The sequence below is a fragment of the Vigna unguiculata genome, chromosome 8 (assembly GCF_037176805.1).
Source record: "Vigna unguiculata cultivar grain cowpea cultivar isolate G323 ecotype 2 chromosome 8, ASM3717680v1, whole genome shotgun sequence".
In the NCBI taxonomy this organism is placed as follows: Eukaryota; Viridiplantae; Streptophyta; class Magnoliopsida; order Fabales; family Fabaceae; genus Vigna; species Vigna unguiculata.
In genome coordinates, this window is record NC_140799.1 from 31,435,636 (window position 1) to 31,504,615 (window position 68,980).

The window sequence follows — 68,980 nt, forward strand, 5'->3', positions numbered from 1 at the left end:
TTAATTATACATTATTCAATGGATGGAATGAATTCTTATTATACAAATAGATCCTGAGAAATCTCAATATGCTTTTGAAGGTGCTAAGTAACCTACTTGATATGTGGGTTTTGTGGGCCATTTGAAAAAAAAAATGGTTTAAAATATATATTATATAAGCATTTTTTTATAATACGAACTTATGCAAGTATAACATAACGATATTCTGAATTTTTGAACGAAGTTATATTAGTAGTAACCCAAAACCTTAATAGCTTATTACTTGTACAATTAAAATGACTGAAAAGAATATACACAAATTACGTAACTTATAATTTTTTGATCTAATCTATTTACTTGTAATTATTCGGTTTGAGATATTCAATTATTCGGCTTATTATATTTGGGTATCGAAATATTTAGAATAAATCTCAGTGATAGATAAATGAATATCATATATTATTGTTTTCCAAACAGGTTAGAAATATTAATATAATATAATATATTAATAAAGATATTTAGTAATTGAATGTCTTTGATCTTATACTCCAAAAATCTATACATACAATTAACTTTTACACATTCAACTCTCGTACTTAATTCTTAAAACTTTTACTATTTTGAATATTGAAAAGTTTTTACAAATAAATATTTTTGGATTATTAATCACTTCAGAGACACTCGATTAAATTCGATAAAAAAATACTTGGTATTAATTTTAATTTGATTTGCGCGCATAAAAGTGAATGATGTCACACCTTATTATAAATGAGGAGACAGCAATTATCCATTTTATATTAAAAAATGAGAAGCACATGGCCAAGTTGTATCTGCTGCATTCTTCACTTTCAACGCTTTGGTTAACGCGAAATTGAAAGTGTAAGAAAACACTCGCAAGACTAATTCAACGAAACCTATGGCAGAAAAGAAAATGTCAAATATTTGACTTTTAGAACATTCAAGTGCAAATCTTAACTGTAGATTCGACCGAGTAAATTATAAACATTTTCTCACAAAATGTTGGATTTATGAAAATAATATATATCTTAAAAGTTTTACATTAGGATAAATAATGAATCGGGATAATAGCTATATAATAAACTTAAAATTTATGATATTTAATGTTTTAGTTAAAATACTTTAAGTTTGTATCTGATTTTTGTTAATACTTTAGTAGTATAGTGTTGTGAGGTTTGATTTAAATTCTTAATTTGAAAACTGAGTGTATTTGGGATCAAAGAATATAATTAAGTGATATATGTGTTGTAAAAATTTTAGATAGTATTATTTTCTAATTGTTATTAGACAATGATTGTGATTTTTTTTTTGAGTTTGTAGTTTCACTTTATATTCTTGTATTCTTGTGTTAATTGCTTTTCTCTTATTCCTATATTAGTTAAGTAATTCTTCATCACATTTTCTTTATGACAAAATAGATTTAGTAATGTATTGAAATTAGAATTTGGCCTAAAGCTACACTTTTTAACTTTAAGCAAACACTCTTCTTATTCATGTTCTTATTCTTGTTCTTGCATCATATAGCATGCCTAATAAAGAAGAGAGAGAAAATGACAATAAAAAAAATGAAATATGGATATAATAAAATAACTTTATAACTTTTTTAAAGTGAAATGAAGAATATAAACTTGAAAAAAAGCGGTTGCACTTCTGTTCTTTTTTTCTTTCAGGCCATATTCTCACCCAAGCCCTCATTCCTCAATCTTCTTCTCTCAATTTTTCTCTCCATGCTAATCCATTTTAAAAATTGATAGCACTATTGAGTAACCAAAGGATTAAGGATCATTCTGAACCAATTGAATTTTGAAATAGAATAAATTTAATTTTTACTTTTTTTCTTTGAAGCAATTTATTTTCTCCTTTTCATGTGGCATTTTTCAATTGCATGTGATTTTTTCTATACTCTAGGCAAATCTTTATTTGTTAGTGATCATAAAATCATACTCTGATCATTGATTGGTCTTTTGTTTGTGTAGATAGAGATATTTTTTTAAGCTTTGAAGTTGTGTAGAGAAAGAGCACTATTAGGAATATACCTTAAGGTAAGGGGAACTAATCATTTAAAAGTTTTTCTCTTTATTTGAATGATTTTTCGAAACTTATGAAATTGTTTAGTACTGGTGTTGTTGGAATTAAATTTGGGGGTTTTTCTTTTGTGTTATGGGGTGGGTTTTGATGTGGGTATGAGTGATGTGAGCAACAAGACAAAAAATGAAAAATGTGGAATGTTGGTAATTATGATGTATTTATGTGAATTGTCATTGTCCTATGATGGAAATTTGGGGTAAAGAGATGTTATTATGCATAATTATGAAAGAAATGGTGATGAAAACTAGTGGGTTATTGTGCAAATATGGGTTGAAGTGTTTATCATGCTTAAAGTTGAGTTTATAGAAATTACAAAAAAAAAATGAATTAAAGTTATGTAGTTGAAATCTGAGTGCATGTTAGTTTAATTGATTTGAGTTTTTTTTAGATAAAGGAAGAAAATACATTATTTATGTCTACTGCTATAGATTTTTATGTGTGTTAATTTTGAATGTATTTTCACTTATATGTTGAGTGAAAGGAGTGAATGGTTGAGAATTAGTGCAATAGAACATGTATGAGGATTGCGAATTTTGGGTGAGTGATTGTCTTGGATGCTAAAATTTGTAGATCTACACTTGGTGTTTTTCCACCTAGCGCATATATCGTTGGGCAACAATCATAACTTTGATTTTTTTTTAAATGAGTAATCTTAGGACCTTGTTTGAAATATTGATGTGTGGTTGTGTGTGGCTGAGTCCTAGTAATTATTTTCATGGGAAAATACTATTACTTACGTTGTCAAAGTGTATTAAAGGGGACTTTGGAGAGTGAGACTATCATGAATCAACTAGTGTCTAAGTCACATAGAGTAGAACATTTAGGTGGTGTGAATCAAAAGAGGCTCCACATGGTAGACAATATGGTATGAAATAGGATCATACTTAGAGAGCTAGTAGGGTTAATCTTGTCATGACTTGGTTTGGGGATATTGGTCTTGTGTGTTGAAACATCAATTGAGGAATAATGAGCAAGCATGACATGCGCAGAGTTTCACGAGTTCATTCAATACATTAGTCTTTTTTGGAAGCAAGAGTCTAGATGTGTTATGATAGTTCTATGTTTGATCCTTGCTCTCCTATTTGATATTTTACATATTTCAAATATTTAATTACACAACCTTTATAAAAAGAAGAAAGAAGAAGATATAATATATTTAGATTGTGATTTATTCTTGTAAAAATTATTTTACCATTACACTTGGTGTGTCCTTTGTTTTCTTCTCATTTTTTTTGCGATGATTATTTCACACGCACACACACACAGACACACGCATACGCACACATGCACAAAGTATATATATATATATATATATATATATATATATATATATATATATATATATATATATATATATATATATATATATATATGTATGTATGTATGTATGTATATACAACACACTAAACATCCCACCCACACACACATATACGAGATCAGAAATAGGAATTGAAAGCGATAGTAGCATTGAGTAGGAGGTAGCCATTAAAGGAGTAGTATAGTAATATTGATGATGATATGCCTTAGTCTTTTGTGAAACCGTGTTAAGTTCTTAATCATATTTTGGAGTACTTATGAGTTGTGTTAATTACATTTTTGAGATACAATGTACTCTAGTTTGAGAACTGATATGTAATCTAGTGTAATTGTAATTACTAATGTTACTTTTTAGTTATACTAATTTTATTATTACTATTTAAAATGATTAGAAAAATAGGTTTGTTACATTTTGGTATCAGAGTACCTCGAACCTTAGGCGAACTACTGGAGTGGAGTGTTATATTTCTGTTAAGTAGGTTGTGTGCTCCTCTTAGTAATAATTATGTGAGAGTTTGAAGCATTTCAATCATAGGATTGGCCTGAAGGTTGTAGGTTTGTTGTGTTTTGTAGTATGTATAATTGTGCAAGTCCAATTTGTCATATTTGGTTGGTGAAAACAACAATTTTAAGAAAGAAAGAATCTTGAGTTAGTGATGAGGGTGCACACTCATGATTAAATATAAGATTATCTTCTATCTCAAATCTGAATGTTTTAACTTGATAGTGGTTTGATGATAGCATATGTTTTATCTTAGGCAAATTGTTTTGAATAGTTATTATTTAAGGTGTGTAACTTATTGACTGAAATATTTTGGTTTTGGTAGAACTATTTCAATTGTTAAACATTTAGTTGTAGAGTTGGAAGTTGTGTTTCAAGTTTGCAGCTTAGTGCTATGAATGATTTTGGTGAAGCATTGTATATGTGGTAGGCATTTTATTATTGCTAAGGGACACCAATTCTAAGTTATTTAAGGTGTTAACCTTTAAATTATCTAACATAATCTTTGGGATGATTTTAGGAATTATGCAATTATATTATTAGAAGAGTTCAAGAACTTACATGGATCAATTGCAAAGTTCTCTTGATCAATGTTTTTTTTTTCTTACTTCTCTTCAATGGCTTCTTGATAATATAGAATTACCCATTACAAAGTCTTATCATGTCAAAGTCACTTTTCTTTACATTTTAGAAACGTAAATCTTTTCCACTTTTCCACTTTTATAGAAGCAACTGTCATATCAATTTCTAGTATTTTAAAACTTTAATAAAATACTATAATACCCTATGAAGTGAGAAGTGAGGGAATTAATTTAATAAATCTAAAATACAGTTATATTCTACTAATCATCACATTAAAATCTTTACGTTAAAGTTATTTTTTAAATTACATCATCAGATATTAAATTAATATAATTTAATAGATTTTAATCTATGTGAATTACATTCTTATTCTTAAGGATGAAAATAAGGCAATACCGTCATATAAGAGGATATAGAATGAATATTTGCTTTTTGAGTGTAGGGTGAGTTACATGATTTAGTTGTTTCATGATCTAGTTTCAAATAGAGGATGATCGAAAGCATTAGATAAACAGATAAACAATATATTGATGGTATGTTGGGTTATATGTATTTTTTTTATTAAGTAACCATTGAATCAAATTCATTACAAATCATTTATTAAAGTGGTATTGTTGGGTTATAGTAAATCTTGATATGTTATGCTATATTTAAAAAAACAATTGTTAACATTTAATTATATAAATGTCATTTTAAGTTTTTAATTGATTTTTTATATGTTCAAGCATTTTTTTCTATAATCTATAACAATATATAAAGATAATTCCCTCTTTTGCGTCTACATTTCAAAATATTAATTTTACCATTTAAAATATAATTATTTATAATTTTTTTTAAAATTGACCGTTACTTTTACAAACTTTTTCATAAAATCGTCTATCTTTGCTCTTATAATTTTTTCTCTATTTATCAACAGTTATTTTCTCAATCTTTTTTTATATATTTCACTTTATTTTTAATAAATATAATTTTATTTTATATATTAACTTAATAACATTATATTATCATCACCTACTAATATAATATTATGTATATTTAGAAAATGTATACACACGACAACGCACAAACACACACACACATATATATATATATATATATATATATATATATATATATATATATATATATATATATAAATTATAATATTATCGTTTTTCAAAAAATAATATATAAAAATAAATTTTTTAAATTATTTTATATCTTAATTTTTAATTCATAAAACAAGGTTGATGGTCAAAACGAATTAATAGGTTAAAAGTTGAACTCAACTTGCCAAATGCAGACCGACAGGCCGATCTACATAGTAAAACTCATTTTACCACTCGAAAGATATAAAATTTATCGAAGATTATAATTTTAAATAAATTCTGTTTGATACTGACAAATATTTAAAAATTAAGTACATAATTTGTTTGGATGGTTGGGTTTTTCTTTCTGCACTTATTTTGAAATACTTTTTATGCTTCAGATTAATTTTGAAAGACTCATTCAAAATGAACTGATTCAAGAAAATTCTGAGGTGTAACAAGAAATTCTCTTGGTCCAATAAATATTGTTTTGCAACCCAGAATCGCCGAATTTCCACTCCTACGTGTGTTTTGAACTGCCACTCCATTCAAGTGAACAATGTACAATACAAATATGAATGAAGCCACAAGCTAACACATCTTTCATTCATGAATCAGGGCTATATTTTTATATATATTTACCAAAGAGTCTAACTAGTGTTGATTTAACGCTAATCCACGTAAAAAAATATGATAACATTTCTAAAACGATAGATTTATATAAGTTTAATAATATTTTTCATCCCAATTTTGATGAAACTTATTTAGTTTCTTAATTTTTTTTAGTTTCTTAATTTTTTGGTCTTAATATAATTTTTTTTAAATCAACGTAATCATTTCCTTGCACTGAAAAATTTTAAAACAACTACAAACTAAGAAAATTATTAAATTATTTATTTAACTGCTTAATTTTCTTTCTTTTTTTTTTTTGTTTAACGTTAAATTTGAACTCATACTTAACATTAGATTCTAAATTACTTAACATTAGATTCTAAATTATTTTTTAATTAATGATAAAGATTAACAACAATACTAGATCAAATCTTAGTAACTAATATTAGAGATATAAATTTAGATTTTAATTTATAAAGCAATTATAAACTTTTATTAATAATTATTATTATTTTAAATACTATTAATTTTTAACTTATAAAATATTATTTTCTCTTCTTTATGATTTTTCTATGCTCTAGACATATCTTTATGGTCATAAAATCATGCTCTAATTGTTGATTAAACTATCTTTGTGTATATAGAATTATTTTAACATTTGAAGTTGTATAAGGAAAAACAATATTAGAAATCTACTTTAAGATAAGGGACCATTTAGAAGGTGTTAATTTTCTTAAAATATTAAGTTTTGGTTTTGAGATTTAATTTAGTTGGGGTATTCATAATTTTATCTTTTCCGAAATAGGTGAGAGGTGACAAATTTACATTAGAAAAATTATGATAAAAAGTAGAAGAATTGATTCTTTTTTCAAAAGGAATGCTTGTGATGAAGATGAAAAAATGTATCTACATCATCTAAACTTGAGAAACTTCACAATAATCCAAAAAATGAAGAAAATGAAAAACAACTATATAAAGTTCCAAGAGTTATATACAATGAATTTGAAAATGCTTTAGAATGTGATCCAGGAAAACGTCATCAAATTTGGCAATACCCACCAAATCAAATTGATGAGGTACGAAAGACTTATCTAAAATGAGATTCATATTAAATGCATCTAGAAAATTATCCGTTGTTTCCTAAAGATGGTTATCCAAAAAGATTTTAATACACATGATTTAACTTATTTCATTCATGGCTAAAGTATTCAGTATTCGCAGTTAAAAAATGTTGCATATTACTTAATGTGCTATCTTTTTAGTAAAAAATCAAGCAGATGACTTGACTCAAATGTTTTTATTGTTACATATAATTGAATTGATTTTCATTAAATTCTAGTTGACATTTAGTTGATTATCATCAACATGTTTTAACTTTTTTTAGTGTTTTTTTATAGGTTTTAAAATATTTTATAACAAGCACTATAATAATCCATATTGGAAGGGATATTGCAACAAACTTCAGTTATGATTTCATTATTCAAGATTTTAAGTAATTGAAAGAACATTGAGAAACACTAAAGGTAAATTTTGCTTTTTTTAATATATGATTGTTGATAATAAACTTTATGTTACACTTTCATATATATTATTATCATATTTTTTGGATTCTATTATCATATATGCTTGTTTTGAATATAGAAAATTATGTGAGGAAATAATTTATTTTAATGTAGAAAAAAATAATTTACATATAAAAAAATAATTTTGGCTCCCCTAAGATTTTGGTCCAAGTTCCACCACTAATGGTGACTATGGTGAATGGTAGATACGCGAAAGCTTGGTGTTGAGAGAAAATGACTCTCAATTTTTGTGATTTAATGGTGAGATGAAGGTTATATGTGGTGATCTAAGAGATGTTAGGTCAACTCTAAAGAAAGGGGTGCTAGAGATACCTCTTAGAATGCTCTAGCAAGTGACTAAAAAAAGAAGTATGACTCAAATTTAAATTTGGCAGTATAAAATTAACATTCTCAAAGTGAGAAATACATCGGGAGACACCTTTATTTATAGAGTAAGGTGTCTCCAAAATGGTCCAAACCCTAAAATGCTAACATGCACCAAAACCCTAAAAATGCTATCTTGGTGAATGAGAGTTTGACATGTAGCAATCCTCACTCTCACAAAATGAATCACTCATATGTTGTCACGTGGAAAGCTACTCTATGAAAAGTCTCTCTTACAGGACAATAACATATGACCCCTACCTTTGTAAGAAAACTTTCCATTAAGGGGTGAAGGAGAGCTTGACATGTGGCAATCCTCACTCTCACAAAACGAACCACTCATGTGTTGCCATGCGGAAAGCTACTTTATGAAAAACCTCTTCTATAAGACAATGACACATGGCCACTACCTTTATAAAAGAACTATCCATTAAGGGCTTGCCATGTGGCATGTGTGGGATGCCCTTCCCAAGCTAGCTAAATTAACATAATTAAACATAAAAGAATTACTTAAGCTAGGCGCATATGATACTCCCTACTTAAGCAAAATTATTTTTAAAACCCTACACTACATGACCTTTATTACAAGGCCTTCAAAGGAAAACCTATACTACACGACCCTTAATATAAGGTCTAAAAAAGCTCCATTATGGCCTAAGTGAAAAGGAGTTTAACTTCACCTTTACTAGATGTTGCTAACTCTTCTTGAATTTGCTTAGCCATGCTTCTTGTGATTGGACCCATCACTTATATATATATATATATATATATATATATATATATATATATATATATATATATATATATATATATATATATATATATATATATATATATATATATTGGCGGATCTTGACCAAAAGTGTTGGAGGGACTAAAGTAATATAATTTTAAGATCATTAGATTCAATCATTAGTATAACGCTTCAAGAAATGACTTCTCTAACTGAACATTTTGATCATTAGTATAATGCTTCAAAATATGTGAAGAAGTAGGATCTATCTTGTTTTCATCAATAATTTTCTTTTCATTGCTTTTAAACAATGAATTTATTATTTTATTCTTTATCAATATACTTTTTTTTATAAATAATATTAAAAAATAATTTATCATAATATAATAAAAAATTGAGATACATAATTATTAAAAGAAAAATATATTGTAGTCAAGTCATAATTAAAAATTGGTTATGAAAAAATACATAATGCATTATTTTTTTTCTATATTCATAAAAAAAATGAATATACAAAAAGCTCATGAGATAAGAAAAAATAATAATGTTTTCATTATCAAGTGAGACTAGAAACAAGGAAGGAAGAGGATAAATGAGAAATATAATGAGTGTGTCTAACCTTTTTTTTCTTTAAAAACAAAAAGAAAACATATGAGAGTGAGAGATTGTTCCAATTTGTGAAAAACTAAAAAGACAACAAAAAGGAAAATAAAAATTATGTTAATAAATATTTGGTTTAATTAATTTTTTATTCATGTTTTTGTTTAAAAATGTTAAGTTGGTCCTCCAGTCTTTTTTTAGTTTCAATTTGGTCCCGATTTTTAAAAAAACTGATCAATGATTTTTTCATTAAAATTGAAACTCTTAATATGGATGATTTGCTTTGTTGGTGTAATTAACATAATCTCAGTGTCAATTTTTGAACAAAAACAAGAACCAAAAGAAAAATTAAACCTAAATATTTTTATTCTTTATTATATTTAACTTTATGTTTTATTATCTATTAACATTAAATGTTGTACTTTATATAAAAGGAATAAAAAGATACATAATTTAATTTTCATCAATTCCTAATATATACTACCTAAAATTTAATAAATTTCAAATATATATATATATATATATATATAATTAAAAAATCAAAATTATGCACCTTTTATGTTTTATTTCTTCTAATTATTTCACTCGTAATGAAATTCATTCGCATTATCAAAATATTTTTTATCTTATCACAACCTTTGTGCAATTATGTTCAAATGATGTATGTCAATTAAATATTTTTTTATTTATCACATTTGAATATTTCTACTCTTTTTTAATATTTTTTATTTATTGTATTTTCTTTTCACATGAGAATGTTTAACATTGTCAATTTAAGTGTTCAATAGTATAAACCTTTCATTTACTAACTAGGAAATTAAAAAAAAAACTTATATTCTTTATTCTATTATTATTAATTTTCATTTCATTTGAAGAACTCTTTTATTTTGCTAAAACAATTTTTATTATCTCTTCAACTAAGTTGATATTTGAAAATGGTCCCCATTTTGGAGTCAAAATCTCAAAATGGTACCCAAATTTTTAAAAGTCTCAAATTGGTCCCCTTTTTTGTTAAAACGTCTCAAGTTTGTCATTTCCGTTAAGTCAAGGTTGACGCCGTTAGAGGGAGTGCCAAGTGTCAGTTCCTCGATTTTTTGATTTTTTTTTAGAATTTTTTTTGAATTTTTTTAAAAAAATAAAAAAATTGTCACATGTCAAGCTGTCATCGCGTCACGTGGCAGTGATAGAGTGATGTGGCAGTGACAGTGACACGTGTCAGTATTATACCAGGTGTTATTTCCTTAGTCTCAATTTGGTCCCCTTATTTTAATTTGTCTCAATTTAGTCCAAATTTTTGTAAAAATTAGCAATTTTGTCCCTCTCCAAATTGAAATCAAATTTAATTTCTATATAAATGTACACAATGTTTCCATCAAAATTGATATTTGAAGTAAATATTTTTAACCAAATTAAGTTCATTTAATTAATATTTTACATTGAACTTTATTTAAAATTTTTTTAAAGTTGTTAATAGAAAATAATGTTAATAGAAAAAAATTCATAAATTAACTAGTTCATGTAACAATAAAACACATATAAATTTAAAATTTGAAAATAATTTTAAGTAAAGTTGAATGTGAAACACAATTTTAAATAAACTTAGCTATGTTAAAAATATATAATAAAAATATCAATTTGAATAAAAATATAAAATTTAATAAAAATATTTGTATAGCATTTATATAAAATTAATTTTTGTTTCAATCTGGAGAGGAACAAAATTATTCATATTTACAAAAATTGGGACTAAATTGAGACAAATTAAAATAAAGGGACCAAATTGAGACTAAGGAAATAACACCTGGCATAATACTGACACATGTCACTGTCACTACTACATCACTCTAACACTGTCACGTGGCACGATGACAACTTGACACGTGGCAATATTGATTTTTTAAAAAAATTCAAAAATAAAAAAATAAAAAAATTCAAAAAATCGAGGAACTGACACGTGGCACTCTCTCTATCGGCGTCAACCTTGACTTAACGGAAATGGCAAACTTGAGACGTTTTAACAAAAAAAGGGACCAATTTGAAACTTTTAAAAATTTGGGTACCATTTTGAGATTTTGACTCCAAAATGGGGATCAAAGGCATAGTTAAACCTTTTTTTTTTCATCTTGTCATATCCTTAACTATACATTTATTTTCCTTTGTGTGATTTCATTCAATAGTCTATCAAATTGTTTTCGTATGATCATTTTGTTTAATAGTTTTATTTTTTGTTTATTTTTATGATGTATAATATTGTTTTGATATTTTTTATATAATTATTTTTATTTTCTAACTCATTATAATGTGTGTAATTTTATCATTGTAATTTTATAAATAAATTTTATTCACTACAATATAACAATTTAATGTAATTGTCATAAAAATTTTTATGATCATCCAACATATATTGAAGTTCAAAATATGAAAGATCTAACTTAAATTTCAATTATGAATAGTTTAATATTTGTTTTTTGTGTGAATTTGATTATGTGATGTATTATAACTTCTATTACTATACAAATAAATATTTTATTATAATTTAAAAAATTGAATTAAACACACATTTAAATTTTTTTTAATTTAAATATTTGTTTTTTTTATATTTTCTTAAATATTTTTAATTTTATCAACTAGGTAACATTAACTATTGCAAATTTAATAAATATTTTGGCTTTCATGAAATTTTATTTGCTATTTTAATTTAAAATGTATATAATTATAAATTCTTTTTAAATATTTGATATTAAAGAAACAATACTATTCTCTTTTAATATTGAATATTTGATAATATTATGTTTCTTTTATCATAATTTTTTTATTTCATAAAAATTAATTAATTGATATTGAAATAGGAAGAAGGTGGGTACAGGTACGAGTATATACCCGTTACCCAGTAAAAATGAAGATAAGACAAACATTTGACACATGTTTCGTCTAAGTATGAGGATTATTTTTTTTTTTCTGAAAATGAATATAGGATAGAAAAACTCATCTTCATTCTGTCCCATTCTCATCCATATGTTGCGTATGATCCAAATCATTTATACTTCTGCAATAAAAAAGATCCAAATTATTCATATGGCCACAATGAAAAAGGCCATGTATGCATCTTTCTTGAATTATATTATTCTCTTGTATTTTATTTTATTGTGTTAGTTTTAGTTTTGTCATCATAGTTATATACGCAATATTCTTTATGCTTTAGTGAAACACAAATTATTTTACTATATTCATTACATCTATTTTACTCAATAATGAAATGTGAATTGTTATTTTTATTAATAAGTTTTTTATCAAGTTTTTTAATCTTTAAATATGTTCGTTTAAGGTAATTTTTTATGAAAAGAAATATATAAAAAATAACTTGGATAAATAACAAGTCACTTTGTTAAGAGTAAACACGATTTATTCTTGATAAAATGACTAAAGTGAATAGAAACTCTGGACAATTCATTATTGATCAAATGACTAAAGTGAATGAGAAACTTTAGATAATTAATGAACAAACGTTAAATAATTAATGAACAAACAAACCTATGAAGTGTTAGATGAATATTATCTTACGAGACAATGCAAATATTAAATGTGATTCCTAGAAGATCATTTATATTTAACAATTTGATGAAATGCTCATCAAACCCTATAATTTTCAGTAGGTGTTCAATGAAATGCATCAATGAAAATGGAATGTGATTTTTACAATGCAGGTATATGAAACATGTTCTAATCATCTAAAATAACTAAAATATGCAACCAAAACTAATTAAGAACTGCAAAAATTGAAAAACATAACTAAACAAATAATCACAGTGCAGATAGTGTTCGTGAAGTTGTGAATGTGCATGACAAGGGCTGAATTAGCTATGAAATAAATCATTAGATGAATTTGTGATACAAAATGGTTCGTATTAACATCAATTGATCATAGGACTGGAAAAGAAATGAAAAGAACAAGTAGAAATCAAAATCACAATTCCAGAACTTAGCTTCTACGAGAAAAATAACAAACATAATTGTCAATGTACGTTTTTCAGTTTTCTGAGTTTAACTCGAAAATTAGATGCAACTTGTTCAAAACATTCAATCGAACTAAAACAAAAATGTTTACAACTCATAGCACATGGAATTTACTCAAGGAATTGAAAATTATAGTGATACAAAATCACGAACACTTAAACTTATTTCTATCACAACTTTGCTTCCAATAGCTAGGTTTAACACTAAAACCTTGTTTTTTTTTGTCTTTTGGACACACTAGGCTAATGGCATGAACCCATACCAAAACCTAGTAAGATATGGAAGAAAAATTGATCAATTCACAAGAATAAAAAGAACTTGAATGAAAACTGAAAATACAACGCGAAAACATGGTAAATGTACACAATGAACAAGGAAAAGAGAAATTAAATGGTGGAAACTGAAGAAAATAATGTATTGAAACATAATACCGAACATAGAACACAATCTTTGGAGTTCTTGAGACTATTTCACTTAGGTCCTTGAGCTCCAAGCCAAAAATGAGAGAAAAATGGATAGAAAAATGAGAGGAAAATGTTTTTTTTTTTTCTTCTGCAGAATGTGTAGTATGTAAGTGGTAGGTAATGTTTATGCTTCTCCACTCACCTATATACAATGCTTCCACTCTCTACAATTAACTAACTGCTATAGTTAACTATTCTACTTCTATAACTAGAAAACATATCTTAACTACCTAGTGTAGTCACCAAACATGGTAAAGTCAACCTTGATTAAGTGCAACAACCCTTTCATTAGCTCTCCAATCATCTCTTAAGTTTCCAACATGTTCAAACAAGTGATGTTTTTTATTTCCATCAGCCAAAGCTTGATTTAGAGTTTTTACTTGAAAAGTCAACCTTTGGGTCAACTATGCATCTTTAACCCCTCTGAGAGCTGGTTCAAATTTGTACCCTTGTTGGATTTTCTCTTGATCAACCTCTAATCACCTTTAATTCACTATATTAGAGTTGTTGAACTACACAACAAGTTAGTAAATTACTTCTCTAAAAAAAAAAATACTAAACTATGCTAAACTAACTAAACTAATTAATAAAAAGGTGTAAACTAAGATGCTTGATTAAGTCAACTTCTAGTCCTCTTTCCAAGGTTCTCTAGCTCCCAACAAGTGTATTTCAATGTTTCTTGAAGTCTCCAACAACTTGGTACAAAGTTAGGAGTTGAATAGCAAAAAGTCGACCTAAATTCAACATTTCAATTTTTTGTTTGTTTGCCCAAAGCTAGTCACGCCCGGTTTCCACTGATGATTTTTGCATTTCTTTTCTCTTGATCAGTCCTCGAACAACTCCATTTAACTGTCCTTGGTTTACTTTTGCTGCACCAAATCAAGTTACATAAAATAGCTAGCTAGCTGGTTAACTAGACAACTATGAACTAGAAACATAAGATAACCATAATTTTATTTTAGGTTAAATCATTTCAGAGGTCCCATTTTTGTAACGAAGTCTCAAGTAATTCCCCTTATTTTTATTTGACTCAATTGAATCCCTATTTTGGAAAATTTGTTGTAATTAAGTTTTTTTTGTTAGTAATACTCTAACAATGTTAACTATGTCCCATGTTAACTATGTCCCACGTGTCGGCACGTGGATTTCTTCTAATTTTTTTTAAAATTTTTAATTGTTTTTAATAATTTAATAAAAATTGTCACGTGTCAATCACATGTCAATCTGACATTGTGCCATGTGGCAGAGACAATGTGACGTGATAATGACAGTACCATATGTCACTATTGGATGTGAAAAGTCTTGATGGAGTCTATTTATTTGTTATTTTGTCTCAATTTGGTCCTAATTTTTTTATAATTGAATCAATTTCATACCTATATCAAATTTAATTTTTATATAAATTTTACAATGGTATTTTTATAATAATTGATATTTTTAACAAAATTAAGTTTATTTAAATGTATATTTTGCATTGAACTTTATTTAAATATTATTTCAAATATTTATATATCAATGCTTTATAAACAAATGTGAGAGTTTGTTTAAACATAACAACTTTATAAATTGAATTGTAAACTTTTAAATAAATATATTTATTTTAAATTGTTTTAAAATTTTATATTTTAATTTTTAAAGTTTTTATTTTTAAAGTAACTCTAACATTTATTTATAAATTATAGATATATAAATATTTAAAACAAAATTTAAATAAAATTCAATGCAAAATATATATTTAAATAAACTTAATTTTGTTAAAATATCAATTATAATAAACATACTATTGTAAAATTTATATAAAAATTAAATTTGTTATAGGATGAAATTTATTCAGTTTTAAAAAAATTGATACCAAATTGAGATAAAATAACAAATAGAGGAACTGCATTAAGACTTTTCACATCCAATAGTAACATGTGCACTATCACACCACATCACAGTGTTTCTGTCACGTGGCACAATGTTAGATTAACAGGTGACAATTTTTATTTTTGTTAAAAAAAGTTATTGAAAAAAATTAAAAATTAAAAAATTAAAAGGAAATAAAAAAATAAAAAAAACAAAAAAAAATCACGCGCTGACATGTGACACATAGTTAACACAGTTAGAGTACTACTAACGGAATAACCTAATTGCAACAAAATTTTCAAAATAAAAACCCAATTGAGTTAAATAAAAATAAGAGAACTTACGAGATTTCGTTAAAAAAGATACTTTTAAAATAATTTAACCTTTATTTTAAGTCATCTAAGCTAACTCTAATTTCTAACTACTAATTTAAATTCTAAAACCCTGAACCTAAAGAAAAACTTATTCTAAGTTCTAAACTCTAAAACTATGTTTAACTTGTACTACCTAGACTAAGATTCACTACCAATTCTATTCACTAGTGCTAGACTAGATTACTAAACTACTAAGCTAAGTTCCAATTTAATTATAGTTCTAACACTTAATTTAAACCAATAAACATTGTACAACCCTAAGTTATTCTAGAGTTTTACAATTCTTGTTCATAAAATATTATTTAGTTCAAATATTAAAAGCATTAGATAATGATAGTTATTTTGACCAATATTGATTGATATATGTATCGTATTTACCTAGTGACCACATTATGTACGCTAAAAATCATTTATGATGTTATTCATTACTTCCGACAAAAAGTAATTATAATTAGGAAAGTTAGTTATTTTAAATTATCCAATAATCATTTTATTATTTTCATTATTATTTCAATTATTATCTTTATTATTTCACTGATATTATTATTTTGTTCTCATCACGGTTAATAGTTTGGGATGGTTTGAAAAAGTAAAATTGATCAGTAAGCCGCTAAAGAAAATGGACTAAGGTTATTTAGAAAACACACAAATGAAAGGAATATAACAGAAACAATTAAGCAAATAAAAACAGTTTAACTTAGTTTGCGTGTTAAAACTAATGTTACACAGGAATTTAATTATAAGTAATTTAGTTGATATAATTGTTTGTGAATAATGAATGATGAGAGAGGATATGGTTAAGGTGAAAATGGTATATTGAATACGAGTAAATAAATAATTAAATAACGTTGGGTTTTTTCAAAGTTTATCGTATTATTATTATTACTATAATTATCTATGACAATATATAATAATATATTCTTTACATTTTATATTTTTTACTTTTATTTTTAATTATTATTTTAAAAATTAATTATTTTATAAATAATTTATGTTATTCTAACAATCTTTTCGTAATTTTTATTTTAAACATATTTTAAAAATCTCTTTTATATATATACTAACGACTGTATTTTTTAAATATAAATAATAGTTAATATATAAAATAAATTTATATTTATTAAAAATAAAATAAAATGAATAGAGAAATTAATTATTAATGAATAAAAAGAAAGATAAATAATTTTATAAAAAATAGATAAAAGTAATTATTAATTTTAAAAAATTTAATAAATAATTATATTATAAAGGATATAATTGATATTATAAAATGTGAAGATGAAAGAAAAAATCTTCTTTATAATATATAGATATTTTATTTTTCTAATTAAATTTAATAATTATTTTAAAATTAATTATATATTTTTATTGGTTTTAATTCAAATTTTTGTAAAAATTAAAAAAATTGAACGATAATTATTATTATTAAATGAAGTTGGTTATTGAAAAGTTGAAATTTCATGGGGGCATGTGGCATGCGGCATGCGTATTGGGCCTGGGCTGAAGTGGGGAAGCCTCGTAAATATGAGCATTGACATGGTCGCTTTTTCATTCTCCTTTTTCTGAATCAATTCCTGTCTTGTTCTTCTCTTCCACCTTCACTCCCTCCATTCCTTCATTCCTTTACACAGACACACACTCTCTCTCTCTCAAACACACTCCCAAATCGGAATCAAATTCAAAATCTCAATAGGTTAGGGTTTCCAACTCCCGTTCAATTCTCCCTGTAATGCACTGCGATTCCCGGGCCCTACAATGGAGCCACCAGCAATGTACGGACACTCCCAGCCACTGAACATGCCTCCGCAGATCTCCGCCGCCGAAAGCGGCGACGGCTCCGGCCCAGACCCCGCCCTCGACGCCCACCACCACATTCACTACGAACCTCACGCGCTCGAAGACGGTGCTGCCGGTGCCATGGTCGTCGTCGAGGATGTCACTTCCGATGCGGTCTACGTCTCCGGCGGTGGAGGGCCCGAAGAGTCTAGTCAGCTTACGCTGTCGTTTCGTGGCCAAGTTTACGTCTTTGATGCTGTTACGCCTGATAAGGTGCAATTTCCCCCTTTCTCGTCCGTATTTATTTTCCCTTTTTTCTTCAGTTCTTCGTTGATTCGGCGTTGCGATTGAATGATTTCCGTTTTATTTTTGTGGTTTTTGGTAATTCATTGAATTGATGAACAGGGCGTGAGTTTCTTTATTTTATTACTTTGATAAATTTAATCTGTATTTGGCTTCACGTGCCAGGTTCAAGCGGTGTTGTTACTGTTGGGTGGATGTGAACTGTCTTCGAGTGGTTCGCCATGTGTGGATGTGGTGCCTCAACAGAATCAGAGGGTATTTTCTGATAATAGAAGAATATTATATGTTATTCACACACACTTGCACTTGCATGGCTTTACAATTTATATATTGGTAATATCACCTGATGGATAGTACTTTGTCCCACCAGATATTGATAAAGTGAGACATTGTGATTTGTATATTCATTAACCAAAGTCAGGTAGTAAATACTAAATAGTAACTTTGATGTTCGGTGGTAATCAACTTAAAGTTATGTAGTGGGCTGACCTATCATTGGTTGACAAAATTTGTTAATATTTCGTCATTGGTGGTAGATGTACTGATATCAGGAGATTATTGTTGCAAGGTTACTTAGTCAATGATAAAGTGATGTGTGGGTAGTCATAATTGAATTTCGTTAATGTTGACGTTGTCATTGCTGGGTAGTATTTTAAACATTTTTTCGTTCTCCTGCAGGGTTCAATGGAATATCCTGCAAGATGTAGTCTACCACAGCGAGCTGCGTCGTTAGATAGGTTCAGGAAGAAGAGGAAAGAGCGATGTTTTGATAAAAAAGTGAGATATGGTGTACGGCAAGAAGTTGCGCTCAGGTTTGATAATTAGCACTCTGTGGTGTGCAATAGAACTTGCGAGTATTAGATTGAACTGTATGAACAAGTACATAATTGTTTAGAACCTGGGTATAAAAGTTGATGCTTTGCGTATGACAAATCCATAGTGAGGATAATTGAGAGAGTATGCTATGTTGCTTCAAATCAAATAATTTACAAGTAGTAAATATAATATAATTGGGAAGTATGCTAAATAATTGATACGATAGCGTACTGGATTTTGGACTTTATTTTACAAAATATTGTGTTGGCTTCTAGCGTCATTTTACATGGACTTGTGTTTAACTCGCTGGGAATTGGTGAAGCTACGGCTAGAGCCCAGCCATATAAACTGTTCTAGTGCAGAAATATGTGCTTTTAAACTGCCATCTAGTTTTGAAGTTTGAACTGACATATAATATTTTGTTACATACATTATATTGAGTGGGTAGTAATATCCAATTGACTCTCTGCCATCATGTGTTGAGGGGAAATTTAACTTGGTAACTTTGAAAACCAACTATACAGAATCCTGTCCTTTCTGATTGTGGCACTGGATTTGAATTTAATGTCTAATCTTGTTAAGCTATGGCTAGTTATTAATGTAAGCTGATGTCTAATAAACTTTTGCAATCTCAGAGTGTAATTTAAACTTTGTTAACTGTAATAATATGATTTTTTTTAAGCCCCCTTTTTTTTTTAATTATAAATGAAGCTTGCTTTATATTTAATGCAAGATTTCCAAAGCTACTCCATGGTATCTTTTGTAAGTGACTGATTTTGATGCCGAGATTTTAAAATTTGGATGATATATTTTCTTCTTAAACTTGTGTTCCTATTGTTATGAGAAAAATATTGACCCATAGACTTATTTCGGTTAACAAGAAACTGCCTTCCTTCTCTACTCGCAAAGTTTTAGTTCACCAAGAATTTTTTAATAGAATGTATAATGTAACAGCATATTAACTTAGTGTGAGCTTTTCTTGGACTTGTTATTGCTTCTGTATGCATGGAAAATGAATCTTTTATAATCTCTGTAATTTTTCAACATTGTACGTTTCCCCTTTTTAGTTGTCACTCATCTTTTTTTAACTGTTATATGTTAGTTGTTTCAGTGCCTATTTTATACTTACTTGATGAATAAATGTAGGATGCACCGTAATAAGGGGCAATTCACTTCTTCTAAGAAACAAGATGGAGCTAATAGTTATGGTACAGATCAAGATTCAGGACAGGATGATAGTCAATCAGAAACCTCGTGAGTTTTGTGTTAATTATTTTTTCTTTTAGCCCTACAATTTGTCGCTTTCTGAAATTGTGACTTATTGTTAGTTTGTAGTGTTGCTTGTTTAATTGCTATCTATTCTAGCTTAGGGCTCATTTAACACAATTATATAATTCACATTATTAGAGACTTGTATTAAGAAGTTATTACTAGATGAAGCTAATTTCCCTTAGTGGAACTTTCTAACTAGATTTTTTATCACTTCCTTTTTTGTTGCATGTGTCTACAGATGCACACATTGTGGCACGAGTTCAAAATCCACCCCAATGATGCGGCGAGGGCCGTCTGGTCCAAGGTCACTTTGCAATGCTTGTGGCCTTTTTTGGGCAAATAGGGTAGGTATTTTCATCATACTGCTTTTGTTTTTGGGGGAAAAATTATATACAAGTTTGAATTAATGTCTAGATGTATATATTCTTTTAACTAAAGAAATTTATATGAATGGCTGCCGAGTAATGACCAACATATGCATTCTCAAGCATAGCCTCTTCATTTATTCCATTTTTATTTGGAATTTGGAAGGGGTTGATCTATAAAACCTACAATTTTGTGTTTTATTTTTTTTTTCTGTATATGCAGTAAGATTTTTAAAATTTATTGCAGCTTTAATGTTCATATTGAAGTGTTTTCAGTTTTATCTGTATGAATATATTTAAGAGCAATGTCTGTTTGTCTGTTATAGATGTTATAGATGTTCTAGTGTGTACTGTAGCTACATATGTAATCCATTAACCAAACTGTATATGACGTGAAATGCATATGGCCTCAAGCTTGTGCCTTTTGGTGCTTGATTCTGTTTCCTCTCCCAGCTGCATTGTCGATTTGACAATGGGGATACAATATCTGGAGTTTCACAATAAAGTGAGGGAATCGTGTATTGTGCGGTCGTTATGTGGTACTGTTTGGAATACTAAATTCTTGGGAAGTCTTGTTGAAGTTTCTTCTGAACTCATTTTGAAAATTTTCTTCTACTAGATTCACAGGGCACGTGATCTTGCAAATATATTGTTGATGAGAGTGAATAGTAATTGGTCAATTCTGAATTTGCAATGATCTCTTAGCTGATTGGTTATAGTTGTTGGTGTTCCAGCTTTTGACGATGGTATTGTGCAGGGTGCTTTGAGAGACCTTTCGAAGAGAAATCATGAACAGTCTCTTGTAGCAGTTGAGCAGGCATGGCATGCATTGATTTATTATCTAATAGTAATAGGAATGGTAATAATATGTACATATCCCCTTACCTTTTTCTTGCATCTGATAACTGATAAGCAGGTCGATGATGGTAACGACTCAGATTGTCGGACTGCCGCCAACCCTGCGCTAAACAATCTGGCTGCTGCATACTCAGAGCATGATAATCCAGCTTTGGTAGCTGATCGTAAAGTTTTCCAGTCCCAGAAAATGCTCCACTAGCTCTATAGTAATTCCTCCCTTCAGATTCACAAATAGAATGAATGTACAGATATAACAAACTCCCATCAATGCAACAACTTTGTTTACATGCTTGGATCGTTGATCCCTGGATTTTAATTTTACCTGTTTATTTTCGGTTCACAGGGTACCTTGGGGTTCACTTTTTGCAACACACAAACAGGGACTCTTTTCTTTTCACCTTGGGAAGAACACTAGTCCCATAATGTATTATTTTTAGTACAGACGGAGGCTATGTTTTAAGGCTCTTCACCACTATCACGCTTAAAAGTTGACTAAGGAATTGTATTTTCTCTCATAATTTATATATATTAATTCCAGAATTTGTAATTCAAACAATATAGAAACGTTTCATAATTAATTTCTTTTTAAGTGTCATCCATACTTATTCTATATTAAATATTGTTAGACCTGTATATCTTTAATTGAAACTTTTTATGTAAATGAGTGTTTGAATTATTTATTTTTACATGAGGCATTTTATATTTATCAAGAAAAAGTTGTTTTCATATCCATATATCGAATATATATAAAAGCTTTATATTTAAATAAATAATTTTTTTTAGAACTCTTACCGAGAAACTTATTTGAACCTAATCATCGATTAGGAACCAATTTATGCATTTTCTTCAATTTTAAACATCCAAACTATACTTTTCAAGATGTATGTAATCCAATTAGTTATTTTAATAAATTTTGCAAGTTTTCACGTTCACATCTTCATCTTCCACATGTAAAATGGCAAAGGGTAAAGTTGGTATTTTAAACGTTTTGGAGGTGGTGCACACGGTGAAAATCTGGAAAAAAAAAGAAGCAAAAGCTGAAAAAATAATAAATCCTGCCCAATCCAATGTAATGAAATTTAATTAGTTTGAGTAATTTTATATTAAATTTGAGGCAGATTCTTCATGCACTTTCATATAAAATTTTATACATTTTAACATTTTGCAATCCCAAATGAAATAACTTCTGAATTTCATAATTTAAAAATAAAAAATGACTTTTTTGTATATTTGAAAAATCATTTTTGATTTTCAGATTACACCATCTAAAATTTATGTTTGACTTTTAAATTATAAAAAAACCCATTCTTTTAATTTAATATAGAATTAGACATTTACTTAGAAATATGGAAGTCATTAATATATATTTACTATAAATTATATAATAAAAAAAAACAATATTTTTTTATGTGAAAGTGTAAGAAGAAATATATAGAGATGTAGAATGAAACTGCCTAAATTTGATAATGAGACAACTTGCACACCTGTTTGGAAGGTTCTATGTTTTCTTCAATCTCTTGATCACTTTTCATCTAAATGATTGAGAGAAAATATGCTAGAATTTGATAATTTAGGAAAATTATTCTCACCACAAAAAATAAGTATTTGTCTTACATTTTTCTTATAATTTTAATTTCCAAGTTATTAAACCAAACTGATTTAATTAATGAAAGCTAACTGTTTTCTAAATAAAACGAATAAATAAATTTACTTATAATTAAAAATTAAGGGACTAAATTACTGTGAACCAAATTATGATTTTTTTTTAAATATAAAAGCTAAATTAAAACTAAACCTATTTTTTTAATGCAATGGCAAATTACTTTTTATAACTACTAAATTAAAAATAAGATTAAGATAAATAAAACTCTCTTATATAGATATTCTTGAAGTTAATACCTCACATATTTATTATATATAGTTTAATCATTGCAAATCAAATAATGTTTGTTTTTAATCTCTTGAAAAATATTTTTCTTTAGTTCCTTAGTTGTGAAAATATGTCACGTGATTTTATTTCTATAATAATCAAGTGGAGATTTCCTTTTATAAAAGACAACGATCACACTCCACTCGGCATATTTTTTAGAATGAGATAATACTTCTTAGAAACTAAACATATTTTAGCAAAATTGTGGACGTAAATAAACACTTTTAAAATTAAATTCTTATCCATCAGAGTTTCTACTGAGTTGTTTTTTAATGACATAATTATAGCCTTCACATCTATTCTACCATTTTTGTTTCCTTGTCCAGATTAAATGTTGAAGCACTAATTTGTATAGCAAAATCTGAGAAAGAAAAGTACATTTATTACAATTTTGAACTATGTTAAGGTATATTAATAATTATACATAATTTAGAAGTTAAGGCAAATGATAGATTAAATATTTTTTTTTTCTCAATTTATCTTTTCAGTTTTATTATGTATCTTTTAAAAATAAAATTGTGATCGAAATTTCTGCCAAAATAAATAATATCTTAAATGCTCAAATGCGATGATTGTTCACAAACTTGGGATCCAAACAATAATAAAATATCTACGTGGAATCACGCCACCTTTAAGCTTTTATTTTCTGAAATATTAAGAGCTGAACATTGCAAATTTACCAGAACTAAGTTGACAAAGAAGAGAAGAAACTCTTCAATAACAATGGCTGAGATTGCCAGGGAATAATACACTGAATAGATGTTTATCTACTGATTTAGTTATTTAAGAATAAGACAAAACGTAGTTGATGATGAACATAAAAACTAAGAATTATTGCTTTACATAATCTGATCTGGTAAACTGTCATCGGATGAAGAGTCACTCGAAGAATCACTGTCAAATGCAATGGCATCTTCTTTTGGAGATATTGGTAGTGCTTCTTCTACTATTTGTTGTAAGGGAGTACCTGTAAAAGAGTGAGTTTCAGACCTTGAACTACCAAGTAAAGAAGAAAAGAATTGATCAATTGCAATGTATAAACTAAGCAAGATAAAGATTTGTCCTTTAATATCATAATGAATAAAGTAGCAAAAAAACAATGACATGAAGTGAGTGATGAACAAACCCTTTTGTCCTTTAGCCGCCAACTTCTTGGTGTGCTTCCTAATAAGCTTTTTGGCTTGTGTGATAGTGAGTTGCCTAGCAAAAGGAGAGGTTTCTGGATCATTTTCATTCAGTTCCCCTTGAACTTCATTCTGTCCTTCATTTTTCGTTGTCTTTTGCACAAATGCCTTTGCCTTGCGACGTTGATGGCTAAATATTCCTTTAATGGATGTTACAAATCCATCACCAGCTCCATCAGTTGGACGCTTAGGAAAAGATGGTGGAAGCTTATCAGATTTTCCTTCACTGTCAACAGAAGGACTGTCCAGTTCTGGACCACTGGAACTAGGGAGCTGAATCTGACCTTTGTCTTTAAATTTCTTAATCTGCATCATCCATAACAACACATTTAAATGAATTAAGCAGAATCAGTTCAAGATTGTCACCAACTTTTCAGTGTAAAGGGTATGGAAAAAACCACATATTGCTTTTGGATACTGAAATTGGACACGGCATTGCAATATATTATAGGCTATAAACTGAATATATCTAAGGTAACTGACCCGACTGTTGAAATTGTTGGGAAATTGAAGTTTGGTAATGATAATTGAATCCGATTTAATATCAAACAGAACTAATAGTTCTATTTGTCCAAAGAAATTGTTTGTTCTTCATATGCCTATAAATTAAAAACTTGCCAAGTGGTATACTCATTCATGCCCGTTAGGAAAATTTCCATGATTCTTTATTTCTGACATGGTAGGAGCTTCTGATTTAGAGGGTTCAGCTTCAGCAACAAAAGCACTCTGAAGAAGGTCTTACTAAGCATATTTAGGAAGATTGCCACTTTATCAAAGAGAAGATTTTATTTGGTGATATCACAGATTTTCTCATTTTCCATGATTAGTTACAGATATCTTCAACAAGTCTTTCTGGTGTCCTTTGTGCATATGATTTACATGCTTCATGTAGACAGGGAGTATTGGATATAGTTATAACCAGCTTGTAAGGTAAGGATTGTACCCACTTATATATTGTGAATTGGTCTTATCTCTAGTTAATGTGGGATTTTCAACACATCCCAATATCGGATGAAACAAAATGTCCAAGAAAGTTCGCTAGGATAGGTTCTAACTTGGCTCTGATACCATATTAGAAGTAGGCTTTAAGCCTAACTCAACCCCACAAAACCGGCTTGTAAGGTGAGGATTGCACCCACTTATATATATTATGAATTGGCCTTATCTCCTTATCTTCTTATCTCTAGTCGACGTGAGACTTCCAACACGTAAAAAATATCTACTTTAGAAATATGTTCAGTATTAAAAACTTCAGTATGACCGTTATATATTAGAATCTGTAGGATGACGGTTATGTGATGAAAATAACTACTGGTAGTTAATTATTAGGAGAATATATCTAATTGTGGGTTGTTTAATTAGGCAGTTTGAAGTTATTTGTAACTTGTATTGAAGGAAGGGAATACTCCAAGTAGGAGCCTTTCGTTTCTTGGACACTAAGTGTATTACTTTCAAAGTGAATGAATTACAAAAACAACAATTTCACCCAAGTTTATTTTAGAATGTCATCATAAATTTGAAGTGGTGGGTAGGTATGAATAGTTGTCAACAAAGATAAACATAGTGTGTATACATTCATTCTTGTTAACACTAAAGTGAAAGGAGAAAAGGAAACTGTAAGTTGTTCATCACCTGCATTCCAGTCACAGACTTAAGAACTCCCCATATGATATGCTTCTTAACTCGTGAGATGAGTCTTTTCCAAGTCCCGGTAAACTCAACTCGATGAAATTGATCCATCAATAATTTCATATCACTCACAACAAATCTTGACCCTTCATATGTAACACACAGTTCCACCTGAAAGAAAGATCACATGCATTTATAAGAAATTGGAACTATTTCAACAATGGTCCAAAACTACTACCAACCTGGCTAATTTTGATGTTGTGAAATTCCATTATCTTTTGTGGTCTAGCTTTCTTCTCTTCTGGTGCCCCAGCTATCTCCTTTCCTCCATCAGCTGCAGATTCTGCTACAGCATCTTCCTTTGTTTTATCAGAAGATGTCCTTTTCAACTCGGGGCTTTGACCAGCAGCAGGATTAGCTTTGGCATTTTGTGCTTTGGATGCCTGCAAGCATGTTAGCAAGCTCATTGCTGCATATCCATCTCACTTCTTAAAACATTATATACTAGGATGGTGAGCATGGCATTAGCCATCCCAGATTCTTTTATTATTAGATTATTTTGAGCTATTAACAAAACAGTTCTTGATACTCTCTTTCCATTTCTTTCTCCACTATTGAGTGAAATCCTATGCTGGCTCCTCCATATAACATGGTTTCAGAAGAAGATAGTGTTTTTGATTATTGTGTTGCTAGCATTTATCTTAATATGGAGAATCATACTAGAAAATAAACTCACTTGGGCTGAATCAGCTTGGGAAGCAAGTGGATTGACTGTGGGAAATAGCATTGCAGAGAAGCCAGTTCTTGCTGGTGGGGCATCAGTGCCTGCAGACGAACCATCAGCTGAACCTTTTCTCATACGCCTTGCACCAGCTGTGGTTGAAACCTTCCAAACCTCCTACATAGGCAATCATGACTTTGACTTAGAACACAAAATATCTATGAATGTGTTTTCATTGTTGTGGAAACAATCCAATTGAAATAATTAATAAAATAAACCTGTCGGCGTTGTGAATCCTTCTTTTCTTCTGGGAAGAAATAGACCCACATCATTCTGTACATTGCTTCTGTCAAATGGATCTTAAGAGGATAAATCTCTACCTATAGAGTAAAATGTGCTCATGTTAGGAAACAAAACACACAAGTATTACTGCACACATTTTCTACTCAAACAGATCCCCAGTTCTTCCTACACAATGGTTTATCTACATTTTTTTACTGGACTTTGTTGCTTGGAGAAAAATAAGCACAAGGAACCACTTACATAGAAAAGTTCAAACGGAGAATTTCCATCCTTTGGAGCTCCCTGTCTCGCATCAAGTTTAACCATCACTTTTCTGGAAAAAAGAAGCAAATATGCAATATCAACGTACCCAGAAGATATAGAAAAACAAAAGCACACTAATCTTTATTGCAATAGAAAAGGTAACACCAGTCTTATAATAAAATGAGTTATTAAGAGGCTCCTTTTTTTTCTTCCCATTCCATCTACATAATTAATTTCAGCAATACAAGCAAATATTTTAATTTTACTTTCTGTATGCCTTTTTACTTAAAGAGAGGGACTAGACTAGCATGAAAACCATAGGGCTGAAATGATGCAGTTGAACTTGAACTTAAAACTAATCATATTTTAACTAGAAATAAGACATTTCCTGGAACAGCAAAGCAAAAAATATCAGAAAATGTACTTGAAAGCACCAGTAAGTGAAGAAAAAGGCCTGAAAAAACAACGTACTTTCCCCAATCAGGAGGGGGATTCCATGCTGAAAGAATTGTATCAGATTTGGCATTAGACAGGCAGTTTCTGAAAACAACAAATTTTGTGGTAAACAGAGAAATGCCGATATCCCTATAATCCCGGTCGAAGTCGTAGATCTAAGAGATTAGAGGAATGAAACTGAATTAGTATATTATTGCAAATTGAAAGAAAAAAAAAATCTGAGCAAGCTAGAAAACTAAGGGACTAGAAGTGAATCATGATATTCTCAGGTTCATAGGAACAAGGACATAAAAGAACAACTGAATTAGAAAAGATCATTGCAGTTTTTTCCATAATATGCAGGGAGAATAAATTTGCAGATTCAATATTGTGATGTGTCGATGCATTCTCTACAAAGAGCACTATAATACATGTATCAATGCATTTTCCACAAAGTCAATGGAGCAAATTTGAGCCTTAAAGTATAAAATTTATAGAATCTATCTAATATATTTGATGTCAAACTCAGTGCTGAGATTATTACACGCTGAGATGGCAAAGTTCATACTTTGTGAGAAACAAATTTTCAGGGGACTCAATGAGCCTTGGAAGGATAAACCCAGAGAGCAAAAAAAATTCTTACCATGTCATTAATCTCGACTTCAGCAAAGGGTTTACCATCAAGGATCATGCTCCAAACAACTTTGTTAATTTGCATAGATATACGCATAGCATATGAAGGACTTTTGTTCTTCTCCTTCTCCATTAATCTCTGTTGTGCAGCTTTATGCATAGCCACTCTTAATGATGCATATGCTTCCTTCCTAAATTTTTTCGCATTTACAAGTTCTTTCTCCAGTTCTTGGACCTGCCAGTGTTGGACAACGTTGATTACACATGCAAATTTGTCATGTCCTAAAGTCAGCATATAACTTCAAAAGTGTTATACACACTACACATCTCAGAGATTCATTTCTTACCAGCTTGCCTATTCCACCGTCTATCATCCACAAGCTTGCTTCCTCTTCTGGGTGTGAATTTCTTGAAACGTCATGCCAAAGACACAATTTTCTTATATCATCACGAATCAAATTTTGATCCCTCTCTTTCCTTTCAAGGTTGATCTTTTCAAGTTCCACCTCTTCAACACCATCTGGTACTATCTCATCTGCTTCTTCTTCTTTATCTTCATCATCGTCAGCAAAAAGAGTCATGCTACTTTTTCGAGGCCTAAGTTGTACATGATATACTTTGTTAATTTAAAGGATTCTTAATATAGAGCAGAACAACTTGGATTTAAATTTCTTTAAGGGAATAAATAGACTGCATCACTGTACGAATCATGTAATTATATAAATTAAAACCAAATTCATGAATGAGAAACATATCTTCCAGAAAAATAATTTAAGAGTTAACTAATTTTCATTAGAAAACTACTGCAACATCGATGAACATAAGCAGTCATGTTTTATCTTAAAACTAGTAACTGAAGTTGCCCCACATGCCTGCCAGAATAGACTTTATCAGAACATATATGATTCTTATAAGCTCTGGTACCATTTCAGATTTGAACTTAAAACCAATTGGCATCAAGGGATGTGAAACTTTCCAAAACAAACACCGTTTTAGGTCATTATCCACAGAAAACAAGTAACTCAGAAGTTGAAAATATAAAGGTAATGCTAAGTATGTGATTTGAGCATGCCAGATAGCAAAACCAACAAAAAACCCAGCTTGATCCATTTCATAACAGCTAATGAATCTGACATCTGAACCCCCAAATGGAAATTACAGTGATCCTACCAGTGTAATCATTATATACGGAATGACCAAATTTACTAGACACTGTTACACTTATAGGGTACTATAAGGTGTAAACATACAAAAACATCTGACGCAGGTAAAAACAGAAAAAAGTATATTTGTAAGGAGTATAAAGCAAGAATGGCTATCCATACTTGGGAACCCGTGCAAGGAGAAGATTGCACAGCACATCTAGCATGACCTGAAACTGGCGAGAAGTCATTTTTGCTGTTATATTATGAGAATTGAAGGTGAGCTCCTTCAAGGGTTTCACCTGCAGTATTAAAGTATGAATTTGACTAAGATTACTGATCACCATAGACATGACAAAAGAATACAAACTGGTGAAAAACACTCCATACATACAAGCGTTTACTAAGAAAAGGAAAATTCAGATACAGAGATGATCACTAGTTAGGATAATGTTTATAAAAGGTGATTTCATTAAGAAAGGAGATATCTATAGATTGGAGAATAAAATGTCAACAAAAATAAATAGAAGCAGAAAAACAGTAATTAAGTATAACGTGCACATGGTAAACCAAACTCTACATAAATATGAAGTGAAAAAACCACGAGCCTAGCACCAAAGAGAATCCAAAAATATTCTTTGTTAAAGTGTTAGCTATAAAGGAGATTAAATAATAGTAAATACAGAATAAATTGTTAGGGAATAGAGATGAGATAAAAACGAAGAAGAAAAATTTTGTATATTATTATCAGAAGAAAATGTGTCACGTTAATAAAATGAAGTCGCCAGAAAAATGAACCCAAGATTTGCTTACATAGTCACCTAAGGTCACATTACTCTTTGTGTGGAAAGAAATCATTACGGAAGTTCTCCTGTACTAAACAGATAATGTCTCGGTAAAAAAAAAAACAACATAAAAAGAGTATATGTCTTCTTAGACGTTGTCAAAAACTACCCATTTTCATTAAATGGGCAATAAATGATGAAGAGTAAAAACATCATTTGATGAAGAAAAATCCATACACGGAAGCTTCATCAAACAGAAGAAATATTCTCAAATTTTAAGACTCCTCCTTGAGATGCTTCTTCAATACTCAAATCTTGATCTTAAGAATTCATACTTCTCTTCTGGGAGTGCCTTCATCATAATATATGCTAATTGATCTTCAGAATTGCAATACTCCAATCTGATTTCTTCTGATTTGTATTCTACCCTGCTTGCACGATATTTAATCTTGATATGATTTCTTCTTCAAAATCTTGGCATACATGTTTTGGGAGATGAAGATTCCATCAAAATGACTGGGGTATCTCCATCTTAAGAATATAGTTCATCAGACCAAGGTCTTTTATTTCAAATTCTTGCTCCATGTTCATTTTAAATTGGTTTAGAGTATTGGACTCACTCCTAAAAACCAAAAGATCATCAACATCAAGGGAGATCATAAGTTTACCTTGTGATTTTCCCATTTCTCATACAAAGTGGCTTTAGTTTTACTCCTTGCCTTGCTCCTCAAGATGGTCATATATTGTGTTGTACAACCATGCTCTTGGAGCCTATTTCAGACTCTACAAAACTTTATAAAACTTGTACAACTTTTCATCATTGATTTGAAATTCGTCTAACTTTTCAACAAAGTTTTCTTACTTAAGTGGCCCATGTAAAAAGGCTGACTTGACATCAACATGGAAAATTTTTCCAATCTAGCCTTGCAGTTAAGGCTATCAACAACCTTATTTCACGTTCATCCACTGGAGAAAAAATATTAGAATAATCTACTCCATGTTGTTGAAATACCCTTTTAATCACCTATCTAACTCAGTTTATTTAAAGATCTACTAGAGTTTAATTTGGTTTTGCAAACCCATTTTACAACCGTTGGAAGTCCCACATCGACTAGAGATAAGGTCAATTCATAATATATAAGAGGGTGCAAATTTCACCATACAAGCTGATTTTATAGGGTTGAGTTAGGCTTAAACTCCATTTCTTAACATGGTATCAGAGCCATGAGTTACAACTTATCCTAGCGAAATTGGTTATTTATTGGGTCTATTGATCCACCCGCTATTGGACTACCCATTAATGTTTAGTCCCACCCACCCATTAATGTTTAGTCTCACACACGAGATGTAAATACCTTAACGTGAGGGTTGTGTGTTGAAAGTCCTACATCAACTATAAATAAGGTCAATTCACAATATGTAAGTAGTGCAAACCTCACCTTACAAGCCGATTTTGTAGGGTTGAATTAGACTTAAAATCTTTTTCTTAACAACAACCATCACCATTTTGTGTTTAGGTCTATTCATTTGTTGCCATGTATTATTCTCAATCTCCTGTATCTCTCTTGCATGGAAATCTTTCATGCTTCACTTTCAACAACCTCAACATAGTCAACAAGCTCTAACAAAGTTTTGTTGCATCTAATAGGTACATCTTTGAATAACATGAAGCCCATAACAGCTACTCAAGAATTGTCATCTTATACATCTTCATTCGGACCTTTAGCATTTGATGTATTAGTCAGATTATCTGATAGACTTTGGTTTGGTCCCTCTGCTTGCGCCTAATCCAATTCCACTTGCATAGCTCATGAAACTTCACATCTCTACCAATGAGGATCTTGTGTGTACGGAATTTATATAAATGGTATCCTTTGGAGTCTCTACCGTACCCAAAAATAATGCAAATTTCTGACTTGTGGAAACTTATCCCAACATTTTACCGTTGTGCACGTTCCATACTTTCTTCTATCTTCAGAGATTGTCGATCCTTAGTGGCATCTGGAACATTCCCTAGTTTATGTAACAATTATCTTTGAGAAATCCTTGTTTTCTTATATAGGGGTGGTTTTTTATTCAAACCCTTAAGGAAGGCATACTAGGATTTTTCCACCACATGTTGATCACCTTGTTCTTTACCAATCAACCTTATACATCTAACCACCTTTAAAAGACTGTTAGGGAACTCTTTGATGGAGTCACTATCCTTCATTCAGATACCTTCAAACTTTCTTCTCAAATTTAGAGTTTGCATCCTTGTCGTAATATAACTTCCTTGAAACTCCAAGAATTGGTAGTTTCCATAGTAACAACCTTCATGAAAATATCATGTAAAGTTGTTTGTATGATGAAAAGTGTTTTTTCTTCTTTTTTCATTTGTTCCTTGTGACTTTTGAGTTGTGCCACTATAGGGTTTTTGGTTGATGAAGTTTGAATACTATCATTTTCCTTTATATCCCACAAATTTTGAGCTCTCAAGTACTTATTTTTGCAACTTACGTATGAAATTTCTCATTATAAAAAATGGGAGGTAAAGGTAACAAACCACCGGAGGTCCTTTTTGTTTAGAGATTTTCTGTGTGTGGTTTTTCTCACCAACTTGTCTGCTTCTCTTCTCTCTTAGTTTTTTCTTTCACAGTCCCTCAAAGAATATTTAAACTCGTATACCATGTTAAAATGTTAGCTATTGAGGAGATTAAATTAGAGTAAATGCCGAATAAATTGTAAGGAAACAGATATAAGGTAATAATGAAGAAGAAAATTTTCATACATTATCATGAGAGAATACTTCAGTCACAAAAGAACTCTTAACAGAAAAATGAATCCCAAAAGTTGCTTACATAAGTGCTCACACTCTTCATTGGGTAAAAGTGCTCTCCTTTCATTAAATGAACAATGGATTATGAAGAAACATAAGCATTGAATGATGACAAAAAACATGAGACAGAAGACTTGACAGACGGAAACCTTGTCAGAATAAAGAAATATTCTAAAATTCTAACATTTTTTTCTCCATAAAATTTATAAATAAATAGAACAACCTAAGAAAAACAATCCTAGCATTCCTTTCCAATCAGATGTAGCACATAATGGACAAAACAACACAGTTCATGACCTCATTTATTTTAACAAACCCTTGAAACCTTATTGTCAAAAATATATAAAAGGATTTAGCACCAAACCAATATTCCCAAAAGAGTAACCAAGAAATTAGCAGTATAAACAATGAGAAAACAAATATATAATTCATGCGAAGTTCTCCACGAACATACATAAACATTATGAAGATGGCTGTTTCTATTATCCAAACCTGCTGCAAATCATTCAGCACAACAGTTCATATAACAGACATCATCTGACAAGGATCTTTGAATTTTACAATGATACAAAAAATTACCTTCAGTTCTGGAGTGCCTCCTTTGTGCCTTGTGAACTGAAAATACATATCACAAGGCATAAAAACTCTCTCAAGAAGAGCACCTGTACGCATTACTTTTGGCGATCCTCTTTGAATTTTTGGCAGCCACTGCACTCCAGCCCCTAGATCAACATCTGTTGGTGCAACATGGGCCTGCACATGCTCCAACATGACAGATAACTCCCATCTTTTCCATGCAATTTCAGGCTGGTACTCACTACTTTGTGCCTCAGTTTTATTAGCTTCTTGTTCAATCATCTCTAAACCAACTTGAAGAACTGAATGATATGACTGGGCTAAAATTCGGCCACTTGCAGCAGCAAGCAAAAATCTTCCCTGTGAAAGCATGAGTACACACAAAAAACCTTGGCACACTGTTTTTAAAATTTGTAAACTAAGGAGAACTAACACATGAAAAATAAAAGACATAATATAGCAATTGGACGCGATCTAGATTAAGAGACTCTTCTTATCCATACTATAAGGAAATCACAGCATAACTCCCCTATTGATTCAGAGCAGAGAACGAAGAAAGATAAGATGGATTAGGGTGACTGCAATGAAGACATTTTTGAACAATTTTCAATGAGAGATCTCTTACAACTATCTACAACTAGATTTATTATTCTAGCTTACAATTGTCAATGGAATATATGAGTATTGCTCTTTCATAGATAAACAACTAACTATCCCAAACAAACTTACAGGAAACAGAAAACCAAAGCTGTCAGCTGTTTCTCAAAATAAGATCTGTTGAGATATTTGAATAAAAGGAAATTGTTTCAATCTAGGTACAAGTTACCATCTGAAAGGTATGCACAATTATCAAAATGCTTACTGTCTCTTCCCATACGTTCTATTTAAAATGAAAAGGTATTTTATAACTTACATTTGCATCCTCTGAGTGAAGATTAAACTGTGGTTCAACAATATTAACCATGAAGTGACGAGTCCCCTCCTCTGGTTCATCACCATTCTCTTTTTTAGCTGGGAAACAGACAAAAAAGGGAAATGAAAGAGGGTAAACAAAGTTGTTATCAACAATACACAGGAACAAATGAGGCTTAACAAAAAATTCATCAAGGATCTCTGGCAAGCACTGAAAGTACTGCTGTGACACAAGGCGTATTTAGTAATGTATTTGCTTTTCTTGTGTAATATTTAACTACTTGCATACAAATTTTCTGAAGCATATGACACATACTACTAGATGGCACGTTGTCCACATTATCCACTTTCGGTGGGGATGAAGGTAATTCAGGATTTTTGGCAGTCTGAGCAGAGGGAGAATCCGAGATGTTATTGGTGTTAAGGGGCACAGAATCTTCGTCTTGATTGGTTCCAGTTCCTTCATCTTGTTTGGTTTCAGCCACGTTCTCTTGATTGGATTCAGCTTCATCAACTTTACTGATTTCGCCACCATTATCTTGATGAACTTCAGTTCCATCATCTTGACGAGCTTCAGCTCCATCATCTGGATGGACTTCAGCTCCATCATCTTGAGCAGTTTCACCTGCACCATCTTGATTAGTTTCAGCAACTTCTTGTTTTTTCTTCTCCTCACGTAACTTTCTCTGCACATACTGCCGAGAAGGAGAAGGCTTGGTAGGTGCGGCAGCTTTGGAAAGACTAGCAACCCAGAAACAAATAGCATTTCTGTTTTCAATATTCCACAGAAGCTTGAGACCGTAGACAAACACACGCTGACAACTGTCTGCTATTACCACATTGTATCCTTCGTCATCACTTGCATCCGATTGCGCTTGGTCGTCGGTTTCCTTTCGATTTCCACGCTGTGGTCGTACATAGGTATTGTCAGAAGGTATTTTTCCTGCTTCATGCCAGGCTATCAAAGAATCAGGATCAGCCTTTGGGGACTGCTTTCTTATCGTGAAGTAATCACCGGATAAAAAGAATCCATCATCAGGATTTTTCTGTGTCATGCAACCTTTTTTAGAGGGAGTTTTATCCTTGGATGGAGTTTGTGGGCCTTTTGGTGTAATGCTAATCAATTTAGAAATACTGCTGCAGTCTTCTTTGCTAAGGAAAACTTTGGGCATGTGAAGATCAACACCTAGGTAAACAACATCAAGACCGGGACGGAAACATTCGAAAGTAAACTTTTGCTTGCCCCTCCCAAAACATACTTCAACCTTGAGCTTTGTCATAGAGAATGTTAGTCCTTTGGCTGGATCATCATCATGCAGATGCACGTTCTTTATACGAATTGGGGTGCCATCTATGCGCATCATAAACTCAGTTATAACTCTATCAAGTGGAAGGTTGCCTGATCTGATAATTCTTGCACAACCGTAACGAGGGAAACGCGAGAAAAGACGCAGTTTATGTGGGGGAAGAGCCATCAAGGTGCCAAATTTTGTCAGCCATGATAGATCATGAGAACCGAGGTTTATTGTTGGTGAAGTATTCTGAGAAGTGCGAGGAGGTTGATGAACATTAGCATCTCCTTCTGTACTATCTTTTGCAACAGATGATGATGAACTTTGTTTCTCTGATGGAGGAGGAAGGGATCTAAATGATACGCTAAATTTAATCGAAAGAGCAGTGGATCTGAAGGGGTCAAATACGAACTCACGAGGCTTCCCTTCAATTGGAAGTGAAAACAAATAATGATTCAATGGCCTTTCAGAGTCACAACCCCAATCCATTAAAACTTCAAGTATAAAAACTGGGACTTCAAAGAATGCACCAGAAACACCTGGTGGAATTTTGGCACCATGTTTGGTTGCCAAACTCTCCAAACTGGTCAAGTGAATGTTGAAATCTTCCGAAGAAAGAAAAATGCGACCATCTGACTGTTGAATTTCCATATAACCGGTCAAAAGTACAAGTTTATCGTATTTTTCATAAGGATCTGAAGTTCCCAAAAGATTCCAGTATGTTTCAGAAAATATTAAGGTAATGTTTCCATGAATGTAGTTTCTCATATCATCCCACCATGGCAAACTCTTCTCCTTTTTGGGTGGCACAATAAGTGGCCCAGGAGTCTTAAGACTCAGATTAGCCCTCCGTAGCACCACAGTGAAAGCATAACTAATATCAGCAAAAACTGGTTCATATCCCACCCCATATGACACTTCACCTTTCTGGAAACGTAACGTCAAGTCTGTGTATGTCTTCATAGGCGGAGTAGTACCAGTGGCTGATCGAAGCATGCTCACCTTTCTCCATTCTCCAACATAGACATCTTGAACCATTTGAGGTTGAAAGCTAGTTGCCTACTTGAAATAAATGAAAGAAAAATGGTCAAGAAATGTTATCAGCTTAATCATAATCTAGCTAATCCACCAAATACCACAAAAGAAACAAATACGAAGTTCAGTTCAAGTAACATGTAGCTTTTTTCTTGGAAGTGTATAAACTCATGTGGGTTATAGTTTGACAGGTGCTTAAGGATGACACTGGATCGCAATAAAGTAAGCATAAGAAACTAGAATGTTGAAAAAAGATTATATTGCGTCATGTTACCTGCTGAGCCATGACAACACGACCTTCACATTTGCCAGAAGTTCCACCAAAGAGAGGATAAGTGTAATCTCGAATTTGAGCCACAAGAGAACCAGTATTCAAGACAATGTTTGCTCCATACAATCTGGAAAATGGTATCTCTAATTCACGACAAACAGGATCAAGCGTCCTCAGAATTTCAATCATCCCATCTTCTCCACCATCGATTTTTGTTAAGGTTACCTCTAACTCTGTTGCAAATACTGAAAGAACAAAAGATCTTGCAGTACTAAGCTTGAAACCCGATTGAAGTTCATCATTTTTATAAGCACCTGATCCGTCATAGAACTTTTTGTTTTGGCATGACTCGTAATATGATTGGAATGTTCGTCTATAAATGTCTTCTCGCATCGATTCAACAACTGAAGGATCGTTTAGATCAACTTCAATATCATTGATATAAATTTTTTTTTCTTCAAGACAGGTATCATCAGTAGAGTTTGGATCTTTCTTAGCCTTGGATATAAAATCATCTAAGAAGTTTAATCTGACAGCTAAATCGCCAACCTCCTTCTTCAACAGTGGGTAGTGTTCATCAAGCCATCCCTGAAGCGGTTCCTCTTCAATATCAAAAGTTAACTTGCGAAGGAAAAACTTCAGACATCCAAATTTCACTGAACTAGGCTTTTTAGCTTTAGAACTGTCTTTCTTCACCGGAAAAATCATGTTGGTCTTTGCAGCAACAATAAGTTTCAATGCACGCAACATGTCCTCCAGAGCATCATCAATAGCACGCAATTCTAATCTGAATGGAAGACAAATGTGAACATCAAGACCTTGAATCACCCAATCCCATACTGTAACTCCCTTTGCATCAGATATAGCAGCAGCAGATTTACTAGGAATTCGTGAAAGCTGCATCCTGCTACTCTTGACGAGTCTGGCCCCATTAAAATAAAACAAGAGTCCTTCAAGGAGCACTCCTATACGAGCATTCTCAGAGAAAATTGACCGCACCTGAACCATAGCATCAACTCCATCTCCTAGCACAGCAGATATCTTCAACATTTCTACATCAACAGCAAAAACAGAATCTTTCTTCTTTTCAGCATGCCCTGATGGAAGAGGAGGAGTTTCATTTTTCACATTAGAATCTTTTACATCAGAAACTACATCTTCAACTTTTTCATTACTCCGCTCCCGAAGCTTGGAATTGTGTAATGCTAATTTTAGCTGCAAAACCAGTTCAATCAGTGATAGATGTAGATCAGGCTCCCACTTCAAACTAATCTCAGTGGCACTGAACAGAGAGCATGCAGCATTCTCTTTAATGCCACCTAATCGCTGTACAAATTTAATATATCGTATCTCAAACAATGGCACCTTTGATACTGGCCTAGTTTCATTGTAATACTCCTGATAGAGGCATCTGGCCTTCTTAAGTTCTACCTGTTTGGATCTTTTCTCCTTGTTCACACTCAACTTCAAATCTATGATTTGAAGACAAATACAGTACTTTAGCTTCTGGTACTCATCGGAAACAGTGGATATTACATTTGCAGTACGAGGGGTACCATCTGCGGACACACTTATTATAACTCTACCACCCTGTGAACCATAATTAACTCTCTTGGGATCTGGAACAACTGCGTTTTCTATTCCAGTTTCCCCCAATATATACACTGAACACTGTTCGAGATTGAATTTAATCATTTGAGTTCCTTTCCCTGAATTTTTTGATGAATGTGACCGGGTATTTGTGGATTTTTTCTTTGGACCAGCAAGGCTTTTAAATAGAACTTGAAAGGATATTGCAGTAGATATGAATGATTCTATACGCTCAAAACTTAGATAAATTCCCAAGCTAGTCACAACAACTGATAAACATAGCACACACTTTGGAGCATCTTTTTCAGAGGATTTCATGTCCTTTTTGCCCCAATCCACACAAATCTTTGCAATGTGCAAAATGGAGGCAGAGTTTGATTCAGCACCAAAAATGCTTTCTTCCAAGCATTCTTGATTTTCATTAGCCATTTTGAGGCTTAATTCACCAAGTTCAGAATGTACTGCAATTCCCATCTTCGAAGTGTTGTTTGCCGATACATGTGCTGATTTTAAGCAAACCTGGATTTGGAAGCAATAGATGAATGCTTGGTGGTAAATGTCTATACTCAAAAACATTTGAATTAACATGTAAGATAATTTCCTCCAATATAACTAAAAAAGATCAAACAGGTAGATGCAATGACTTGGACAAAAGAAATTTGAAGAGTCAAAGAAACGACACAATCCATCCATTTGGTGAGCCTCCAACAAAACACTCAACCAATATCCAACAATGATCCTTTGAACCTCAAATCTAACATCCAAGTAGGGGTTTCAAATGTGTCTCTCTTAGTAGTGTATTCTAATCAATATGATTTTAGTCCATTGTTAATTTTTGTTTTTATAAAAATTAATACTCTTTAGCTCCTACGTTTATCACATAGATAGATAACTGTAGAGATTGAAAACGTATTAAACATGGTAGGAATTGAAACCAATATTTTGAAACATTTTAAAAGATGGAGATATATTTTTATCCTTTTTAATTTGAATGGTCATTAGGTTGTTGTTTTCATTGACATGTTTTCATTAATAGTTTAAAAAAAGTCACCTTGTTTTCACTTCATTTCCTGTTTTCAAGAATCTGCAAAGGAGAAAAGAAGTGAAAATAAGGCGACATTTTTGTAGTTGTTTATAAAAGTATATTCTAAAAGAAATATAAAGCTAAAACAAACTAAATGCACCCTTTTAGAGAAGACAAAAGACAGAATTATGATCTTTGCAATATTAGACTCACAAGCTTGCAGATCAAATGATCTCCATATTTGGACCTAGTTTTTTATTTTGAGGATGTTTTGATATCAGTTTAACATAAGTAACTTCTGAACTATTTTTTCTGTGATCTCAAATTCATAACATAAGAAAACTGATATGATTTTATCTTTGAGCTTATCCTCTCTTGATCCTAGTGTAACACTTTCTCCTGCTTCATAAATATATCTGCTTACATAGAAAAAATATAGTTTCAACCTCAGATATTTCAGTAAGTTTGTAGTAATATTTTACCATTAGCTTCAATCAGTTACCAAACAATCATTAGAACAATATGGCTTGCTCAGGCTAAATAGAAATATCTATATATCTATAAAATTATAAACTTTTGGTATTAGTTTCTTTGATATTAGAAGATTTTATTTTTCATGCATGTTATTTTGGAAATATCATACCTATTTTCTGATTTCTCGAGGACTCAAATGTGAAACATGCAACTAGAAAAGTTTTTAATCATGAATCACCACATGCACAACATCACATATAACAAGAGTTATATGTGTGTGTGTGTATTTGACAATACTTACATTATATAGTGGAGAACCAGCCATATTGAAAAGCATTATTATAAACTCCGAAGTTGACAAATTACATGTCCATACGATGGTCAAACTTTCATCTTTAGATTTTGGCTTTACAACAGCAGGTTCTTCTCGGATGACCAGTTTTTTCTGCTTACTAGGTGGCTTTAGGAGCAACCAAGGCTTTATTCTGCTCATTACGATGTTGCATTGTGAACGTCCAATCTTAACTTCTGTTTCAGCTCTAATAAGCATAACTGACTAGAGGAAGCGACCAAAAGATGAAGTTAGTTTGGGCATAAAATACAAGAAAAATAGTTATAACTCAGTGTAATAGTCCATATCAAGCCTTCTTGATCTACGAGGTTAATGTTTTTTATATATAAACTTCTCAAGAAATTCTATTATACAGTATAATGAACAATTGTCCTAAAAGTTTAAGTTGTTAGGGGAATGCTAAATTTGTTCTATATCTCCAAATAAAAAATTATTTGATTGGATGGAGAATTTATAATTTTGTAAAAGTAAAATATATTAAATTTAAATTTCTTTGAATTTAAATTGTTTTAATTTTTAAATGTTTTATTTGGACAAAGTACTTCAAATTTATTGATTTTTTTGTGCTTAGATAGAATATTCCAATTACCATCAAATGTAGATTTTAATTTTAATAGTAATTATATTTATTAACTAAAAAGTATTAGTAGGTATGTTTATAAGTAAATGTCAATTCATGTTAGGTTATTTGTGAATTTAAGTTTGTGAAGAATTTTTGAACTTTTATTGACTTGAATTTTTTTGAATTGATATTGGTCAAAGGTACAATTAATATTGACCAAATTATTTCGATTAATATCAATTAGAATAGTTGGAAGTCCCACATCGACTAAAGATAAGGCAATTTCATAGTATATAAGTGAGGTGCAAACCTCACCTTACAAGCCGGTTTTGTCGGGCTGCTAATGGAACTATTTTCCATTCATTTGTGTTATAGTGATTCATGCATGTTCCTTGTACTTATTATTATGTTAGGAAAATCATAATTTGTTTTTAGATTTCAAAGGTTGATTGAAAAAAAAAAAAAAAACTTTGATCACACTGAATTATGAATCAAATTGCTAGAAATAGATTTTGATTCATTATTATCTTTATTCTTATACTTAAAGTTCGATTTTTCTCATATAATTGGTGAGGAATCAATAATTATGAATAGCAACTAATTATAATTTCTTCCTTAAAGGATTGGTAATTAATAATTTTAAACAAATACTATAACAAAAAATAAGAATAATTATGTACATTAAGGAAAAGAGAATGCAAGAATATATGAAGCAAGTGCACGTATATGTGGTTCATAGACTAAAATATATATATGTGATTTTAACAATAAGATTGTTTCTACTAAAATTTCCACACATAAACTACATTTTACCCCTTTATTTCTCTCCTAATATTAGGAAAACTTACCAAATACAAAAACACAAAAGTGTTTCCTATATGGAAAACAAAATAAGTTACCTGTACTACAGGGACATACACAAAAGAAGCCAACTTCACACTCGATATCTCTAAGATGGAAGAACCAACTTCTTTAAAAAGCTGTAATGTCAATAGAACAACAAGAAAAGTTGTTAGTAAGAAGGAAAACAAAAATAAGAAAAGGAAAATCGTAACACAAGTTTCATGAAATAAACAAACAAACTCCATACATTAATTTCACCAAATTCGAGTTGAAAATGAAGACGTCTACTCTCCCCACCATCCTTTGACGGTCGTGATTTGATGCTTTTGAATTGGAGGCCCACGATGCTATTTTCAACAAAAAGATTACGTTCACGATGCGTAAAACTCACATTCACCTTTGACAGATTGAAGTTGACCTAATGTAAAAACATAGTTAAACAGTTGATGTTATAATCATTTGAAAAACCTTTGAACAACTTTTCTTTTTTATTACATTAAATAAAAATATAAAGAAAACTACTGTTATTATCTTAATAGGGCCCAGAATTCTACACTAAATTGGCTCACACACTCCAAAAACTACTATAAACATCACCAAATAGCCACAACCAAAATGTATAATTTTGAAAAATGAAAATGCCTTAGAAGACGAGAATTATCTACAAATGCCTTGTTGATATGCCATGAAAAGTTGGTGAATGTAAAGAGGCATCATTGTCACACAACCTACCAATAAATTGATCATATGATGCACGTAAGTATTAGAATCAAATGAGGTCAAACTCAACCTCAAAATATTGACCAAATCTTATAAGAAGTACATTGTATATTCCAAATCAATGTGGAGGCCTCTTGTTGAGTTATAACTAATATGGTGTCTATTTATTAAAAAATTATTTTTAAAATTGGATTTGTTATGAAACAATTAGCTTGAAGATTAATGATTTAACTGAACAATTTTATAACAAAGAACAGTAAAATAATACATATATATATATATATATATATATATATATATATATATATATATATATATATATATATATATATATATATATATATATATATATATATATATATATATATATATATATATATATATATATAAACAAACACAATATGGTAACACTACAATTAAAACATCATTGTATTTGATTCTTAGTATTCAAAATAAATATAAAAATCAAAATAAAATATAGCATAATTATGTTAATTTAATAAAATAAAATAAAATGTATATAACAGTGATAAGTTTACATAAAAAAAATATATATGGAATTATACAAAAGTAAGATATAAAAATATAAATTGATGTAAATGACTAAGTTATAACAAAAATATGACAATTTATAAAATAGGATATATTAATTTGTAAACCTTACTAAATATGACTTATTCTGTTCATTATAAAATTATTTTAGATTTAATATTTTTCCTTGGGAAGAGTTAGATGAGAATGTCCTTACTCAAATAAGCCAAAAAAATAATTCAATAATTGTTAAATGCCCTACCGTTTGAGGAAACTTTGAAATATAGCCTGAAACTTTTTCCTGCTTGCTAGAAGGTGGCTTTTTGCTCTTAGGATCATCAACACTTGATTCTATATTTTTCTTAGAGTCAGAAGAAGATTCTGATGAACTCTTTTTTTTCTCAAGCAACCCCTCATTCGAATTCACAATGATATCTCCAATGGAAATGTCTACACTCTTTACAGCTATACTCATTTCCCTAAAATCCAAAACAAGAAGAGATAAAAATTAAGATAAGAAATGAAAGAGATTATCCAAGTCAATGGTAATTTCTACTTCAAAATATCAGGACATATAGTAAAATTGCAAGGGAAAAATCAAATATAATTATAAGAGACCTTTATACGTAAAATAAAGCAACACATGAACAACTACAAATATAAAAACTAAAAACCAAGTTCCATTTGACTTGTCCTTATATTTAAAAGAAATTAGGGAAAAATGATGCACCACCAAAATTGGGCGCCAAACTAAGAAAAAGTTTTAGTTTTTTTAGGAATTATCAAATTTAGGTCCAACAATGCAACATTGGTTAAAAAATGTTTGTTTGTTTCTAATAAATTAATTCACAATAGATAATCCATGTATACATTAGAAACTCCCTTTATAGTTGAAGCTTCTCACTTTAAAATTCCTATTGCCATCAACCATAAGCTTTTCATCACATCACTTACGAACATCTTACATACAAATTAATTTCCTTTTCTCAAACTCAAACGAGTGAAGTGCATGATTAATATTTAAAAAATTTATGCAAGGAAATTAGTACCTATCTTGGCCAAATGTACATGAGACAGAGAATTTTTCACAGACAAAAGTAGCAGAAGTCTTTTCTGTAGAAGCAACAGTTGTTTGGGTAGAAGTATTGCTTCCTCCACCACTAGATTCAGATAATTCATTACTAATTTGAGGCTGAATTAGGTTAAAGACAATGGGTAGTATTTGAACCCTAACTAGCAAATCTGACTCGGTTCCAGCCGCTTTAGATATGTCCACATTCAACTTCCCAATTTCAAGAGTAAATTTAGGTGTCTGCAATATTCAAAAAGACATTCACAATGTCCAAAACAATATTTTCAAATAATATGTCAGTCCTAGTAGAATTAAAAAGCAAAAACATACCATATTAAACTCTGTTTTACTGTTCATTAGCATCATTCTAAATATGGTATTACATGTTATTAAAAAATCAAAGACACCATTAGTGAAACATGGAAGTACTAAAATTAAGGTATGTTTGGTCGAACAAGAAAAATAAAATGATACAAAGATGCATACCTTCAAAACTACATTTGTTACACAAAGTGACAAATATTTTGCAATGTTGCTTATAGTCTTCCACTTTCCCTTTCCCTTTCCCTTTCCCTTGCCAGAAGAACCACTACTGGATTTTTTAGGCTTCTTCTTTTTTACCTCAGTGCTTTTAATTGGAGGTCGTGTAACAACTTCTATGTTGCATATTATTAGTTGCAACTTTGGGTCCCAAGAACGAAAACCCGTACTATGATCAACCAAATAACGACGGAAACTAAGTTTAATTTCACCAACAGATAGAGATTCAACAGCACCCTGCACATGTCATTAATTGAAACAATAGATTGATATGGCTTTAAAGACAAACAAACAGGGCAGTAGCTGGAAGAAAAAAAAAAGAATTTGAACTGGGATTTTCAAAATGGGTTGTATAAAGAAAAACTAGATCAGTTGAGCCAAATAGTGTATTATTTTTTATCACTTGCAGAAGTAAAAATTTGGCAGCTTTCTTTTAGTTGTAGATGCATTTAATATTTTTTTACAACCAATTGCTGTACATCACTATATAAGATTGTAATTCCATAGAGAATGATATCTCTTTTGTTATAAATGTAGTTTCTTATTTATGTAATGCAAAAAACACCAATTTCCGTGATAAAATTCAATGAATAATGAGTGAATTTTATTAGTTCAAGCAATTGGCTGATAATAACATGTCCTGTAAATTTTGTAACTAGAAAATAAGAAGTATGAAAGTGAATAAAAGTAAAGAATAGAACCTTCTTAAACTTCAATTCCACGTCTTTTACACTGTTAAATCCACCAACGCAAAATCCAACAGATGCACCAAGTACCCGACTCAAAATCCAAGACAATAAAGCAAAAGATGATCTGATATAAAATTTGTAATCAGAAGCACGTAATAAAAAAGTTAAAAGCACACAAAATTTCAATAACACTAACTATAATGAACATAAAGTGAATGCAACATAACATTCAACTTGAAAACACAAAGCACAATATGTTTTTCTACATTAATGAGGCATAAAATAGTTTCATCTTTTGTACTTGCACAAACAACAAAATGACAATGTCTTCAATGAGACATAAGTTGACAACAAAGTTTTGGAGATTCCTCCAAACGTCTTACCACTGATTATAACTATATCATTGATCATTATTAAAAAGTTTTTTCCTGCACCCTATCAAATTTCTTATATACACATTGTTTTTGGCATACATTTGAAGTGTTTCATCGAGTATTTAAACATAAAAACTAATAAGCTTTTCATTAAAGAGAGTTGGAAACACTTATGACTAAAGTCAAAGTATCATTAACATAGAAGCATCTTTTTCTTTACACAAGCAAATAACACATGATGATAAAAAAAAGAAGAAGAAAAACATTGCATATAACGGAAACTACTAACGCATTCAATAGTTTAATATAAAAATATCAATTTATAACTAATAATTTTTCTTCTTACATGTAGTTCCCCACAGCTTCTCTTGCATCATAGTAGCATAGAAGTTTACCCATATACTAATAAAAGATATTTCTAAACTAAATCTGAAAAAATAAAAATGCATTTTAATGACAACTGTCTTAACTAAAAAATTTTGAAACTAAAGATTATTCCTAAATGACCCGATAGTGTAACAAAAATATGTAACTATATATATATATATATATATATATATATATATATATATATATATATATAGTAATTCTAATTTGTTTTAATTAAGGAATTAAGAGGAAATAAAATTTATATTGCAATAAATTTTGTACTAATGGAAATTAAAAAAGTAAAATTGTACTAAAATAAAATAAAATTTAAATAAATTTTGGATTCTCATTGTATTTGAGTTTTTTCTTGTAAGTATTCAATAAGAATTTTCTAACTAAAAAATAAATACTTTTAAAGAAATCCTTATCATGGTATGTGTTTATTATCTTTCAAAATTGTACAAATGGCTATGCAACACAACTGTATGCAGTGCTTCACCATTATCTGTTATATCAGTGATAATCATTCTCAACCCACCAGCAAGCTTCACTGCACTCCCCTTCCCAACTCCAGCAATCTCACACCATAGCATACAATAATTTTCCCATGTACTTTAGAAGATTCCGGAAACCCCATGCAAGAATACGCATTCTCACAATCTACAGCATAAACCAATGGAAGCTTAAAACCAGGCAAACTATCGCCAATGACAGATTAAAGTGAAATCACGTGAACTCTGTTGGCCACAACCACATCCATGGCGACGAGGATGTTGAAACAGTAGCAATCATATTTCCAACAGATCATGTACGAGTACGCATCAAATTCTAACTTCTATACGTTCACCCTCTTGGGTCATTAAGGGGATAGAATCTATCTTCCACAAATCTATTTTCTTAAGCTATTGGATTGAAGGTAATGTAATAGTCCCTTGTAGGTTTATAATGACTCATTTGATAACGAATCTCCCTATTGAATCCCCTGAATGATCCAATAGTGATATTAGAATTACTTATTCATCTTATGACTGACAGAAGAATTCATATGTATAGAAGATTGTAGTATGACGTGGATGAAGAATTCATATGTATAAAAAGTCTCCTGACGAAAATTTTAGATAAGTGTATCTCGTTATAATTAACAATGATACAAGTAAGGGTTATCATTAGTACTTATGATTACAAATACTTCCACTTGAGGAAGTGCGTACCAAAGAGACTTACACTTGAAACAGGAACTTTTTAATCCTTTCTAACTTAAGATTTCAATAAATAGGGAAATTCAAGTAATTAGGTCCCAATGATCAACATATAATTAATCTTTGATCATACTGGAAAGATATTATGTCTACAGGGATTGAGTTTGACAGACAAAATCTTCAGAATATTATTTTCTCTATCTGGTGTTGGTTTGAAGGACTCTGTTGGGTGATGCAAGCAAATCTGTTGGGTGATGCTGCTGAATTTGAAGATTCAGAACAAAGGCATTTTTCTTAATGAAGGCAATAAGGTAATATGCATTGAGGAAATTGGGCGATGCATTACCTATTTAATATGAGAAATGCAATAAGTTAATGCCTTGAGGAAATTGGGTATAGTAGCGAGAATTGGGTACCAATACACTTTAGCAAACCTCTTTTAAGAGATTATGAGGTGATTCCTAATTATACCGTCTTCACCATAATGAGACTTATTTGTTTAAAAAACTTTTGTTATAAGGAATCCATATATTTATGATTCTTTGCCTATTTAATATGATATACTCATTCAACTTGGTTACTAAAATAAACTAACGATCACTAAAAATTGTGTCTTTTTCTTTATATATTATGATACAATACAACTTATTTACTTCTAAATGACTTTTAACTTTTAATTCCTATCTGGTGTTCCTACATGAATGCTTATTAACCAATAGCAAATCAGTGAGAGAAATTTAGAATGCAGGGTCTGCATAATGTATTACAGTTTAAATAAAAGTAATCTACGCAGAGGATAATCCAACAATGCATAACTGCATTTTTTGTTCTCTGCATTTGAAATAGAGAATCGTTCTTTGCTTAACAAAAAAAATAACTATCTCTGAATTTCTGTATTTCATGTTGTACATATTACAAATACAATATGTGCAGATTGATTAATCAAACAAATTCATTCAAATTTTATATGGTTTTGGTAAGGCACCCATCTCACTAACTAATGGCACTCTACAAATAACCATCCTGTTTTAGGTACCTACCTACACAACCTTCTCTAGTTACTAGCAACCACGGCCAAACCTTTCACCATTCATACTGATTTCAACCTAAAATGCTTAACAAGTATTCAAAATTCAATCTCACCCACAAATATTTGTCTACACATTCTAATAAAAAAAAATACATAAAAGACAATAATAATTGAAAGGCATGATTGAATATAACAAAATTAAGTAGGAGAATCACATTACGAACAAAACAGACAATGATTGAAGGCTTACATGAATAGAACCACCAACGTGACACAAAATACAGTGAATCCATGGAGGAAATTGATCGGAGAAATTTCCATTTTCACTGAACGTTCTCAAAATGCCATAAGATGAAAGAGAAAGGTGTTTCTTCAATGATGTAGTAACATGGCATAGTGTACCAAAGAAAGCATCGTGAAATGAAGAGAACTCTAAATTAATTTTTGCTTGAAAAAAAGTGTAAAATGCAGACTCATCCTTTAAAAGCATGTAGTGAGTGTTTTAGAATTAAGATCCGTTCCGTGAGGTACTCGATGATCAAAGGCGCGCGCCACTAATGTATTGCTAATTTATATATTTTTTTAAAATATTTTCAAAAATAATAGAATAAAAAAAAAACTCCACCTCTAATTTAAATTTAAATTACACTAGTGAAAACACAGGTCAATATACATGCGTCCACTCTTGTGTTATAATAATAAAAAAATAATAATTAATTCTTATTAAGAGTAAAATTTGTATACTAAAAATAATTATAACAAATAATTTCTTTATTAATAGTCATAAATAATGATATTAATATACGGATAATTTTGAGAGTAATATAGTTCTATATATTTTCTTACAAATATTAAAATCAATAAAGAGGAATATATGCTTAATCTACGGTATATATAATGATTATGATATGTATGGGAGATCATTATTTTCTTAAATCAACTTTCATTTCAAAAAAATAGTTTATATTAACATATTTAATTAAAAAATTAAATTGTATTAATAACATAGTCTAAATTTGTTTTGAGTATGATTTTGTTTACTAGTGTTACAATAATTGAGTCCATAAAATAAATTAGCAACATAAAAAATTTTATTTTAAAGCAATGAAGGTCGATAAGGTTGTTTGTTTCTACCCTTATGGGGTTTGACTTTTACAAACTCATTTAAAAATTATTGAAAGTTGACTTTGATTGGCTCATTAGATGTTGAAATCAAACAAGACACCTATAGGATTCATGATCAATAGGAGAAACTTAAAATATTTAATTCCGTGTCCTTATAAGAAAAATTGATGGATAAAAAAATAAAGGATTAAAGATATTTTTATTCCGATAACTAAATATTAAAATCAATTCATTTCCGAAACTTTGACACTAAGTCCCTCAACTTTTAGATATGGTGGATTTAATTTTTTTTAATTAACTTTTTGTTAAGTTTATTTAAAGCACATTTTATGATAGTATTTGACTAATATTGAAGTAAAAATGTGTCAAATAGATAAACAATTCAAATATTGTCATGAAATACGTTTGAAATGTCAAATAAACTTAATAAAAATTGATTCAAATGATTAAGTCCACACATTTCTAAAGATGAAAGACTAAATTAGTCTAAAATTTCAAAAAGAAACTAATTCTAATTTTCACTGAAAGGGATAAAAACATATTTAACAAAAAAATGTATAATAGTATAGAACAATAATAAACTATAGGTTATTTTTTACTATTAGACAAGTAATACTAATAATTTTAATATGCTAGATGTTCGTGTATGAGTTAAAACACATTGATAGAACAATTTCTTTTGCTAGTAGATTAAGAAAAAGTGTTTGGTTTTTAAGAATAGTTATTATTATGCAAAATGTATTTTTTTTTTATAAGCTTGATTATAGGATATTAATGTTTCAATTGTAATCAAAATAATTTTTTCGAATATATCTATTTAAAGAAACGTATAAACAAGTTGAACAAAAAGGTAAACAAATTTATAAGAGAATTATAAACAAGGTGATATTAAAAGCGTCAAAACAAATGACACTAAAAGCAATAGATAAAAAGAAAAATATATTGATCAAAATTTAAAAATGAAAAAAGAAAGTGAAAGATTAAATTACAATGACCGTAGATGGCAAAGAAGTCAATTACAAGAACCTAAATGAAAAGAAACCTATTTTAGGCATCTTTCCTTTAGTACATTTAGATTTAGTTCTTTAATTCAAAATGGGTTTGAAAATGATGTAATATGTGTTCAACTCATTTAAAATTCGATCACACCATTATTCAATAACTTTAGTCAATATCTTAAACTTATTACTATTTTAATCAACGTTCATTCAACTTAACTACTTGAATTCATCTTGTATCGGTTTTGTCACCTAATTAACTTATTTTATCACTCTAAGTAGCATAATTAAACTCTTATTAGAACTCATTTAAAATTGATTTATTGTTATCCTATGTAACAAGGAAGCATGTTGTGCAATCGCACTTAAAATCATTATTTTTCTTTTCTTTCCTATTCTTTTCTAATTAAATCCACCATCTACACACACATACTAATCCAAGAATTAATTTAGTTATAAGCTCAAACCTGGAAAGAAATTAGAACCAATCTCCAAATTAGAAAAATATTATAAAAAATTATTTAATTATTAACAAAATTTTATCAACAAAAATAAATTTTTCGGTAAAATAAATTTTCCATATAGAAATAAATTCGTCGACAAAATTTGTCAATAAATTAAAATTTTCTATATCGACAATTTCGGTCATTAGTAAATATTTGTATATAAATTTCATTAGTAAAATTCATCAATTTTATTATCGATGAATTTTTCTGTTCATATATTCTTTAGGTAAAAAGGTACAAATTTTTTTTATTTGAGCTTTGACTATTTCATGACAAAAATCGTTGGTAAAATCGTCGATAACTGGGTTTCTTAAAATTTAGTAAAATATAATTTTGGTGTTCTTGTTGGTAAATTCATTGGTAAAATAGGCGCCAAATTTAACAAAATATATTTATAAATTAACTAGAGATTTTTGGGAAAAGGAAGAAAATGAGTAGAAGAAGGATGATGAGAAGAGAGTTGAGAAGGAAGAGGAGGATAAGGAGAAAGAGAAAGAGAGTAGCCAGAAACGGTGCACGACAACAAAGGAGCTAGCAACAACAATGACACCTTTGCTAGAAAAGGAGGAGGAAATGAGAAAGAAGAAGAAAATAATAATAATAATAATAATAATAATAATAATAATAATAATAATAATAATAATAATAATAAAACTGAAAATAAAGAAAAATAAGAAAAAAATAATAGGATGAAGAGGACAAAGAGCCAAATCACGATATTTACTAATTGATTTTACTTACGAAAAATATTTGTTAGTAATTACTAACAAAAAGTTTTTGTCATTGGTAACTATTGACAAATTTTTTGATCGGTCAATAAAATTTATCAACGAGCATTTTACTAACAAATTTTTTATCGTCAATAATTTTGATTTACTAACGAGTTTTAAGCATTACTGACTGATTTTATTCGTTGGTAATATCAGTTTTTCATGTAATGAAAGCTCTGGCCTCACCTTATAAACAAAATATGGTTTAATAGGTCTTATGTTCTCTATATTTGGAAGTTTATTCCATGTGATTATTCAATTTTTTTTTTTCAATTCACTAACACAAAAAAGCCTTTTAACGTTTGATATTTTCAACCTTTGACGTCTGTCCAAACACCGACGTCGTACTAGGTGACGTTAAAATAACGTCGAAAAATAGAGCAGATGTCACTTAACGTCGGGGCAATAGGGGTCTGACGTTATCCAACGTCGGGGCCAAAAGCAGCAAACGTCAATTTTCGCGCTAAATTGAGCTAAAAAATAGAGCAGTTTGACTTCTGTTGGGCTCTGACTGACATTAAATAACGTCGACCATGGTAAGCTCAAACGTTAAATAACGTCTGTCAGAGCACCACCAGATGTCAAACTACTCTTGTTTTTTTTTTTAATTTGGTTGTTTTTACAACATTCCCACACCTGAAAATCAGCAAATTCCCAGAACAGTTTCATAATAATTTCAACACAATTCTGGAGTTACAGTTATATCTAATAACACTTAAGTTTCAACATATATTCTAAACTAATATAAATAACACCAAACTAAAAGTTTCAACATGATATTATTATACAACAAAGTTTTTGAAAGGAGTTCTAATTCATGTGGTATCAACTCCATCTTTCCAATAGATATATTGCTCACTCCTATCTTAGTGTGTGGATAATGTCATATGGTAGAGGTGATGAATTCTTTAAAGTTTGATATGATTTATAACATGTGAAAGATATATATATATATATATATATATATATATATATATATATATATATATATATATATTATTACCTCTATCCATTCATCTTTAATTGCAACTCGAATGATTGTTCTTATCTAAGACATGACATAATATCCACATTCCCATGAATCTTCTTGCTTGTTACACTAAACATTACAAATAAAATAAACACATATCAAAGTCATAAGTTGACATACAGAAATTAATAACTTTAAATTGAATGAGTTCTAACCTTTGGATATAATACTTTAAGTTGTTGGCCTCTAGGCTTACCCACAATTCTAATGAAATTTTGGAAACATAAAACATATGTTAGTTTTTATAACTAAGTAGATACATAGGTTAGGATTGAAAAAAAGTAATACTTACTCTTGTAACATGTTTTTCAAAGCAAGTGGAATCTTCCTATGACATAAATAAAACCATACAACTGTGCATTGTCTTGGATTGATGACACATAGTTGCCAATGATACCTACCATCAATCACAAGTACTTTGCAGAAATAATTAATAATACTTCATAAAATATTACTAGCAAAAACACCTACGCGTCAATGTATGGCGCAAAGTAGATCTCTCTACTTGACTCAACCATCCATGTTTGCAAATAAAGTTTGATGTGGTCATGTGAGTTTCTCGAAGGTTAAATGGTTTGAGGTTCAATGAATCCATAGACGGAAGATCGACCTTGATCCACAATGAATCCATAATAAATCTACATACATAAAATAAAAATTAATGCAACAATAATATTAAAAACTCAAATACAATTAGTCCAATTTTACAAATAACAATAAATATAATTTTATTTCGTAATTTTACAAATATTATTATAAAAATTCAATTAAAAAAAGAAATAGGCCCAAAAAACTATAAAAAAAATAGTCCAAGATAAAAATTATAATTGCAAATAAAAAAATACAAGCAATTATGTACATACAATGAAAAAGAGATAACAAGCAAAATAATCTCAAAACGATTTAAATGGGGATGAAAACACATAATATTCAGTTGAAAACGCCTACAATCAATCCACAATCAAATCCCAACCAGTTTGGTGGTGAAAAATGTTCGAAACTCACCTAAAGGAGGTCGAAATAATGGTCGCCGACGGGAAGGATTGCAAAATATTGCAAATAGGGATGAAAACGGAAAATATTCGGTTCAAAATGCCTAAAATCAATCCACAATCAAATTCCAACAAGTTTGGTGGTGAAAAACGTTTGAAAATTACCTGGAGGAGCTCGGAATGGTGGTCGCCGGCGGAGAAGCTTCGTGAAAAATTGGTGGCGCGACGAAACAATTAGGGTTTCTGCGTTTCGCAAGAGAAAACCAAAAAATTGACGTTGAGGCTGCATGGTCAGACGTTACATAACGTCGGTGCAGAGGGGGTCAGACATTAAATTAAGTCAGGGCAGAGTGGGTTAGACGTTAAATTAAGTCGGGGTAGAGATCTTAGACGTTAATTTTTACATAACATATGTGTACTGTGGGTCAGACGTTAAATTACGTTTGTGTTGGAATGGGCAGATGTTAAAAAAGTCAAATAATTTACAAAAATGCCACTGGTGATTTTTAACGTGAAACTTTTTCTGGGAAGACGTTATATGGGTTACGTTATAGGGCTTTTTTGTGTTAGTGATTCGATCCTCAATTCATTTAAAAGGAATCAATGTGGTCCTTCCATTAAATTGATGTTGACATCGTTTGAAAAGTAATCACGTGTCAATGACTTTAAATTTCTCCAACCCTTCACTACCTTTGTTTATACTCACCTTAACTCCACGACCACCTCTGAAGATAGTAGAAACAAGTGTAGTGAGTAAAAACAGATATATTGAAGGGTTGAAGAAACTTATAATCGCTAACATGTGATTAGCTTCTAAATAGTATCAACACTAATTTAATATAAAAACCACATTAATTCCTTAAAAAAATGATAACTGAATTGAAGACAAAAAGTGTTCCACCAAATAAGAAAATCAATTTTTATCCCCTTTCTTTCTAACCAAATTATTAATTTATTAGAAATTTCTTCCATTAGTAACACTTGGTTCTCTCCACACTCTTGGAGAAAGTTGAAAAAATGTATTCTTTGTCCTAAATATTTGTACATCTTTACTTTGGCACATTTAGATTTAGTTAAGTATTTAACTCAAAGTGGATTTGAAAATGATGTGACGTGTGTTCAACTCTTTTAAAATTCAACCAAAATATCTTAGGATGTATTCACTTGCGAAGAATGATTTGGGAGGAAGGAAAATGATGAATTTTAATGGATTAGAGGGTGAAGTTTGAGTTGTTCACTTTAAGGGATTTAAAGGTGAAAATGAGTGAATTTAGATGTAAAGTCGGTGAAAGTTTATGAGTGATTTGATTGATTTGATAGATTAAAAATTACATTTAATTGAAAGAAAATCAAAATTACAATTTTGTCCTTGATATTGAAAGTAATCTACAATTATAGTTAGATGAGTTAGATTTCTTTTATAGAAAATATTTAAATAAACAAATTAATAAATTAATAAAAAAAATTTAAAATTAATAATTACTTCTTCAACTTTTTTTTATCAATTTAGAAATTTTAGGTATTAATTATTTTAAAAGTCCATTTTTGCATCATTATCATAATTATACAACATTAAGAAAACAAAAAATAATTGAGGACGTAATTGTAATCTCACTAATATCACCTTCAAATCATCCCACATGAGAAAGGATGGAAAGATAATGGAATATTACTCTTCCTTCCTTTCACCCTCTCTCATATCCATACAAGTGAACAAATATATCACCTTAAAATAATTTTTGTTTCTTCCCTCTCAAAAGTAAATACACTCAAGTAAACACAACATTAAACTTGTTACTCTTTAATCAACATTCATTCAACTTAACTACTCAAATTCATCTTATATTGAGTTTGTCACCTAATTAACTTATTTTATCACTATAACTAAAGTAGTATAATTAAACTCTTATTAAAATTATCAATTTAGATAATTTAATTTTCATGGTCACCTCCTTCAATTGTTTGTGCACTTATTCGGTGTGACTTAACATAACTCATTTAAAAATGATTGATATTATCCTATATACCAAGGAATCATGTTGTGCACTCACATCTAAAATCATTACTTTCCTTATTTTTCCTACTTTCTTTTCTAATTCAATCCACCACTCTACACACACATTCTAATTCAAGAATTAATTTAGTTATAAGCTCAATATTAGAAATAAATTATCAGCAATCTCCAAAATAGGAAAATACTACAAGAAATTCTTTAATTACTAACGAAATTTTATCCACAGAAATAAATTCATCAATAAAACATAATTTGCAGATATAAATACATTTGTCAACAAATTTAATTTTTGTTACTAACAAATTTTAGTCATAAATAAATATTTATCGATAAATTTTAGTCATAATTGAAAGCACATGTTAAGTAGAGCTAAAAAAAGGTTCTATCAAATAATAAAATCAATTTTTATCCCTTTTCTTTCTAACCAAATTTTTAAGGTATTAGAAATTTATTCCATTAGTAACACTTGGTGTTCTCTTGAGAAAAAAATGGTTAAATATGTTTTTTGTCCTTCAATTTTTAGTGAAAATTGGAATTAGTCCCTATTGAAAACCCTGAACCAATTTAGTCCATCATCTTTATAAATGTGTGGATTTAGTCCTTTAAACCAACTTTTTTTAAGTTTATTTGATATTTCAAACGCGTTTCTCAACTAATATTGAAACGAACATGTGCAAGACGATGTAAAAAAATTAAAATATTATAATAAAATGTGTTTGAAACATTAAATAAACTTAATAAAATTTGGTTAAAAGAACTAAATTCATACATTTACAGAGTTGAAAGACTAAATTAGTTTAAGATTTTCAAGAAAAACGAATTCCAATTTTACTAAAAGTTAAAAGACCATAAACATATTTAACAAAAAAAACTTTGTTCTAAATATATGTCAATATTTCCCTTGGTACATTTAGATTTAATTAAGTTTTAACTCAAAATGAACAACTCATTTAAACTCCTATCACACCATTATCCAATAACTATAGTCAAAATGTAACACCCCATTTAATTAAGTACGTGAAATTAAAGGAATGTCACGAAAAAGATACATAAAAGCGCGGTCTGGGAGTTTTAAACTCAACTCCATACAACCCATGGCACACCACGATGCCCAAAAGAATCTATAGGAAAAGTTAACCAGAGTGCATAAATCTAAGGACGAACAGTTACATGGGTTGCAACCCTAAATAAACTCATACAGAAATATAAACTAGTCCACGCGGACTATGCAGCGGAATCTCCATTTCCTTGCTGACCTCTGGAACCTCGCCCATCTGCTCCCATCAATTAAATTGATGATCATCGCAAGAAAGAAGAACCACATACAAGAATACCATACAATAAATCGGGTAAGCTAGTGCCAACAACATATATCATACAGTCAAAATATAGTTCTCACCATTCAATATCCATACATCATCCAAGCATGTTATGACTCTTAATCAATACACTACGACTCGACTCGACTCATCCAGATACGTATAACTTGGTCGGATTCAGCAGATGCCCGCACTTGTGGTGGATACCTCTGCTCACCCCCGAGCAATGTGTTACAAGTGTTACGATGGATCAATTTTCCCTCACCACAAGGTTAGCCCTTAATGAATTTCAGGCCTCCTGCTACTCTCACCACAGGAGTCAGTCCGCTCTAAGTGAGACTAATTAACTCCTTAGAGTGTCAGGATGCAACCTTAACTTGAATCCTTACCTAGTTATACAGATGGGGCACCACCATGGACACCCACTAACAGGGCCATGAAATTACGTCCCGACCACTGAAGCGCAGCCCTGGAGGTCTCACCTAGAGACCCCAAGGAATTACACGCTGACATAGACCAACAATCATAAATCAACAAGGAAATAATCACATACACCATGCATGGAAGATTCATACCAACATCCATAAACAACCCCCATATATCACATGTCAATCAGTACCAGCTCGTATTACCAACCTTGAGGAACATTTCCCCTCATGTCAATATCATGCCACAAAATTACCAACCACCAAGGTTCATCGTTGTTCATACCCGATTTGTGATCACATACGTATCTAACCCCTTATGTAATATTCACGTAAGATCATGCCACTCTCACCCGTCATCACATATGAGCCCCCCTCATCATATATATATATATATATATATATATATATATATATATATATATATATATATATATATATATATATATATATATATATATACATTCAACCCATCATGCCATCATGCAATAATCTTATTAATCACATGCCAACCATCCAAAACAGAAAGGAATACCAAATTAGACAGCACCCTCGCTCAGCCCCTCGCTCAGCCCCTCGCTCAGGAAGAGAAGTCTCGCTCAGGCGAGAGCTCGAAATCCTGGAACAATGGCCTCTGTACTATCTCGCTTAGGCGAGACCCTCCTCGCTTGGGCGAGATTCTCACTCAAATAAATGGAGCTGGTCGCATGGGCGACCCCTCGCGCGAGAATTACTGGGCAAGCCTCAGCTCACCTCGCCTGGGCGAGATAGCTCGCTTGGGCGAGAGTATCCGTCCTCGCCCACTGTTCAGGCGCGTAACAGACCAGAAACACAACCAAATAGTTCAATAGCACATTCCACACACTCAAGACAGCGTACAGATCGTCAAATCACACATACATTTCAAAAGAAAAACATGAACATCAATTATTTCGCAAAACCCTAACTTCCCGTACTTGAAAAGGGGTTACTCTGGGTCGCGGAGCACTGCAGCTCGAGAGATGGACTGGACACTGGCGGAACAGTAGCAGAATAGCATTATTACGGGACCTTGAGTGAGGGAATACAGAAAAGAGCTCTTACATGGAACAGGCATGGGATTGGGGATCACTTACATGGAGCAGTAGACCAAAACCTGAGCTTAAGCGGACTTGTTCGAGATGAGGAGGCGAACCCTAGCAGAGCTCTTTTGGCAGCGGAGGGAGACGACTACGTTTCTGTGAAGGAGTGAAAGTGAGTGGATTAGGGAGAATTAGGGTTGGGTTTTATCACTTGGGCCACCCTAGGCCCATTAACAAGGGCAGCCCCTTTACTTTAGGGCAGAAAGTATTAAGCCAATTTTAATGGGCCTTACATTCTCCCTAACAAGAAAATTTTCGACCTCGAAAATAAAGACTCACCAGGTAAACAGATGTGGATGTGATTTTCTCATGCCCTCCTCTAACTCCCAAGTCGAGTCACCCGTCCTCCGATCCCAGATGACTTTAACAAGACTAACGGTCTTTCCACGGCGTTCCTCAACCTTGCTATCCTCAAGAGCGATAGGTGGTACTTTCACGGTGAGGTCTTCCCTGATCTGTATATCTTCGGCTTCTAACACATGAGCTGGGTCAAACACGTACTTCCTCAGTTGTGAGACGTGGAACACTGGGTGAAGGTTTGCCAACTTCGGGGGTAAAGTTATCTCATAAGCCACTGGCCCAATCCTCCTCGTGATCTGATATGGACCAAGGAATTTAAGAGAAATTTTTCTTGAGCGGAGAGCCCTTCCCACGCCAGTGGATCGGGTTACCCTCAAGAACACATGATCGCCGGTTGCAAACTCCAAGGGCCTCCTCCTACGGTCTGCATAGGCCTTCTGCCTACTCTGAGAAGCCTGCATTCTGTTCCTCACCATCCTCACTTTCTCAGTGGTCTGCTCTAACAGTTTGGGTCCAACCAATACTGCCTCTCCATCCTGATACCAACAAAGAGGAGTCCTACACCTTCTACCATAAAGTGCTTCGTATGGTGCCATGCCAATGTTCGCATGAAAACTGTTGTTGTAGGTAAACTCTATCAAAGGCAATACCTCATCCCAAGCTCCCAGGTGATCCAATATACACGTCCGTAGTAAGTCCTCAAGTGACTGGATGGTCCTCTCCGACTGGCCATCCGTTTGGAGGTGATAGGCTGAGCTCGTAGTCAACTTTGTCCCCAAGGCCTCCTATAAGGTTTGCCAGAAGTGGGATGTAAAACGTGGGTCTCGGTCGGAAACTTTGCTCAAAGGTACTTCATGTAACCTCACAATCTCTTTAACGTACAGCTGGGCCAACTTGGCCATGGACATCCTCAAGTTCATCGCTAAGAAGTGTGCACTCCTGGTCAATCGATCCACTATCACCCAGATGGTGTCATGTCCCCTAAAAGTTCGCGGCAGATGGGTCACAAAGTCCATGGAGATGTTGTTCCATTTTCACACGGGTATCTCTAAAGGCTGTAGAATTCCCCCGAGTCTCTGGTGCTCCACCTTCGCCTTCTGACAAGTCAGACAGGCTGATACAAACTGTGCCACATCCTTCTTCATTCCCTGCCACCAGAAGTTTTCCTTGGGATCCTGGTACATCTTAGTCATGCCAGGATGCAGACTAAGACGACTCTTATGCCCTTCCTCAAGGATCAACCGTTTTACCTCGACGTCATCAGGTATACACACCCTGCCTTGGAACCTCAGGATGCCATCATCACCCAAAGCAAAGTCTCTGGCTTCATCCGATCCAAGTTGTTCCCTAACCTTGTTCAAACTGGCATCCAATAACTGCCTCTCTCTAATCAAGGTCAAGAAGTCACTAGATATAGTCAAGGTACTACACCTAATGAACTCGGACCCCAACTCCACCTGTAGCTTCATGTCTCTAAACCTTTCTAGCAGTTCCACCTCCTTAATCATAAGGTGTGCCGTATGTACAGTCTTCCTACTCAGGGCATCTGTTACCACTTTTGCCTTTCCTGGATGATATAGGAGCTCGAAGTCATAGTCCTTCAGGAATTCCATCCATCTTCTCTGTCTCCTGTTCAACTCCTTCTGGTCAAACAGATACTTGAGGCTCTTATGATCACTAAACACACAAAACTGTGTACCATAAAGATAGTGCCTCCAGATCTTCAAGGCAAATACTATCGTTGCCAACTTTAGGTCATGAGTGGGGTAGTTACGCTCATGCACCTTAAGCTGTCGTGAAGCATACGCCACTACCTTTTTTTCTTGCATCAAGACACAACCAAGCCCGAGATGAGACGCGTCGCAGAAGACTTCAAACGGTTTCCCCACGTCTGGAATTACCAATATCGGAGCACTCGTCAACCTTCTCTTTAGTTCCTGAAAGCTCTCCTCACACTTATCCGTCCAAGTGAAAGGTTGGTCCTTCCGGGTAAGTAAAGTCAGAGGTGCCACTATCTTGGAGAATCCCTCTATGAACCTCCTATAGTAGCCTGCCAACCCTACAAAGCTCCTGATCTCAGTGGCCAACTTAGGACTCTCCCACTTTACCACTGCTTCAACCTTTGCTGGGTCCACAGCAATTCCCTGGGCGGATATCACATGCCCCAAAAACTAAACCTCATCCATCCAGAACTCACACTTAGACAACTTGGCATATAGTTGCTTCTCTCTCAAAACACCAAGCACCAACCTCAGGTGTTCTGCATGTTCCTCTTGAGTCCGAGAATAGATAAGGATGTCGTCTATGAAGACTACGACAAACTTATCTAGGAAAGGTCAGAAGATCCTGTTCATGTAGTCCATGAACACCGTTGGAGCGTTGGTCACACCAAACGGCATAACCACATACTCATAGTGGCCATATCTGGACCTGAAGGCCGTCTTTTGTACGTCATCTTCCTTCACCAATATCTGTTGATATCCTGACCGCATATCAATCTTCGAGAATACTGCTGACCCATGTAGTTGATCCATCAAGTCGTCGATTCTCGGAAGAAGGTACTTATTCTTGATTGTCATTTTGTTCAACTGTCTGTAGTCTACACACAGACGCGAACTCCCATCCTTCTTCTTCACTAACAGCACTGGCGCTCCCCAAGGCGAAAGGCGAAGTGCTGGGTCGAATAAACTATTTCGCCATCAGTTCCTCTATCTGTTTCTTAAGTTCAACCAACTCTGCCGGTGCCATGCGGTAGGGAGCCATCGATACTGGACCTGTCCCTGGCACTAGATCGATAGAGAACTCTACCTCTCTGCGGGGTGGTAACCTTGACACTTCTTCTGGGAACATATCCTCAAAATCCTGCACAACCGGTATCACTGACGTCGCCTCTCCTCTCTCCACCTCCAGATGTGTGAAGATCATGTAACACTGCGCACCGTCATGGAGTTCCTTCATAACACCTTGAGAAGATACCAACTCAGGCTCCTCTGCGTTGGGAAAGAGCAGTTTCTTCTCTCGACCGTCTATTAAAACGCGATTGGCAGAGAGCCAATCCATCCCTAAGATCACCTCCAACTCTTGTAGAGGCAAACAGATTAAGTTCACCCTGTACATGCGTCCCTCTACCTCCACTGGGCACCTAGCACATAAGGACGATGTCCTGACCAAACCCGACGCCGGAGTAGACCTCGCAAGCTCACACTACAGCTCGCGCACCGGCAAACCCAACCATTCCACACAAGCATTTGACACAAAAGAGTGTGTCACTCCAGAATCATACAACACACATCAAGAAGTACCAACTATTATGCAACTACCCATAACCAAGTTACCTGAGCCTGATGCCTCAGCTCCTGACATAGCATACACTCTGCCGGTAGCCTGAGGCCTGTTGCCTCTGTCCCTCCTCTGATGCTGATGGGGAGTCTGAACTGGAGGGCGTGCCGCTGCCCTGGCAAGGTTGGGACAATCCTTCCCAAAGTGGCCTTCCTTGCCACAGTTGTTGCACCTACGGTAACCCTCTATACGTGGACAAGCACTCCTCAGGTGAGGGCCTCCACAAATGTAGCACTGAACTCGGCCCTACTGAGGAGAAAAGCTCCTAGACCCCTGAGGCTGATGGTGGGGTCTATCATACGGTCTCCTCCGCTCCTCATGCCTGGGCTTGGACCCAGACGGTCCATCGATCCTTTGAGGCGGCTGTGGCTGCTATGGGCGCTGACCTTCCACCTAACACTTCATCTTCTCCATCACCCTGACCTTCTCCACCAGAGCGGCAAAGTCCTTGATGGACAAGGGAGCCACCATCAAGCGGATGTCACCGCGAAGCCCATTCTTGAACTTCCTGCATCGCCACTCCTCATCGAGTGGCAGGGTGTAGAAACGGCTGAGGTGTTTGAACCTCTCAGCATACTCTGTTACTGTCTTCCCTCCCTGGGTCAACTGGAGGAACTCCACCTCCTTGGCGTACCGGATGCTGTCTGGGAAGTACTCTGAGAGGAATCTCTCTCTGAAAGTTTCCCACATCACTGGCTCATCCCTCTCCTCCATGATGGATTTGGTGTTGATCCACCAATGCTCCGCCTCCCCTGTGAGCATGTACACAGAGAACGCCAACCTGTTCTCCGCAGGGCACATCTTCGCATCATAAATGCGCTCCAGGTCCTTCAGCCATTGGTCTGCGACGTCAGGATTGGTCTTCCCATCAAACTTCGCTGTGTGGTGCTTCAGAAAATCCTCTAAGCTCCACTCCCTGACTACAGGTCATGGTTCAGGACTAAACACAGGGGCAACCGCCCTGTTCTCCTCCAGCTGGCGGAGGGCCTCCATGTGCTGCTGATGAGCATCCTCAGCAGCTACCCTCGCAGCCTCCATTTGCTGTATCATCGCCTACTGCTGCTCAAGCGACGTCGCTTGTCGTTGCATGGATGCCCCATGCTGTTGCATCATCGCAGCACTCTGCTGCGCCATAGCCGCTACCATCGCCTCTATGGCTCTGGCTATATCAGGTACGTCTCCCTGGGATGATTGCGAAGTCCTACGAGGAGGTGTCATAGTCCACTGACACACAGAAAATCACTTGGTTAGGCTCGATAAAGACAAGAATTTAACTAAGAACACTCAGAAGACACAGAGAAAGCTAAGCGGATATCCAAGTCCACAGACCTAAGGAATTACCGCTCTGATACCATAAATGTAACATCCCATTTAATTAAGTACGTGAAATTAAAGGAATGTCACGAGAAAGATACATAAAAGCGCAGTCTGGGAGTTTTAAACTCAACTCCATACAACCCATGGCACACCACGATGCCCAAAAGAATCTACAGGAAAAGTTAACCAAAGTGCATAAATCTAAGGACGAACAGTTACATGGGTCGCAACCCTAAATAAACTCATACAGAAACATAAACTAGTCCACGCGGACTATGCAGCGGAATCTCCATTTCCTTGCTGACCTCTGGAACCTCGTCCATCTGCTCCCATCAATTAAATTGATGATCATCGTAAGAAAGAAGAACCACATACAAGAATACCATACAATAAACCGGGTAAGCTAGTGCCATCAACATATATCATACAGTCAAAATATAGTTCTCACCATTCAATATCCATACATCATCCAAGCATGTTATGACTCTCAATCAATACACTACGACTCGACTCGACTCATCCGGATACGTATAACTTGGTCGGATTCAGCGGATGCCCGCACTTGTGGTGGATACCTCTGCTCACCCCCGAGCAATGTGTTACAAGTGTTACGATGGATCAATTTTCCCTCACCACAAGATTAGCCCTTAATGAATTTCAGGCCTCCTGCTACTCTCACCACAGGAGTCAGTCCGCTCTAAGTGAGACTAACTGACTCCTTAGAGTGTCAGGATGCAACCTTAACTTGAATCCTTACCTAGTTATACAGATGGGGCACCACCATGGACACCCACTAACAGGACCATGGAATTACGTCCCGACCACTGAAGCGCAGCCCTGGAGGTCTCACCTAGAGACCCCAAGGAATTACACGCTGACACAGACCAACAATCATAAATCAACAAGGAAATAATCACATACACCATGCATGGAAGATTCATACCAACATCCATAAACAACCCCCATATATCACATGTCAATCAGTACCAGCTCGTATTACCAACCTTGAGGAACATCTCCCCTCATGTCAATATCATGCCACAAAATTACCAACCACCAAGGTTCATCGTTGTTCATACCCGATTTGTGATCACATACGTATCTAACCCCTCATGTAATATTCACGTAAGATCATGCCACTCTTACCCGTCATCACATATGAGCCCCCCTCGTCATATATATATATATATATATATATATATATATATATATATATATATATACATTCAATCCATCATGCCATCATGCAATAATCTTATTAATCACATGCCAACCATCAAAAACAGAAAGGAACACCAAATTAGACAGCACCCTCGCTCAGGCAGAGAAGTCTCGCTCAGGCGAGAGAGTCTCTCGCTCAGGCGAGACCCTCCTCGCGTGGGCGAGATGCTCACTCAAATAAATGGAGCTGGTCGCCTGGGTGACCCTTCACGCGAGAATTACTGGGCGAGCCTCAGCTCACCTCGCCTGGGCGAGATAGCTCGCTTGGGCGAGATTATCAGTCCTCGCCCACTGTTCAGGCACGTAACAGACCAGAAACACAGCCAAATAGTTCAATAGCACATTCCACACACTCAAGACAGCGTACAGATCGTCAAATCACACATACATTTCAAAAGAAAAACATGAACATCAATTATTTCGCAAAACCCTAACTTCCCGTACCTGGAAAGGGGTTACGCGGGGCTTTGACTCTGGGCCGCGGAGCACTGCAGCTCGAGAGATGGACTGGACACTGGCGGAACAGTAGCAGAATAGCATTATTACGGGACCTTAAGTGAGGGAATACAGAAAAGAGCTCTTACATGGAACAAGCATGGGATTGGGGATCACTTACATGGAGCAGAAGACCAAAAACTGAGCTTGAGCGAACTTGTTCGAGATGAGGAAGCGAACCCTAGCAGAGCTCTTTTGGCAGCGGAGGGAGACGGCTACGTTTCTGTGAAGGAGTGAAAGTGAGTGAGTTAGGGCGAATTAGGGTTGGGTTTTATCACTTGGGCCACCCTAGGCCCATTTATAAGGACAACCCCTTTACTTTAGAGCAGAAAGTATTAAGCCAATTTTAATGGGCCTTACACAAAATATCTTAAACTTGTTACTCTTTAATTAACATTCATTTACATTAATTACTTAAATTCATTTGTCTGGACACTCAAAATCACTAACATGTGATTATCTCCTAAATAGTATTAACACCAATTAATTCATTTAAAAAAAATAAAAAGTAAATTGAAGACAGAAAAAAATAAAAAGTTACATTAAATAAATCACTTAAAAATAACCTATTGAACCAAAAGAAATGTTTAACCTTAAAGTTTAAGTGCCAAGAATGTATGAAGACGAAATACAAACACAAAATACATGAGCATGTTACAACACATATGAAGAATATATTGATATAGTGTAACTCCTTCTTTATTTCTCTTATATATATATATATATATATATATATATATATATATATATATATATATATATATATATATATATATATATATAACTAATTAAATAAAGTAAAGAAGACTTTATACTTTTATAAAAAAATAAATTATTGATATTATTTTTTATTGTATTATTTATTAATAATTTTGATAATTAAGTATTACTTTAATTTTTTTAAGGTATAAATACTGATTTGGTACCCCAATTTTTTGGAAAAGTTCAATTTGGTACCCAAACTTTAGGAATGTCTAATTTGATACCCAAATTTTTTAAACGGGTTTATTTTAGTACCTTCCATTAAACACTACATAACGACGTTTGGCTTCTGTTGAGGTGGCACTGTGCTAGGGATACGTGGCAGAAACAATGGTTCAAATAAAATGAGTTGGAATCCCCCTTTATTTGTGAACTTTAAGTGCCCTATTTTTTGGAGAGTGCCCTATTTTGTGGAGAGTGCCCTAATAGGTGGTTTTCTCTTCTTCTGATTTCTCTAAACATTGAAGAAACGTCAAGGGCTCAATCATCTTCCTCTTGCTCTCACAATTCATGGTTGATGTGAAATCAAAGCTTATCCTGTAATGGTGGTTGTAGAGGGTTGGGTGAAGCACCCACATGCAATTACGGAGTGGAAGCTGTGCTGAGAACGGCTAGAACTATCAAGAATGATGGGAGACAATTTTGGAGAACGGCTGAAGCTTCTTCTTCCTAGCTTCGCCCTCTCCAACAAACGGAAGGAAATCTTCGTCCTTCTTCTCCGATCACCGAACGCAAATCAACCACCGAACCCTAATTCCCAAATTTAGCTTCTGTCCTAATTTTCCGTTCTGCAAATTTTTCGATTTCACATCCCTAATTTTTGTCTCAAATCGACAACAACGCTTTTGTAAAAATTTTTACTTCACAAATTTTTTACTTCAATTTTTTTTACACCATAAAAACCACGTGCCCAACCATGTTTTTACCACGTATGACCTGCACAGTGCCACCTCAATAGAAGCCAAACGACATTATATAGTGTTTAACGGAAGGTACCAAAATAAACTCGTTTAAAAACTTTGGATACCAAATTGAACCTTCCTAAAGTTCGGGTACTAAATTGAACTTTCCCAAAAAGTTGGGGTACCAAATCAATATTTATACCTTTTTTTAATATCAAGTAGCATAATTTGTTTTACTTTACAACTTATGATTGAATTAATTAAAAATATAAAATTGAATAATAATTTATTATATGCTTTTGTTTCTTCTTATTATGCTATGTGTTTCCCCGTTTATCATTATACCCTTTTCCTGTTATGATTTTATGTATATATTACTTTTTTATTTTATATAATTTCATTTATTTATGAAAATAAAATAATAAAATATATTGTTTATTATACATTGTATTAAAGTTATATAGTAATAAAACAATTAGTAGTGCTTAAGATTGCGGTATATTCTGTTTTTAAGTTGATGTGAGCGGTTATAATAATAATAATAATTTATATTTATTTATATAAAAAAATTCTCTGGTGTTTATATTTGTTTTTCAATTTTAATTTTTAAATTAAAATATTTATTTTATTAATTTTATCTTTAAGTGATTTTTTTTTAATGAATACAATTTTTATTTGATATTTTTTTAAAGTTTAATTATTTTTAACTAAAATATTAATTATAAAATAAATAAAAATGATTTACAACAAAATTATAAAAATATCTATATTTAGTTTTGATTATAATGATAATAATAATAGTTTATTATTTTTTATTATCGTAAAAATATGAACACGTATGCAAGTGTAATACATATATTTCAATAATAATAATACAATAAATAATATTTTTGTACAAATATTTAGTTTTCCAAAAAAAGAAATAATAATGTTTATCATTTAATATTTTAATCTTAAATATTTTGTTGATATATATATATATATATATATATATATATATATATATATATATATATATATATATATATATATATATATATATATATATATATATACCCTATAGTAGTAACATGAATGGTACATTAGTACTTAATCTAAGATTTATCTTTTTAATTAGTCTCTTTGAATATATTTCAAGAAAGATATTATACCTATATTCTTAAATTTAAAATGATTTATAATTAAGAATGTAATTTATTTATATATTTATTAAAATATATTCATGAAAAGTATGCGATAATCAGGCTTAAGAACATTTTATGTACATAATTTAATCTTAAATTTATGAGAGAATATCTAATCGGCTCTGCCAGATTTATATTCTCATAAATTTTACATGTTTTAATTCCCCCTCTTTCATGTAATTTAATCTTAAATTTATGAGAGAATATCTAACCGGCTCTGCCAGATTTATATTCTCATAAATTTTACATGTTTTATTTCCTCCTCTTTCATGGTATCAGAGCGAGAAATCCTTAGGTACCTTTTGAATGTTTGTGTAATTGAAGTGGCTTGTATTTGCTAGGATACCA

At 32.0% G+C, this 68,980-nt stretch overlaps 3 protein-coding genes across 5 annotated transcripts; 1 reads left to right on the forward strand and 2 right to left on the reverse strand.

Annotated features, from left to right (window-relative positions):
* Positions 1–17,692: 17,692 nt before the first annotated feature.
* Positions 17,693–22,129, forward strand: LOC114193082 (GATA transcription factor 25). 3 transcript variants are annotated; one of them, XM_028082779.2, is made up of 8 exons: positions 17,693–18,193; positions 18,389–18,478; positions 18,902–19,035; positions 20,186–20,293; positions 20,550–20,655; positions 21,434–21,493; positions 21,593–21,776; positions 21,878–22,129. In XM_028082779.2, exons 1-7 carry the CDS (start codon positions 17,900–17,902, stop codon positions 21,731–21,733), a joined length of 933 nt encoding a protein of 310 aa, XP_027938580.1. In that variant the 5' UTR covers positions 17,693–17,899; the 3' UTR covers positions 21,734–21,776; positions 21,878–22,129. The 3 variants fall into 3 exon arrangements, 2 of the variants coding, with proteins under 2 accessions (XP_027938580.1, XP_027938579.1); XR_003606222.2 differs by lacking the exon at positions 21,878–22,129 and having other exon boundaries at positions 21,411–21,493; positions 21,593–21,682; XM_028082778.2 differs by having other exon boundaries at positions 21,593–22,129.
* A 1,944-nt stretch (positions 22,130–24,073) lies between these two features.
* Positions 24,074–49,245, reverse strand: LOC114195052 (protein SABRE-like). Its single transcript, XM_085665442.1, has 23 exons — positions 49,063–49,245; positions 45,853–45,964; positions 45,098–45,388; positions 44,589–44,851; positions 43,802–44,018; positions 42,536–42,706; positions 42,345–42,425; positions 40,833–41,087; positions 37,447–39,552; positions 35,162–37,196; positions 34,847–34,944; positions 33,937–34,293; positions 29,938–30,056; positions 28,960–29,209; positions 28,623–28,847; positions 28,016–28,155; positions 27,542–27,614; positions 27,277–27,378; positions 27,014–27,175; positions 26,520–26,720; positions 26,281–26,448; positions 24,591–24,954; positions 24,074–24,431 (listed from the first exon to the last, which is right to left on the reverse strand). Exons 1-23 carry the CDS (start codon positions 49,131–49,133, stop codon positions 24,304–24,306), a joined length of 7,989 nt encoding a protein of 2,662 aa, XP_085521568.1. The 5' UTR covers positions 49,134–49,245; the 3' UTR covers positions 24,074–24,303.
* Positions 49,246–62,100: 12,855 nt separating this feature from the next.
* On the reverse strand, positions 62,101–62,529 carry LOC114195054 (uncharacterized). Its single transcript, XM_028085449.2, has one exon. It carries the CDS (start codon positions 62,527–62,529, stop codon positions 62,101–62,103), a length of 429 nt encoding a protein of 142 aa, XP_027941250.2.
* Positions 62,530–68,980: the final 6,451 nt, after the last annotated feature.

Bases quoted from the DNA above. Each gene is read 5' to 3' on its own strand.
- LOC114193082 (XM_028082778.2), top strand. From the start codon at position 17,900: ATGGAGCCACCAGCAATGTACGGACACTCCCAGCCACTGAACATGCCT. The intron at 18,194-18,388 runs GTGCAATTTCCC...TTCACGTGCCAG, and splicing joins ATGCTGTTACGCCTGATAAG to GTTCAAGCGGTGTTGTTACT. The intron at 21,494-21,592 runs GCATGGCATGCA...ACTGATAAGCAG, and splicing joins CTCTTGTAGCAGTTGAGCAG to GTCGATGATGGTAACGACTC.
- LOC114195052 (XM_085665442.1), bottom strand. From the start codon at position 49,133: ATGGAAATTTCTCCGATCAATTTCCTCCATGGATTCACTGTATTTTGT. The intron at 34,294-34,846 runs GTAAGTTATAAA...ATGCTTTCACAG, and splicing joins TTCACTCAGAGGATGCAAAT to GGAAGATTTTTGCTTGCTGC. The intron at 28,848-28,959 runs GTAAGAAATGAA...CAACACTGGCAG, and splicing joins ACGGTGGAATAGGCAAGCTG to GTCCAAGAACTGGAGAAAGA.
- LOC114195054 (XM_028085449.2), bottom strand. From the start codon at position 62,529: ATGTACAGGGTGAACTTAATCTGTTTGCCTCTACAAGAGTTGGAGGTG.